A 72,089-nucleotide genomic window follows, 5' to 3' on the forward strand; every position below is an offset into this window, starting at 1 on the left:
TCTATATGTTGTTTTAATTGAGGGTGACCACCGAGTTTGAAATAGTGCACAAAACTGTCTTTGTATAAGCACCACACTTTTCATTTCATTAAAAAACAATACAGTCTTTACGCGCTGTTCAACAGTCGGTCTTCCTATGTCAGCCATCTGGGAACAATACAGAACACTGCACTCGGAAAAAGAAATTAATATTCATGAACTGCTGTCACTTTTGCCAACACCACATTAATAATTAATTATTAACTTAAACAATTATTGCCAAAACAAATGTTGGATCATTTCGTGCCATTGTTCTGTCGCTACAGCATTTAAGTAAAATTTCCTGCCCTGGCAGCAATCCTACACTTTTATAGGATGATATTGGTTTGAAAATCATGAATTTCAATGTTCAGGGTCTGAGTAAGGCTAACAGAACCGATGTATCTAATGTCTTCTTTACTAACTCGGTTAAACTGTTTAGTATAATTCGAATTACAGATACTAGATTAAATAATAAAGTTTATTTATACTGCGTAAAGTAAAGGGCTGGTCGCTAACTATTCTTGCAAAGTAAGAAATAATGTTGAGAATTAAATATTGCTGGTGAAGGAATTAAAAACTTTTGATAAATTCAATATAGAGTTCATTTTATTGTAGCAGCATTATCAATAAAAATACAACAGTAAAATAATAGTGCTGCATAGACCCTCGGTGTTGATGGTTGTGTAATCAATCAATTACAGATTAGAGACACGTAGACAAAACTTCAAGTGTTGAAGATGTAAATATTTTAACCCTCCTTGTATGTACTTGTACCTGACAATTGCATTTTTTTTTATTTTATAGAAAAACCCCATCCAAATTCAGCCCTATTTTAAAAATTTACAATTATAACACACTTATGACAGAAAGTATTATTCACAGTACATGAAACTTCTACTTTTCAGAAATTACCTTGTTACAGAATTATATACTTTTTATTACAAGCGTCCTATTCACATTAAAAGTATTTATAATTTTAAAAACATTTTATTGTCATTTTTGAGAAATAGATATTACTATTCCAATGGGGAGTTAATAACTGTAGCAGCAGCTTATGCTAAGTTTTTTGTTTGTTTGGTTAAGTGGTCCTGCAAGTAATGTCAAATATTATTAATACTAGTCAATAGTGTAATCAAATTTTACTGTATATTATTTATTTTGAAATGCTATATTATATTGTTTTTCATATTAAATTAATCTTACTAAAATTATTGTCTACCTTCATGAATATTAAGATATTAAGCAATAACCTAACACCATTTTTTAAACTATAAGAGTAACTGCGTTTTTCTTTTTCTTTTAGGTAAGAATAACACAATTTATTTCACTACATCCAAGCTATGAGTCCATTACACCATTGCGTATCTGCTACCAGAGAAATGCAAACCCTCAGTTATGAAATAAATTAATAACGCTTGAGTCACATTGTGATGCAAGAAAAAATACACCAAAACAAATTTCCGACAAAAAATCTGTTGCTGGTTTTTTACACAGGTTTTATAATCTTCAAGATGATATTTCTACTTTAGAGATATTAAAAATTTGTGGAATTCTGGAGCTAAGTTTAAGTAATGTGTACATTTTATGAAACAAAATTAAAATAATATAAAATCAACTTTACAAAATATAAAAAATTAAAATCACTAAAATTATATTTCCCATTATTTTTAAATTTCAACTATCTGAAGTCAGTGAAAATAAAACATATTCAGAAGAAAACACATGTTCAAAAACGTTTCCGCTTCATAAAAGTAAAAAAAATCTGATGTGGACACCATATGATTTACTTGTACGCCTATAAAATTACATATACACATTTTCTTTAAATGAAAATTATATAAAATTTTATTTCATTAATAACTTCTGATATTTTTTTATCAAAATATTTTATCAAAAATAAGTATCACTTAAGATAATCGTTAGAGGACTATAATCATAGATGACTACTGCAGTTAAGAAGAGTCTAAAATCCAAATTTTTTGGATTTTGGGCTTTTTTGAACACTTTTGGTCCAGTCACTTTTGATTGCAATCAAAAGGGGAGGTGCATAATTAGATGTTACAACAGTTCTTAATCCAAAATTTTCAATATCCAATTTTAACATCCTATGACTAATCATTTTTGAGTTACCCGAGATACATACACATGTATGTATGTACAGAGATCATGCTGAAACTAGTCAAAATGGATTCAGGGATGGTCAAAATGGATACTTCTGTTGAAACCTGAACACCAACATTTTTAACAATCACAATACTTCCTTTACTTCGTACAAGGAAGTAAAAAGGAACACTACAGTCTCAGATTGAGACAGCACTAAGTCCAATCTAGAGACTGTTACAAAGTGTGAGCTAAGCGAGATGACATTATGCTAAAGCCAATGTAGTAATATTGGCTATTAGTAATCTGTAATAAGATTTCAAGTGAATACAGCAGATTTAGATAAAATTTTATATTTCAAAATTATAAATTGCGTTACAAATTATAAATGCTCAATAAAAAATTAAAAACATTATTGCATGAAAAATTACACGCTATCAATTAAGTCTTATTGCTCACCCGCTAATGGAGTTACTGTTGATTTACACCTAAAACATTTCTCAAAGCTCACTGAACAGTGACAAAGAAATCATTTAGAGTGACTCAGAATTTCTTGAGATTTAAAAAATTATCATTACAAACAAACATAATAATTAATTATATTAAGTATAACAATTATTAGTACGGTGCTAGTCTGTACCCCCTCTATGAATCAAGAGACCTTGCCGTTGGTGAGGGTGCTTGAGTGCTCAGGGATACAGAGTAGCTGGACCGAAGGTGCAACCATATCAGAGAGGTATCTGTTGAGAGCCAGACTAAGGAGATTCCTGAAAGAGGGCAGCAGCTCTTTCAGTAGTTGTTAGGGGCGTGAGTCACAATGACTTAAACGGCCGTATCAACATCACTCAGTCCTCTGAGTACTGCGCAGCTGAAAGCAATGGAAAACTACAGCTGTTTTTTTTTTCCAAGAAAATGTGGCTCTCTGCATTTTCACACAACAATAATGGAGGCGCCTTCCTTGGTAAAATATTCCGGAGGTAAAATAATCCCCCGTTCGGATCTCCGGGTGGGGACTACTAAGGAAGGGGTCACCAGAAAACTAAAAAATAACATTCTACGAGTCGGAGCGTGGAATGTTACAAGCTTGAAAAAGGTTGGTAGGCTAGAAAATTTAAAAAGGGAAATGGGTAGGATGAAGGTGGATATAGTAGGAATTAGTGAGGTTCGGCGGGAAGAGGAAGGCGACTTTTGGTCAGGTAATTTTAGAGTAATTAACTCAGCGTCAAATAATGGGCAGGCAGGAGTAGGTTTCGTGATGAACAAGAAGATAGGGAGGAGAGTGGAGTATTTCAAGACGCATAGCGATAGAATCATTGTAATAAGGATAAAATCAAAACCTAAACCAACGATTGTTAACGTCTATATGCCTACAAGCGCCCATGATGATGATGAGGTAGAGTGTGTATACGAAGAGATTGATGAAGCAATTAAACACGTAAAAGGAGATGAAAATTTAATAATAGTTGGAGATTGGAATGCAAGCATTGGAAAAGGCAAGGAAGGAAATATAATGGGTGAATACGGACTGGGCAAAAGGAATGAAAGAGGGGACCGACTTACAGAGTTTTGCCCGAAGTATAATTTAGCAATTGCCAACACCCAATTTAAAAATCATAATAGAAGAATATACACTTGGAAAAAGCCAGGCGATACTGCAAGGTATCAGATAGATTATATCATGGTTAAGCAAAGATTTAGAAATCAACTCGTTGACTGCAAAACTTACCCTGGAGCAGACATTGATAGCAACCGTAATTTGGTGATAATTAAATGTAGATTGGGGTTTAAAAACCTGAAGAAAAGGTATCAGATGAATCGGTGGAATTTAGAGAAGCTTGAGGAAGAGGAGGTAAAGAAGATTTTTGAGGAGGACATCGCAAGAGGTCTGAGTAAAAAGATAAGGTAGAAAATGTAGAAGAAGAATGGGAGAATGTTAAAAAGGAAATTCTTAAATCAGCAGAAGCAAACTTAGGCAGAATAAAGAGAACTGGTAGAAAACCTTGGGTTTCAGACGATATATTGCAGCTGATGGATGAACGTAGAAAATATAAGATGCTAGTGATGAAGAAAGTAAAAGGAACTATCGGCAATTAAGAAATGCTATAAACAGGAAGTGCAAACTGGCGAAAGAAGAGTGGATTAAAGAAAAGTGTTCAGAAGTGGAAAGAGAAATGAACATTGGTAAAATAGACAGCATACAGGAAAGTTAAGGAAAATTTTGGTGTACATAAATTAAAATCTAATAATGTGTTAAACAAAGATGGTACACCAATATATAATACGAAAGGTAAAGATGGGTGGAATATATTGAAGAGTTATACGGAGGAAATGAATTAGAAAATGGTGTTATAGAGGAAGTTGAGGAGGATGAAATGGGAGAAACAATACTGAGATCTGAATTTAAGAAAGCATTAAAAGATTTAAATAGCAGAAAGGCTCCTGGAATAGACGGAATACCTGTAGAATTACTGCGCAGTGCAGGTGAGGAAGCGATTGATAGATTATACAAACTGGTGTGTAATATTTATGAAAAAGGGGAATTTCCATCAGACTTCAAAAAAAGTGTTATAGTCATGATACCAAAGAAAGCAGGGGCAGATAAATATGAAGAATACAGAACAATTAGTTTAACTAGTCATGCATCAAAAATCTTAACTAGAATTCTATACAGAAGAATTGAGAGGAAAGTGGAAGAAGGGTTAGGAGAAGACCAATTTGGTTTCAGGAAAAGTATAGGGATAAGGGAAGCAATTTTAGGCCTCAGATTAATTTTAGAAGGAAGATTAAAGAAAAACAAACCGACATACTTGGCGTTTATAGACCTAGAAAAGGCATTCGATAACGTAGACTGGAATAAAATGTTCAGCATTTTAAAAAAATTAGGGTTCAAATACAGAGAAGAACAATTGCTAACATGTACAGGAACCAAACAGCAACAGTAACAATTGAAGAACATAAGAAAGAAGCCGTAATAAGAAAGGGAGTCCTTGTCGGACTCCTTTTTAATCTTTACATGGAACTAGCGGTTAATGATGTTAAAGAACAATTTAGATTCGAAGTAACAGTACAAGGTGAAAAGATAAAGATGCTACGATTTGCTGATGATATAGTAATTTTAGCCGAGAGTAAAAAGGATTTAGAAGAAACAATGAACGCCATAGATGAAGTCCAATGCAAGAACTATCGCATGAAAATAAACAAGAACAAAACAAAAGTAATGAAATGTAGTAAAAATAACAAAGATGGACCGCTGAATGTGAAAATAGGAGGAGAAAAGATTATGGAGGTAGTAGAATTTTGTTATTTGGGAGGTAGAATTACTAAAGATGGACGAAGCAGGAGCGAGATAAAATGCCGAATAGCACAAGCTAAACGAGCCTTCAGTAAGAAATATAATTTGTTTACATCAGAAATTAATTTAAATGTCAGGAAAAGATTTTTGAAAGTGTATGTTTGAAGTGTCGCTTTATATGGAAGTGAAACTTGGACGATCGGAGTATCTGAGAAGAAAAGATTAGAAGCTTTTGAAATGCGGTGGTATAGGAGAATGTTGAAAATCAGACGGGTGGCTAAAGTGACAAATGAAGAGGTATTGCGGCAAATAGATGAAGAAAGTAGCATTTGGAAAAATATAGTTAAAAGAAGAGACAGACTTATAGGCCACATACTAAGGCATCCTGGAATAGTCGCTTTAATATTGGAAGGGCAGGTCGAAGGGAAAAATTGTGTAGGCAGGCCACGTTTGGAATATGTAAAACAAATTGTTAGGGATGTAGGATGTAGAGGGTATACTGAAATGAAACGACTAGCACTAGATAGGGAATCTTGGAGAGCTGCATCAAACTAGTCAAATGACTGAAGACAAAAAAAAAAACTAGTCTGTAAATTTCTGAGTAATATGAAGTAAGTAAAAATCCATAATTTATTATTCAAAATAAATGTTAATAAAGTATGGTTCATCCAAATGTTTCTTACACACATCACAGAAAACATCTCTACCTGTTCTCAACCGACTGAATTCTGGGATTAATCTAACAACTCACCAGTAAACAGTCTTTTTAGATGCGATTTAAAAGCAATTAATTATCTAAAATTAAACCAAAAAAAAAAAGTTGTGGTGGTTTGAAATAAATTCCAATAACAGTTAACCTTTAAATTTTTCAATGGAAACTTCTTGTTAAAATTTCTCCAGTAGAAAAAATTAACTCCAATTTGGAATATTCCTCCTTTAATACAAAAAAATAATTGGGAAATATAAATAAGAAAAGGACATGTTAAAGGCTGCTTAAAGCATGTAGTTGCAATGTGGTGGACGATGGGTCACCACTACTTAAAAAATACTAACATCTTTATTTGGTAACAAAAATGCAAGTCTTTGAAGTTTTTTGCAATTCTTCCTTATTTTTCTAAAAATTCCTGACTTTTCCTTAGGAAAAGATTCCTTGACGTCACGTTGTATTTAGAAAATTAATTTTCAATTATGACTTGAGAAATAGAAAAACAAGATGGTTGTGGAAATAAATGGACTGAAGAAAAGACAAAGAAAATTAGTCAAAGCATAAAAAAAATGCTGAAACAAATTATATTTAACATTGTCCATAAACAAAAAAATAAAGTAAGATTACAATAATGACATAAAAGAATAAGTAGTATAGGCAGTGTATAAACACACACAGTAATAACTATTGGACCATTAAACATAGAAACACAATATTTTTTTTATATGAGGCCACCACATTCTAACCGCCGAGGTTGGGACACTAAAAATGTTAAACTGAAAGGGTAAGATTATAAAAGATTCAAATCTAAAAACTGAATGTACACATCTACCACTCGTCACAATGTAGGTTACTTGCATCTGGTCACATTTTACACAAAAGAATAGTGTATGTTTTAAATAAAAATCAGCCTGTTTTCTGTGGAACATTGTTTATTAGATTACAAAATAAATAATTTACAATGTATACCTGAAAACTAATTGACAATATTAATAAAGTCGATATTAAAGTTCACAGACACTGTACAATTCCAGCCTCTGTGTAATACTTTGGTAATGTAAACTGTATACATTAAGTAATTGCCAATACACAAATGTTTATTGAACACTTCTTTTATTCACCTTTAATTTATGATTTAATCGCTATAATCGCATTATATTTACAATATAATGCGTTACAATAAAAATAAAGTTAACAATATTTAATATCAGCTGGTTCAGTATATAATAAATGAATTAAATGAATCTTAACAAACACATTATAAAATTAAACTACATCATTCTGAAAACTTTTACATTGTGAAGAAAGTATTATTTATTAACAATACATAAAAAACACAATTTTTAATATTATAAACATATTTCTAAAACTGAATCGATTGCACTTTTTATTATTACAATAACATATTCTATTTCACCAAGAAAATTATTTTCTAAAAAATTAAGAAAAAATATTTTTATAACAATTATATAAATTTGCGATAGTAAAATTTTAGCAAATTATTTTTTGAGAACTATTAAAATTGCAAACACCCGAAGAAAAGCTATACTGTTAGAACCTTTTTCTTTCATTCTTTTCGAAAGAATCCCACAGGAATGGCAGTCTATTTGCCAATCCTGTGGTTATTCATACTTTACATAAAAAAGGAAGACAAAATTAGAAGTTAATAATCGCAGAGGAAGTTCTCTGCTTTCAGTAACCTTTAAAATCTTATAAAAGTGGTAGAAAATAGAACCTTGGCAGAACAAGTAGCTTGTGTAAAATTAGTAATCTTAGTTAGAATAGTGAAATATAGCAATTATACAATTACATTTTAAAAAGGTATACGATTCTGCTGGGAAATAGGAATAAATTACACATTTTTTAACTGAACAATTTCCAATGTCTTTTCTAAAGTTAAATTTATTTGAAATTGTCGGAACAATTAAAATCAAAAAAGGGTGTACGGTAACAAGACAAGACAAGGGTGTACAAAAAAAGGACAAACTAGAAATAGAGTGTTTTGTTTTTATGGATAATTTTTGCTACTTCAAAATTCAAATAGAAATGTTAAAACTAATCGCAGAAAAAATAAGATTATGTATTTTCCTATGAAAAAAAAATGTTTAACAAGTATTAAAAATAAACCAAAATCTCTAAAAACTATAGAATTAAATGAATTAATTCATCAGTCAAAAAAAAAGAAAATTCTTAAGTATAATCTCTTAAAATATACAATAAAAAATTTCTTTAAGAGATGAACAGAATTTTTTTTAAAATTCCTAATTTTTTTTAAAAATTCTTCATTTTTTTAGGGAGGTTAATTTTTTTACCTTGTCGAGTAAAAAAAAGAACACTTTTTAAAATTTTCAATATATTTCTATTTTTAAGCATTAATTCATATTTGTGAAGTTATAACTTAAAGAAGTACAGATGCACATAGAATTTCAGAGCACAGTAAGTGGCCTGGCATCAAATCTCTTCCCTCTATTGATTAAGTTTGCAGTTCCTTCATTCTAAAACCTTTTTCTACTGTGAAAAGAATATATTTGAGAATGTAATAGAACTATCGTGATTTGATTTGGGACTTATTTGAAAATGTTAATTTTGTTTTATTTTCAAGATTACTGAATATTTTTTAATCATAATTAATAATTAAAGAACTCACTTACCAACAATTCTTATATATACATGTTCAAGTGCTTTCAGAATAAAATTCCATCATCAGAAACTAAAAAATTTATGTTATAATCTTAATAAAACTAAAAGTTCTTCGTCATGTAAATTTGTTTATGTAATGTAACCTGTCATTAATATACTACAATACATAATGATGGAGACATTCATATAACGACAGGATAATTTTAAACAGATGACGGCTACTGTTATTTTATATTACATTATGTAAACTAATTTACATGACAAAAATGTTTTAGTTTTATTAAGATTAAAACATAAATTTATAAGTTTCTGATGATGGAATTTTATTCTGAAAGCGCTTGAACGTGTATACATAAAATAATTGTTGGTAAGTCGGTTCTTTAATAATTAATTAATCATACCAATAGGCCATGTCTGATAAAATTTATTTTTACTCATGTTTGTTAGCGTGAAAGAAAAAAGGAAAATAATTCACAAACAGGAGATAACAATAAAAGAAGACACTTTTAAAGAAAGTGATATGAAAGCAGTCATTTTTTTTACAAGTATGTTGATAAAAAATTAAAAACTAATAAACATTTTGAGGTCAATATTGATAACAGGCACAGGTATCCGATACATGCTTCTTGTTTGGTTTTAATATCAAAACAATACTAAAATCTAAGATATGTGATACAAAGTAAACTTTAATACTAAATCAGAGCAAAGCTTAACATTCATTCAAGATCGGCGTTTTGTGAAAAAGCGTTTGAGAAAAACTGTCAAAAACTCTCATTTGTGAACTTTATACACATGCACTGTATCTACACCATTTTTGCTGAATTGGTTGAATTCCTAAGTACCTAGCAAATTATCTGATCGGCATGGTTCTGGGTTCAAGATGTTCATAAATATTATCCACATATTATAAAGCAGAGTAATAGAAAAATCTACTTTTTTTTTCTTTAAGAAGTTTATAGCCTAGGCCGGCCTCTGTGGTTAGAGTTCTAGTGTCTCACCCTTTAATTCCAATGTCCTGGGTTCAAATTCGGGTCAGGTATGGTTGTATTTTTCACATTGTACAAAATTGTCATTTCATTTCATCCTCTGATGCAATATCTAATGGTGGTATTACATCAATTAGAATGGTGGTAAAAAAATAAGAAAAATAAAAAATGGTGATGACACTTGTTCAATTTTGATCCTCTTTCTAATGTTCTACATACATTTTCCAAATACTGCATTGTTTATTAATTTAAAAAAGTCTTTTTCAAAATTATTTTTTGCAGCTCTTCGGTTCATCATATTCAAATCAATGTACGGTTCACCACATACACAGATTTGCTTCCTTGTACAATGTGCCATTTTGTGTCTGAATCTTTGACATCTAAAGCAACACAAAGGAGTCAAGATAAATGGACGTACATCCAACCTGTGAATGCAGCTTTAATGTTCTCTGGACACTTTGCTTTACTAAAGTTAACACTTGCGATGCAGAGGGTACAACTACTCTGTTGCATTGTGTGTTTGAGTGACAACACACAACAATTCCTTGTTCCTGAAGTCCATCTACAATTTCCTCCTCTGTGCCTTTGAAGTATTCAGGGTACTATGAGAAGCAACCTCAATGTCCAAGACCATATAGTCTTCTTGGCTTTGATTAGTCGTAACGATTGAATATAATTGATAGTTAATACAAACAGTCCCACAGCAGTTTTCCTTGTCCCTTTAACCAGTCTTCATGCCACAAGCGAAGAGGGGTTGCCATCTTTCCTCTCAATAGCTAAATTTTGTTTTGATATTTTGTTATTTTGCATAAGTAAAAATTATACAACTTGTCTCTTTTTCCTGTTAAGCCTATGGAACCAGGTATTCAGAGGAGAAATAGTGAGGATGATATGTATGAATGTATACATCTTAATTGCTAATGGCATTATCTGGATGTTTATACCTAAAAACCTTCTTTAAATTTCAATAAGTAAACCAATTTTTTTAACACTGGTCAAGCAGTTCTTAAGTTTTACAAACATTAGTACAAATAAACAAATACTTCAAAATTCCCCATTTTGAAGTTTATTGAAAATAATTTCCGATATTCATCTTTAATTAATATTACATAATGTTTTTGGCATCTTCCTTTCTGGCTTTCGTACCATCCAATTTTTAATGATTTAAGTACTTATATTATTTAAATTAAGAAAACTATTATTAATATGCAACAGAATACGTTATAGTTTTGTAAGTTAATAGTAGCTTCTACAAATTGGCAGGTGGGAATTATTATATTAATCATATTATAATATATTAGTTGAAACAAAGACATACCTCATATTTTGGTAAATAACATGAAGTGCCCTTTTTGCACTTCATTTTCACAAAGAACAACAAATCATCACCATCTATACAATGTTCAGCTTGGAAAAGAAAATGTCTGACAAACAGGCCAGTCCAGTAAGAAGAGCCATGCAATACAACAAATCCAGAATCTGGAAACAAACAAAAAAATTAATTAATCAAACCATTTGTAAAACAGAAACACATTTTTTTAAATTGTATATTAAAAAAATGTAAGAAGAAGCTTCACAAGCATTAAGCGTGTTACAACTTATACAGGAAAATAAATAACAAAACATATTTTAAAACTGACTTCCAGCTCTTGAAAAAGAATGAGTTATTACCATATTGTCATGGTACACATGCAATTTGCATCACTAATTCATTACTTCATTACAAAGGCTGATTCTCTATTCTATCACTTCTGTGATGGCAAAGCAACAGTTAATGAAATGTAAATACTAATATTTCTCCCCCTCTCAAACCATAATGCAATCAGTTTATTTTAAGTAGAGAGAAATAACATCACTTAGCTCTATCAACAATTGTATATGTTTATTGTATTACTGTTGTAAGAAACAATACTGTGAGAGACTGGTGCCAAATATTGAAAAGAAACTAGCAAAAAAATTGAAGCAGGCACTATCAGCCTGACAAATAATGGCTACACTACTATAGAGCTGCAAGAGAATATTATTGATGAAATTCATGGAACTTGTTTTCACACTTTCAGTTATAAGATACTAAACTACTACCAAAGGTCAATCCAACGCATAGGGGCTGCTTGTAAATGGTTGTTCTAAAATATGCATGTTTTCCAACTCCACTCCACTGAATATAATAAGAAAAGCTTTACTTTAGCATTTCAAATGGGAGATTTTCAATTATTCTCCTACAGCCCATACTTGGAATGACTGGAAATTTTTTATTATTTCAGCTTTCTTATACAAAATGTGATAAATATTGTGATAAAGAATTATCAAAATAAATATTGTTCAATCTGCCAATGAAACTTAAGTCATTTTGTAAAAAAAAAAAGAAACCAACTTATATATATTGATCCAAATTTGATTAAATAAGTTTTTTCTGTTGTTGAATACAACAGGAAAGAAGGGTAATTTGTTACAAGCCCAATACATAATTAAATTAATGCAAAATATGAAAAATAACCGCAAGACTGTAATGATATATTTAATTTAAACAATTCTTCTTTTGACAACTTTGTCAGTAAATTTGATTACACTCAAAATGTTTTATACTTCAAATACAGAATCCTCTTTTCTAGTAACAATGTGAATGCAATGAATGTTAACCATCTGTGCATTCATGTATTTAACCACTGAAAGTTAAATATAAATACAATCACTGTAATCACACATCCATAATATAACCTCAGTGCCTGCAACAACTTGAAAAATAAACATAAATTAGTCAATCTTTTTTTATTGTTATAACATATGCAACTGATCAACAATAACATGTTTTATTTATCTGGGCGCTTGCACTTCATAATATTGATATTGAAAATTACATTAATGCAACTGAACAATGAAATGGCAAAAAGCTATAGAATTATATAAATAAATGTACACAAATACTAGCTCACCGTCCTTCAATAACTTTCTCATTTCTTTGGTTCTTTGAAAATTTATTTCTTCCAATAACTGTTCAAGTGCCGACTGTTTTTTAAGGAAAGTGGCTGCTCCTGAGAAAGACATCACTTAAAAAATAGGTTATGATCGCTTAAAGTTAGGTTAAAAGAAAGAATAATAAAATAATGGGAATAAGGGATTTCTTTCTATTTGAACTGGTCAATGGAAAATTATTTAATGTGCTGTTCACTTTCCAAAAGTAGATTTGAGCATCTACTACTAGAGGCTTCAGGGCAACTCTTTGGATGATTTATTTATGGTCTTCCAATTTATGAATTCATAATTTAAGTTGATTAGTTGAAATACCCTACTGAGCAGGCTGTGTGTATTCCTATAGAAAGGTTATATTAATTTTTGTTTTACTCTATCTGCCCCTGTCATTTTTAAGACTATTATGCATATATACCATCTGATTTTTAAATGATACTAGTCAAAATTGATTTTTATCAGAGTAATGGTGTTGAATAATGTAACTTAAAATATGGATAAAACTGTCACATTGTGCTTCTTGGCACATAACATTGCAGATTGTGTGGCCAGAATTCCCAATATATCGATAGTAATTTTGTTGTCCACAAAGCAAAACATTTGGGTTTTTTATTTGATAAATTCTTGTGGGATGATAAATCTGATTTTGTTTACCAAAATGGAGTGAACAGTTTTATTCTGAAGCATCTTTATAAAACACTAAGCTTGTACTCATTATCGATTACTTTTATGCCTAAATATTTTCTCGTATAATGTGTAAAGTCAAATTTGTGGGCTTTTTAAAAACATAACCTTTTAGAATTAAAAAGTGCTTTCAAATCATTATTGAGGCATACTTTATGAAAAAGTTAACTGTATAATCAGTTACCCATCAGCTTATTTTACAATTAAAATAAAAGATTTAGTTTTACAGACACAATATTGTTCTTTTGATGGATTAAAAAAAAAGACAATTACATGATTTTAGTATATGCTCAAAATGATTTTCAGTAGCTATTTCTTTACTGTTAATATTTCGTGGTAATATTTTATAATTAATTTATTTACCTAACGTCATTTCATGTATTTGATTAAATAATTAATATGAACTTTAAACACATCTATTTCGTTTTTCAAATTTTATAAGTAGCAAGTTAGGTTAAATAATTTGTTATAAAAATCAACCTTACCAACTGTTTATATTATCCCTGGCGTTTTGGGTCATTTGACCATCATCAGGAGATAATTTTTTTTTGTAATTAAAACTTTAAAATTAAAAACGTAAACAAATCGTCAAAATAGTAACTAGATAATCAAGTTAGGCAACGTGATATTATTAATTTAAATAGAAAATCATCTTCAAATTTTGTCCCTTGTAAAAATATACATAATTTTTTTGAGATTGCTGGTTTTATAAAAATTGTTGGAAAATCTGATATATAAATAAAATTATCCGGGCTGTAATTATATTTATTTTATAAAATGTGTTTAGCATAATTGGATTTTTCGAAAGAGCCTATCTTTATACTATTAATATGTTGTTTAGCTCTAATAGAAAAATAATTGTTGGTCATAACAATATATTGTTGACTAGTTTTCACGTTTTAAACTATACCAATCTTGTCTATGATATTTATTTCATTATTTTAGTAGAATCGCTATTGTGTATAAAATTTATGTTTTAAAAAGTAAACTTATAAAGTAATAGAACTTTTAATACATATTTATATATATATTTTTTTCTTTAAATTTTGATTATACAAACCGGGTTGGAGTGATGAACGTGTCTTTGCAAATCAGCTGATTTCGTAGTCGCGAGTTACAACTTTCAAATCGTAGTAATATGATATGTATTATTCACTATTACTCATTATTTCAGAAGTAATACCCTCGGTGATTCACGGAGACTACAGAAAACAAATTAGAAATTGAGATCACGTTATATAGATTGTGTATATCAAAGTTTTTTCCGTGATTTTTATAACCTATTCTACTTGTGAAATTAAAAAATTTATTAAACAAGGCTTCTTCTTCTTTTTCCTGTTTAGCCTCCGGTAACTACCGTTTAGATAATTCTTCAGAGGATGAATGAGAATGATATGTATGAGTGCAAATGAAGTGTTAGTCTTGTACATTCTCAGTTCGACCGTTCCTGAGATGTGTGGTTAATTGAAACCCAACCACCAAAGAACACCGGTATCCACGATCTAGTATTCAAATCCATGTAAAAATATCTGGCTTTACTAGGACTTGAACGCTGTAACTCTCGACTTCCAAATCAGCTGATTTGGGAAGAAATTAAACAAGGCTAAAATGTTTCGTTTGTAAATAACGGTTAATGAAAGATTTCGCTCGGGTTTCAGCAATCCCGGTGAAAGAGGTCGTACTGAAAATTTATAGGACAATAATTAAGGGGGCAGAATTAGTGATTTCTATTGATTTTTTTACCTTAAAAATAGAATAAAATAGCTACCAAAACAGTATCTGCAATAGGTTTTAAGAAATCTGGGATGAAAATCGCTAATTTAGAGTAAAAAACCCGTTATTATGTTTGATCTATGTTTAACAATAACTAACCAAGCCATTCTGAATTTTCTTAGATCAGGTGTAAGTCTCGAACTAAATCGCTTAGTTGAGACTGTGAATAAAGCTCTGGTGCACAGCTATCCTCCAGGTTTGTACTCAATATTATCTTGATTTAAATCACTTATGGAACCATCTATTTCAGGTAAATTTTCTAGTGGAATTGGCACAGGTATGTCAAACCATAAGGAACCGGGTGTAAAGCAAATGGCATATTTGGATAGATGATTCTTTTTTTATTCTTCAAATTAAAACTGTGAACACCAATCAAACAGAAGTAACAATAATTGGTGTGATTTCATGGCTCCTGCCGTCCCATTGGAACTTGAAACCTGAATGCTTCTTGTTCACCCTTTGACCACCATCTAAGTCCTTAAGCACATGGGTAGCAAACATAGTGGGTGCCCAAGTTTCTTGTTTAAAAACCATTACAATTAACATCAGGATCAAACTTTGTAAATCACCTATTCTTCTGATAATTACTCTTAATCAACCAATCTTATATTAAACAATGCAAGACAGTTCCAAATTGAATGAGATTAATTTATAATAGTAAAGTGATATTAATGTTTGATAAAAAGTAAATTTTCTTTTTTTTAAATTAGATTTTTGTAATTTTTTCTTTTGCGATCCCTAGTTCGATTCTTGCCAAAACCTAGTATCCTTTTATCTGTTATTTAAATCCTTGAGTTTGTGTGTAGGATGTCAGGCTATCATAATACAGTATTTTATTAAATGTTTCATCTTAAAAATTATTTTTTTTGTTGCAGGATTATTCAGGATATTCAAGAAGTAACGATTACAATTCAGTCATTAAATTTTAATGTTTAAAAGCTAATTAAATGTATAAATAATATACAATGAATGTATCGCCAATAAATTTCTTTTATTATATATATGCCTTTAATACTGCAGCATATTACAGACATAAAATATTGTAAGCTCTTCTTACCAAGGTTTTACCATGGTTTCCCTTGGTCCAGTAGGGTAAATGCCAGAACAATTAGTTTTCCTTTCCGTAGCTTAAATAAATTTCCTTATATTTTAAATAATAAAATATTATTAAATAATTAACTAATTATTTTTATGTGTATTTGATAAGGCCTTAAACCTCAACTGTTAGTTGTTAATGTATTACTGTTTTATATATATTTCTGTTGTTTAATAAAAAAATGAACTCAAATTATTGTCAGATTGATATAAAATCTTAATAATAAACTATGATGCTGCTCTGATCAAAATTTTACCATGGTTTCCCTTGATTTATCCAGCTAAATGCCTGCACAGTTCCTTTTTTATCCATGAAGTAGTATATTTATGCACTTCGAATGTGATGTGTATAATGAATTATTAAATACAAATTAGAAGAAATGGTTTATTAATCTATATTTATTGGAATAACTACTAGAACACAAACAACTGCTTATCATTTGATAACTACCATCTGATGAATCCAGCTGTATCTTGTTTATACCACATACAAATTTATTGGAGTATTCTGTTGTTTTATTTATAGAGTGAATACATTGTTCCAATTTGTAGATTTACAAAATTTTTTATATAATTTACTTTCTAATAAAAATAATTTCTAATAAATTTTGTTTTGACATGGTCACTAAAAATATGCTCTTTACTTTCATTTTAGAAGTCCCTAATGAGCTAATGAGTTATTATTGCCTATTAAAAATTAAAATACATTAAAATACTAATACAGAGATAATGTGTGAGAGAGAGAGAGTCACTATTTCTATCGAAAAATATTACACACACCCGCGCGCGCACACACACCCACACTCTTGATGAAGAGAGAGTGGTAGCATATTACGGAACTCACGAAAATACTAATACAGAGATAATGTGTGAGAGAGAGTCACTATTTCTATCGAAAAATATCACACACACGCGCGCGCGCTCACACACCTACACATTTACACACAAATTGATAATGGGAGAGTGGTAGAGTACGACGAATAGACTAATAGAGTCACTATTTCTATCGAAAAATATCACACACACCCGCGCGCGCGCACACACCCACACACTTGATGCAGAGAGAGTGGTAGTGTATGACGGAACTCATGAAAATACTAATACAGAGATAATGTGTGAGAGAGAGTCACTATTTCTATCGAAAAATATCACACACCCGCGCGCGCACACACACCCACACACTTGATGCAGAGAGAGTGGTAGCGTATGACGGAACTCACGAAAATACTAATACAGAGATAATGTGTGAGAGAGAGTCACTATTTCTATCGAAAAATATCACACACACGCGCGCGCGCTCACACACCTACACATTTACACACACATTGATAATGGGAGAGTGGTAGAGTACGACGAATAGACTAATAGAGAGATAATGTGTGAGAGAGAGTCACTATTTCTATCGAAAAATATCACACACACCCGCGCGCGCGCACACACCCACACACTTGATGAAGAGAGAGTGGTAGCGTATGACGGAACTCACGATAATACTAATACAGAGATAATGTGTGAGAGAGAGTCACTATTTCTATCGAAAAATATTACACACACCCGCGCGCGCACACACACCACACACTTGATGCAGAGAGAGTGGTAGCGTATGACGGAACTCACGAAAATACTAATACAGAGATAATGTGTGAGAGAGAGTCACTATTTCTATCGAAAAATATTACACACACCCGCGCGCGGACACACACCCACACACTTGATGAAGAGAGAGTGGTAGCGTATGACGGAACTCACGATAATACTAATACAGAGATAATGTGTGAGAGAGAGTCACTATTTCTATCAAAAAATATTACACACACCCGCGCGCGCACACACACCCACACACTTGATGAAGAGAGAGTGGTAGCGTATGACGGAACTCACGATAATACTAATACAGAGATAATGTGTGAGAGAGAGTCACTATTTCTATAGAAAAATATTACACACACCCGCGCGCGCACACACACCCACACACTTGATGCAGAGAGAGTGGTAGCGTATGACGGAACTCACGAAAATACTAATACAGAGATAATGTGTGAGAGAGAGTCACTATTTCTATAGAAAAATATTACACACACCCGCGCGCGCACACACACCACACACTTGATGCAGAGAGAGTGGTAGCGTATGACGGAACTCACGAAAATACTAATACAGAGATAATGTGTGAGAGAGAGTCACTATTTCTATCGAAAAATATTACACACACCCGCGCGCGCACACACACCCACACACTTGATGCAGAGAGACTGGTAGCGTATGACGGAACTCACGAAAATACTAATACAGAGATAATGTGTGAGAGAGAGTCACTATTTCTATCGAAAAATATTACACACACCCGCGCGCGCACACACACCCACACACTTGATGAAGAGAGAGTGGTAGCGTATGAGGGAACTCACGATAATACTAATACAGAGATAATGTGTGAGAGAGAGTCACTATTTCTATCGAAAAATATCACACACCCGCGCGCGCACACACACCCACACACTTGATGAAGAGAGAGTGGTAGCGTATGACGGAACTCACGATAATACTAATACAGAGATAATGTGTGAGAGAGAGTCACTATTTCTATCAAAAAATATTACACACACCCGCGCGCGCACACACACCCACACACTTGATGAAGAGAGAGTGGTAGCGTATGACGGAACTCACGATAATACTAATACAGAGATAATGTGTGAGAGAGAGTCACTATTTCTATCGAAAAATATTACACACACCCGCGCGCGCACACACACCCACACACTTGATGCAGAGAGAGTGGTAGCGTATGACGGAACTCACGAAAATACTAATACAGAGATAATGTGTGAGAGAGAGTCACTATTTCTATAGAAAAATATTACACACACCCGCGCGCGCACACACACCACACACTTGATGCAGAGAGAGTGGTAGCGTATGACGGAACTCACGAAAATACTAATACAGAGATAATGTGTGAGAGAGAGTCACTATTTCTATCGAAAAATATTACACACACCCGCGCGCGCACACACACCCACACACTTGATGCAGAGAGACTGGTAGCGTATGACGGAACTCACGAAAATACTAATACAGAGATAATGTGTGAGAGAGAGTCACTATTTCTATCGAAAAATATTACACACACCCGCGCGCGCACACACACCCACACACTTGATGAAGAGAGAGTGGTAGCGTATGAGGGAACTCACGATAATACTAATACAGAGATAATGTGTGAGAGAGAGTCACTATTTCTATCGAAAAATATCACACACCCGCGCGCGCACACACACCCACACACTTGATGCAGAGAGAGTGGTAGCGTATGATGGAACTCACGAAAATACTAATACAGAGATAATGTGTGAGAGAGAGTCACTCTTTCTATCGAAAAATATCACACACACGCGCGCGCGCTCACACACCTACACATTTACACACACATTGATAATGGGAGAGTGGTAGAGTACGACGAATAGACTAATAGAGAGATAATGTGTGAGAGAGAGTCACTATTTCTATCGAAAAATATCACACACACCCGCGCGCGCTCACACACCTACACATTTACACACACATTGATAATGGGAGAGTGGTAGAGTACGACGAATAGACTAATAGAGAGATAATGTGTGAGAGAGAGTCACTATTTCTATCGAAAAATATCACACACACCCGCGCGCGCGCACACACCCACACACTTGATGAAGAGAGAGTGGTAGCGTATGACGGAACTCACGATAATACTAATACAGAGATAATGTGTGAGAGAGAGTCACTATTTCTATCGAAAAATATTACACACCCGCTCGCGCACACACACCCACACACTTGATGCAGAGAGAGTGGTAGCGTATGATGGAACTCACGAAAATACTAATACAGAGATAATGTGTGAGGATTAGTCACTATTTCTATCGAAAAATATTACACACACCCGCGCGCGCACACACACCCACACACTTGATGAAGAGAGAGTGGTAGCGTATGACGGAACTCACGAAAATACAAATACAGAGATAATGTGTGAGAGAGAGTCACTATTTCTATCGGAAAATAACACATAAACGCGCGCGCGCGCACATACACACACATTTGCATTCAGTGAGAGGGAGAGAATGAGCGAGAAAGTGTGATAGATTGACATTGAGAATTGGCAATTTCTGTACATATCTATTATCACACACACACATTTGCTCGCAGAGAGAGAGAGAAAGTTCGAAATAGAGACGTTGACAATTGACAGTTTACTGTACATATACATTATCACACACACACACGCGCGTGCACACACACTCTTATACGAAGTGAGATAGATCGAGTGAGAAAGTGTAATAGAGAGACATTGACAATTCACTGTACACATACATTATCACACTTACACACACGCGCGCCCGCGCAAGAACACACTCGCACGCAGAGAGAGAGAGAGAGAGAGAGAGAGTGAGAGAGTGAGAAAGAGAGTTTTTTTTTTCATTTTTATGCCCAAAATCAAGGAAATACAGTTGATTCAGGAGGATAGGGCAAACGTTGACAATTCATTCTTGAGGCTAAAAATAAGAAAAAAGTTCACCTTAACATAAGTCCGAAAACGCTTCGTTAGCGAGTTATACAGGATGAAAGTTTTCGTTCGAGTTTCAGTTCCTCAGGGTAAATAAAGGCTTTCTGAAATTCCGGGAAGATCAATTAAGGGGCAAATTCAATTGTTTCTTATGGTTTTTGAGCTGGGAAATCGAAAAAAATAACTCCAAGAACTGTATCTCTCTTAGTTTCTAAAACTGAGTTTTTATATTTAGGTATTTTCACCTATTTTAATTAACAAATTAATATCTTATTCTGTGTTAGAGAACATAATTTTACCAAATTTTTTTCTTAACTGAAAAAAATAAATATCGGTGCAAAAAACAAAAGTTCAGTTCTGTAAATTATTATTGCAAAAAAAATTCTGTTAATTTTCGACTACATCGGCAATTCTGAAGACGTAATTTTTTTTTATAAAGTAATATTTTAATAAGGGTAAAGCCAAAAAAAAAAAATCGTTTTGAAATTAGTTCCTTCTTTTTATTTTAAATTTATTATATTTTAAAGTGATTACGTATTAAAAATTACTAAGAAGTTATGTCAGGAGGGATTCAAAAGATTAAACAACTGTAATAACATTGACCAATCAGAAACAGAAAAGTAATTAACTTGTTTTTCAATTCTTTTGTCTATAGTTGTTTGTTCGGATTAAGAAACGTCATGAGGGAGCGCTTGAGTTTCTAGCGACTACACAACTCTGACATGATTGACCAATCACAGACACAGAACTATAATTAACTTGTTTTTCAATTCTTTTGTCTATTGTCTATAGTTGTTTGTTCGGATTAAGAAACGTCATGAGGGAGCGCTTGAGTTTGTAGCGACTACACAACTCCGATATGATTGACCAATCAGAGACACAGAACTGTAATTAACTTGTTTTTGAACGTCATACGCAGTAAAAGACCGTCGTATCCTTTCAGTTGCGTCGTATACGTTCCCGTGTGCAAGTCGGTCGTGTGGACTTTGAACAATCTACTAGAAAAGAAAACCACACAATTTAGGACATTATTTTAAGTGAGGGACATTTATTTTATTGTATGCAACATAGATTTATTTTTTTTTTTTAATATATCGGTTTTAAATTAAACATTTCTTTCTTAATTTACAGTTTAATGAAAATGAAAATTTAACGTGGTTTTTTAAAGCACGTTGTTACAATTTATTTGTTGAATGTTTTTACATGTAATTTTGTTTAATGATGTTTTAAAATTTAATATCTATTATAGATAAATAATAATGTTACATTTTACAAAATTTGTTTTATTCAACAAAAAAAAAACAGGCGATGTAATCTTTTTTTGAAATAGATACATCAACATGGCAAAATTTTTATAATATTAATTACTGATAAATTTTATGTAGGAATTAAAATGAATTTTATTCAACAAAATGCTATAAAATGTATTAATATTTTCAATAATTTTATAGGAATTGCCTAATTTTTATATTGCATCTGGATACGTTATTTGTATAAATAGTAAATGTAATTTATCTGTACTGAATAGACATGATTTATCTTGCGCTTTGCTACCTTTGTCTACTTTAAGTACAAATACCTTAGTACAATGAATATATCCCAGGAACTGTATTGAATGCTTTAGTTATTATTGCTGAAACAGGAAATATTTTTTAGAAACTGTATTAAGAGAGTAGTTTGTATTTTGAATTAGGAAAAAAACAATGTGCAGTTTTATATCATATTTAAAATATACTTATTCCTTTTTAGTTTTTTCAGATCATAATGGTGTTATCTCCCCACTAGAACAATCAGAATCTTCTTTCAAACAAAATCATTGAACCAAACCTTATTGGACATTCACACATTTTCACATCTATTCTGTTTAATTTCTTTTTTCTGTAATTCTCTAGAAAATTCTAGAAATAAAAGCCCCAATAATCACTTGTACAAATATTTTCTATTATCGCATAGGTATTCTTCATTTATATCTCAAGAGTTTATAATAATAAGAAATTATCTTTTATCTTAATTAAAGATAATTTAAAATTTATTTTTGTTTCCCATATTTCTAAATTTTTTCTGGACGTCAGTTGTAGTTAACTGCATTCATTTCTGGGTCTCTCGATTGTAACCTGAAAAAGAAATCTTTTGTAAAGCTGTTTTATTGTGTAATCAACCATTCCTGTTTTAGCTAAATTTATTTTAAATTTTTCAGCTCACTAATAAATAAAAACAGAATGTTCAAATCCAATTAATACTTGTTCTAATCCATTTTCATTTGATCCATTACCATTTGTAGTGAATTGCCAACCGACACTCAAATTTCTGAATACTGTAATACAATCTTAATTTCTTCATTGAAATGATTTACAATTTTTTACTCTGCTTTTTCTTTCAGTTACTATTATTTTACTGAATTTATGTATAGCCATTTGTAAAACTTCATACAGGAAGAAAAATACAATCCCAGTTTATATTCCTACGTTTAAGAAAATAGTCAAATGACCATATACTGTAAAGGTTCATTTATTTTCATAATAACAAGTAGTACACTGTAATTTTGTTCTTTATGTGAATTCTCTGTTTTTTAATGTAATGCTTTTTTTTTTGTCTTCAGTCATTTGACTGGTTTGATGCAGCTCTCCAAGATTGCCTATCTAGTGCTAGTCGTTTCATTTCAGTATACCCTCTACATCCTACATCCCTAACAATTTGTTTTACATATTCCAAACGTGGCCTGCCCACACAATTTTTTCCTTCTACCTGTCCTTCCAATACTAAAGCGACTATTCCAGGATGCCTTAGTATGTGGCCTATAAGTCTGTCTCTTCTTTTAACTATATTTTTCCAAACGCTTCTTTCTTCATCTATTTGCCGCAATACCTCTTCATTTGTCACTTTATCCACCCGTCTGATTTTTAATATTCTCCTATAGCACCGCATTTCAAAAGCTTCTAACCTCTTCTTCTCAGATACTCCGATCGTCCAAGTTTCACTTCCATACATACACTCCAAACATACACTTTCAAAAATCTTTTCCTGACATTTAAATTAATTTTTGATGTAAACAAATTATATTTCTTACTGAAGGGTCGTTTAGCTTATGCTATTCGGCATTTTATATCGCTCCTGCTTCGTCCATCTTTAGTAATTCTACTTCCCAAATAACAAAATTCTTCTACCTCCGTAATCTTTTCTCCTCCTATTTTCACATTCAGTGGTCCATCTTTGTTATTTCTACTACATTTCATTATTTTTGTTTTGTTCTTGTTTATTTTCATGCGATAGTTCTTGCGTAGGACTTCATCTATGCCGTTCATTGTTTCTTCTAAATCCGTTTTACTTTCGGCTAAATGTAATGCAAATAATACAATTTCTCAAAAATATTAATAAGCATTAGTTTCCTAACCTTTTAATTAAATATTTAAATTTAACCTCTTTGGAGAGAGATAAATCTTTTTACTATGTATATTTCATATACAAATTATGTTTACACGGATTTGTTGGCTCATATACAGTAATTTGAATAATATACATAAAATAATTAGGTAGCTTGTAATTGCATGTACTTGTTATGTAGCTAGTATTTCATGTTGTTTGTAATTGCATGTTCTTTCTATGTAGCTTAGAAATATAACTGTTTTATCATAAAAAATTGTTTTACTAACATCGACTAACATTAATTACACTAATTTAAGTTTAGTTGATGGGTATTTTATGTATATCATTCATTCTGCTGTATTTGAGTCGAATATTTAAATTTAAATGTAATATAATTTGATTTTCAAGTATTAAATTAGAACTGTGTCTTCAAAGAGGTTAAATTATAATATAATTGATTTTAAGGAAGAGAATTTTATAAACCACTCAAGACTGTTTATACAACTTTACCATTTTTTAAAAATAAATAGAAATTTGTGATTTGTTAATTCATAGTATTGGCTTTTCTCAATCGTATTAGATCTGTTTATGTAAAACAGTCTAATTCGCCTTTATTTTTATAATTATATGAAATTTTTTTTTTGTCTTCAGTCATTTGACTGGTTTGATGCAGCTCTCCAAGATTCCCTATCTAGTGCCAGTTGTTTCATTTCAGTATACCCTCTACATCCTACATCCCTAACAATTTGTTTTACATACCTCCGGAATATTTTACCAAGGAAGGCGCCTCCATTATTATTATGTGAAAATGCAGAGCCACATTTTCTTGGAAAAAAAAAAACAGCTGTAGTTTTCCATTGCTTTCAGCTGCGCAGTACTCAGAGGACTGAGTGATGTTGATATGGCCGTTTAAGTCATTGTGACTCACGCCCCTAACAACTACTGAAAGAGCTGCTGCCCTCTTTCAGGAATCATTCCTTAGTCTGGCTCTCAACAGATACCTCTCCGATATGGTTGCACCTTCGGTCCAGCTACTCTGTATCCCTGAGCACTCAAGCCCCCTCACCAACAGCAAGGATGAGACCTTGCCGATTCGTAGAGGAGGAATTATTTGAAATAATTTCTTAAATAAATAATCATATTTAACAACAAAATTAAATCGAAAACATCCCTTTTATTATCTATATATAAACAAATTTAAGAATACAACACATCATCAGATTTTTTCAGCTTTCATTTAAAAACATCTTTATCCTTGTCCTAAGTATTATAAAAGCATCTAACATTACATAAATCTATTTTTGACACAGTCATGCAGTATTTGAACATATACTGGTCTTCTGCCCAGAAACATCAAGGAACTATTACAGTATGTCGGTCAGGAATCATTTTAGTTCTATTTAAAAGGCCCATAACTATTACACCTTTGATAACTTTTACAGGAATATTAAACCTAAAAATACACTACATTAAACCTTTTGTATGAGCAAACTAAATATATAAACCCCCTGGTTTTAGTCTTCTAGAGTATATGCCATATCTTGCCTGGTGGTTATCCACTGAAATTATTAGTTTATTTTTCTATAAATGTATGTTTTTTATAAACCATTCTCCAAAACCATGTAAAACTGAAATGTAGCACATTCTCTTTTCTTATACGAGATCAGAATTTGTGATTTAATTGGTACCTGTAACCTGCTGTTAATCATTTTGCACCTCCCAGTGTTCACATATAGAATTAAACTGTAATTATATTTCACATTGTTGATGAAAAAAGACCCTCCTTATGGATTACTGAATAATAAGATTTAATTTTTTTCTATAATCCCATAGATAAAGGTAACCTCAATATTACATTTAGTATTTGCATTTTTTAATACCCCTTTTTTTCACTTGGATTGTCATCAATCACAAATTGATTCCATTTGCTATTCATTAGTAACTTTACTTTTTTTTTCTATAATTTAAATTATAGAAAAAAAACAAATTAGACTTTGTTGTTTTTAATTCCAATTGGGATTGGCCATATTATGCTGTGAAAATGCATTCTTAAGAGAATCTTAAACGGGGTAATTAAGAGGTCTGGATGGTAATGCATAGATCTGCACAAGTGCAAAAGGGAAAAAAAGAAATATGGAAAATACAAGTAAATTCATTATGATTAAAGACTCTCTGAGTAATTGATTTCTTTGAAAAATCTTCTATTTTTAATATTGAAAATAATAGAAAAATCCCTTAAGTTATATTTCTTCAAATCGATAACATATTTCTGTTGAGATTATAAAACAAAAATCTTCTGGTTAATATTTCCCTAGTTCAGTATTTTAATTCGGTTTCATTTTTAGAAATACAGTTTCAAATTATGTAACTGTAACAACACACAGATTAGAGTGTATATACAGACAGAAAATTTGATATGCTCTCATATAGTTCAGGGTGTATTGTTTTAAATTTTTGATCAACTTAGTAAATCTGATATGCTCTGAAACAGTTCAGCGTGTATTGTTATAAATTTTTTATCAACATAGCAAGTCTGATATGCTCTGAAACAGTTCAGGGTGTATTGTTTTAAATTTTTTATCAACTTAGTAAATTTGATATGCTCTGAAACAGTTCAGGGTGTATTGTTATAAACTTTTTATCAACTAAGCAAGTCTGATATGCTCTGAAACACTTCAGGGTGTATTGTTATAATTTTTTTATCAACTTAGCAAGTCTGATATGCTCTGAAACAGTTCAGGGTGTATTGTTTTAAATTTTTGATCAACTTAGTAAATCTGATATGCTCTGAAACAGTTCAGGGTGTATTGTTATACACTTTTTATCAACATAGCAAGTCTGATATGCTCTGAAACAGTTCAGGGTGTATTGTTTTAAATTTTTGATCAACTTAGTAAATCTGATATGCTCTGAAACAGTTCAGGGTGTATTGTTATAAACTTTTTATCAACTAAGCAAGTCTGATATGCTCTGAAACACTTCAGGGTGTATTGTTATAAACTTTTTATCAACTTAGCAAGTCTGATATGCTCTGAAACAGTTCAGGGTGTATTGTTATAAATGTTTTATAAACTTAGCAAGTCTAATATGCTCTGAAACAGTTCAGGGTATATTGTTATAAACTTTTTATCAACTAAGCAAGTCTGATATGCTCTGAAACACTTCAGGGTGTATTGTTATAAATGTTTTATAAACTTAGCAAGTCTGATATGCTCTGAAACAGTTCAGGGTGTATTGTTTTAAATTTTTGATCAACTTAGTAAATCTGATATGCTCAGAAACAGTTCAGGGTGTATTGTTATAAACTTTTTATCAACTTAGCAAGTCTGATATGCTCTGAAACAGTTCAGGGTGTATTGTTATAAACTTTTTATCAACTTAGCAAGTCTGATATGCTCTGAAACAGTTCAGGGGGCATTGTTATAATTTTTTTATCAACTTAGCAAGTCTGATATGCTCTGAAACACTTCAGGGTGTATTGTTATAAACTTTTTATCAACTTAGCAAGTCTGATATGCTCTGAAACAGTTCAGGGTGTATTGTTATAAACTTTTTATCAACTTAGCAAGTCTGATATGCTCTGAAACAGTTCAGGGTGTATTGTTATAATTTTTTTATCAACTTAGCAAGTCTGATATGCTCTGAAACAGTTCAGGGTGTATTGTTATAATTTTTTTATCAACTTAGCAAGTCTGATATGCTCTGAAACAGTTCAGGGTGTATTGTTATAATTTTTTTATCAACTTAGCAGGTCTGATATGCTCTGAAACAGTTCAGGGTGTATTGTTATAAACTTTTTATCAACTTAGCAAGTCTGATATGCTCTGAAACAGTTCAGGGTGTATTGTTATAAACTTTTTATCAACTTAGCAAGTCTGATATGCTCTGAAACAGTTCAGGGTGTATTGTTATAAATTTGTTATCAACATAGCAAGTCTGATATGCTCTGAAAAGTTCAGGGTGTATTGTTATAAATTTTTTATCAACTTAGCACGTCTGATATGCTCTAACACATTTCAGAGTGTATTGTTATAAATTTTTTATCAACTTAGCAAGTCTGATATGCTCTTGCACAGTTCGGGGTGTATTATTCGCATCTTAGCTTATCAGTTATGTAATATGATACACAATTACTTTTAATTAATACTCTTGATTTATATATTGACATTGTAAAAATATCTATGTTGTATGCATTGAATAGTTCTCGCGAGTGAACGGGTTCATAAAGCATTCTAACCGCGTCGCGACCGTATTTCATCATCCCGATATCGTTCATCGGGTTTCGGTTGGGGGGTGCTGTGTATATAAATGTGTGTATATATTGGGGGGTGGTGATATATAAATATGTTAATGTTAGAAATAGTTTATTCTTAATATTTATAGTTATTCTATGTTTCTTTGTCTTTTCAGCTCATCACTTCACTACCAGTGGCTGAAGTCCTCCTTATAAATCAATTTAAATTTTTTTTTTTTTAGTATTACATCATGTAAAAATTCCTTTTGTAGTTTAAATTGCTTTATAAAATTTTATTTGAAATATTAATGAGTAGGTTTTTAAAATTACCTTTTTTACAAATTATTTAAATTTTATTCATTTCATTGACAAAATTAATCATTTAAATAAGTTCAAGAAATTTAAAAAATAAGTAAAGATATAGAGGCAATTTCTTAATTAACTGTAGCTTTAAAATCTGGTTCACCTAGGATATAATTCATATTTATTTTTATATATATAAATATATATTTTTTTTATATTTATTATATTGCATAAGACTTTTCTTAAAATTTTTTTGGTTAAATCAAGTTGAAGGTTAGAGCATATTTATATCTAATTACAGTTTTAAAATTTTTTTTTCTTTTATTTTAAATATTTTAAATTTTAATACCCCTTTGCTTTCCCCAATCAGCGTCAGCCATCTGCTTCAAAGAAGATGCATGCTTGCATGTTAGTTTAATTTTTTCAAACCAGGGTCAGTTGATTTTAGAGGTGCCGTAATAAATTATTTCATTTTATTCGCTAATTTTTTTATTAAAAAAATTAACTTACTTGGAAAATTTACCAATTTTTTGTGGTAAATCCTACATAGAATGATTATTTGAAAAAAAAATCCATCTCGCATACACAGTAATCCAAATTACTTCAAAATTTAATCATTTTTATATGTAATATATTTGCCTTGCATATTAAAAGGCATGAACTGATTCTGGTTTTTAGTGTGTAATCATTTTATTTTACATATTTTGAAATTGTTGGGGAAATAAGTGATTGGTGTAAATAAAGTGTGAATTTGAAGTGCAATCAAAATCAAAGTGTGAAATTAACGTTATCTTCCTCACTACAAAAATTTACAAACTATAAATAAAAATGAGACTTGAAATAATGCAAATTACCAGGTTATATTCAACATCTCATCAACTTTTCACTTCCTCCTGCATCCTATATTTTCAGAGTATCAGATCAATCTACTCTTTCAGCTGCTTGATGGATTTGATCCTTGGATTAGCTGTGGTGATGAATGTAAAGCTGTGCAGCCAAATGGTAAAATATTAAGGTACTACTAATTCTTTACTACATTATATATATTTCACAATAATACTAGTATTTATAAAAAGACTCCATCCATTTATGTAATGTTTAGCTTCAGCTAGAGCAACCAAGTAATGGAGCTACTCATTCTGTGGCTTCAACCAGCCACTATCACTTACCTTGTACCAGGGGCCAGGGTCAGGACTTTACCTCACCCGGTCTAGTCTAGTGGATAACTCATCATTGCAAGTCAAATGATTTCAAAGTCGAGAGTTAAGGTTCAAATCCTAGTAAAGACTTTTAAATGGATTTGAATACTAGATTGTAGATATCAGTGTTCTTCATGGTAGGGTTTCAATTAACCACACATTTCAGGAATAGTCGATGCGAGACTGAACAAAACTACACTTAATTTGCATTCATACATATCATCTTCTGAAGTAATACCTTATGGTGGTTCCAGAGGCTAAACAGAAAAAGAGAGGGTCAGGGCAATGTTTTAGCCCCAGGTTACATCATCGATAGGTAACTTTCTCTTTTGATACTGCAGTTACTTTTATTTCTAACTTTTTTAATAATTTTATGTAGATCTGGCATTAAATGTCATGCGAAACACAGATATTTTGTGTGGCAAATTACAATATAAATGCAACAAATGAAACATCAGTATAATAAAGAGAAGAAACTTAGTAACATTACATATCAAGATATGCCAGTATCTGGTCAGTGCCTTATCTGTTTCTTCTATATATTTTATCTTCAGTCTGTATTAAATTCTATTTTTATTACATTAAAACTTATTCTTTTTAATGATTTCTCTTTTTTAACATAAATTATAATGTTATCATTGTGAAATTTTAAATGATATTATGAACATAAATGTAGTTGTGAAAATATTTATAAACAAAAAAAAATACAAATCAATTAAGAAGAATATAAGTTATAATTTCATATAATGTTATATATATATACAAATTTTTATGAATTTTGTTAGTTACTGCAATGAAACTTCATAAGATTATCTAATACATTGGTTGGCTTATATTTCAAGAAGACTGTTATTCATATTTTAAACCTTTCTAATAATATTTTGAGTATTTATCAGTTAACAGTACATCACTTGATTTTTTTCATCATTGTTATAAAATTGAAATGCAATATATAATTTAACTAAATTATTCTTATCGTACACAACAATTATTTGTTTATAATGTAAAGAATAGCCATGAAAAGCAATTGATTTTGAGACATTTCATTGTGTAAAATAAATGAAATAAGAATAAAATTATTGCCGTGACAGTCAACTTTTCCTTAGATACCCCCAAACATTTAATTATAATAAAAATGAATTTTATCTACGTTTACAGATAGAGAACTGGTTTTGATTGATGAAACAAAGCGATATCTTCATTTAACGTATTATTTTAATAGAAGATATACTGTGTGAAAATTTAGAAGTAGTTTCACAAGTTTTTTTCTTTTTTGACATGGAAATTCTGTTTAGTCCTTTATTGTTTTGCTTGCTTTGGCGATGAATCTCTTGCCTGACAGCGGTTTGAAAATTTAATGAAACCATGCTCGCACCTCTTTGTCAAAACTTGTTGTAGAATAAAAGTAGATGGTACATAAATATTTCATGAATTTTAAATACCAGAGCAATCAAAGCAACTGGAAACCTATATAAAATTGTAGAAATAATAAGAAAATAAGTGATGCATTTCATTCTATAAAAATATTAAGCATGATTTAAAAAAATAATATAAAAATTAGTAAAAGGATCAGGTGGTGTCCCGTATCGATTTTTGTTACCATTCAACATTATTCTTAGCTGAAAATTTTAGCTTGGTTCAATAGGTTTATATAACACACATTCCTGGATAGATCTGTTACCATCTATATCAGTGAACCTAAATTCAGAATAATTTTTTTGCTTCTATTCTTGGTAAAAGTGCTCTGATCTTGTACGAGAGGAATCCCTGCTGCCTTAAAGGGGGCTTAGAATTTCTTTGAGCGAGTTGTCTTGTTTAGCAATCCTTCTGTGGATTACTCCTTTCTAACCTCCACTTTTTTCCTTTATTTTCTTCCACCTTGATATTAAAATGGTGTTTTTCAATGATTTCTCACTGGATATCTAACGATGTGGGATGTAAAAATTCAGTTTTCTTTGTATCTATCTAGTCTGGAGGAGGGTATAGCTTTTCTTATGTACCTACCTAGCTAGCGATTCTATTTCTGTAAAAAAAAGTCTATATAAATAGTTCTACCTCAGGCTAAATATTTAAGGAGTAAAAATAGACCACCTAATCATTCCTAATAAATATTTTTGTTTGAAAAGGGTCAATGCTATCATAAATGTAATGAATTTAATAACTAAAACAAAACTAATTTCGCAACCGCTAATTGAATTTGTCTTATTTTCTTTTGTTTCAGGTAACTCAACGGTTCATTTAATATTCTAAGGGAGAGCTGCAACGTAAGTGGCCCTCCTTACATTGCGGTACTTCCTTTTACTGTAGGATAATTTTCTACTAAAGGTACTTACTTTTGTTATTATTGTTTAATATTATAAATTTGCATGTTAAAAATAAGTTGTGTAGTTTTTAAGTTGATAGTATAATATTCTGATAAAATCGCGGTAGGTCCCAAGTCCCAGTAGGGTTCCCTGATAGGAACTTATCTGTAGGAATTTTTTATGTGTATTTTTGTGTATGTTTCTATTTCAGGTTCGACATAAATTTTATTTTTGTTATTATTGTTTAATATTATAAATTTGCACGTTAAAAATAAGTTGTGTAGTTTTTAAGTTGATAGTATAATATTCTGATAAAATCGAGGTAGGTCCCAAGTCCCAGTAGGGTTCCCTGATAGGAACTTATCTGTAGGAATTTTTTATGTGTATTTTTGTTTATGTTTCTATTTCAGGTTCGACATAAATTTTATTTTTGTTATTATTGTTTAATATTATAAATTTGCATGTTAAAAATAAGTTGTGTAGTTTTTAAGTTGATAGTATAATATTCTGATAAAATCGCGGTAGGTCCCAAGTCCCAGTAGGGTTCCCTGATAGGAACTTATCTGTAGGAATTTTTTATGTGTATTTTTGTGTATGTTTCTATTTCAGGTTTGACATAAATTTTACATTAAAATTACTTAGATAAGCAGTGTAAATTAAGTTTTATGAAAATATATTTAAATTTTGTATATGCTGTGTATTTTTTTCAGGTACAACGTAGATATTATTTTATTATTAGTTAGTTAAGTAGCGTCCGCGATCCCAATCCCTAATAGGGTCCTCCTCCCTAAGGGGGAGGTTTTTTAGTCGGTGAGAGCCCGACACTATCGTCTGTTGCGGGCGCAGACGGTGGCTGGAAGAGCTTTTTCCTCCTCCTACGCAAAAAAAAAAAAAAAAAAAAAAAAAAAATTAACAGTTCATATTAAGTGCATTACTAATCTTTTTGCCAAGTGATTTTGAGTTGTAGGTGCTGTACCAGGAGTACTTTTAAATTCATGGAAGCTGTGACAAAAAAATGGTTACTGATTCTCAAATGTAATATTGAAAGTGGAGAATAATTATGGAAGATAAGGAAAATTTTAATTAAAGTAACTATCAACCGTAGTTTCAAATCTGGATTGAATAAAAAGTAAGTACCGTAAATGTCTAATAGAATTTTTAAAACGCAGTAAAACATGAAAAAATATGTATATCTAGAATTGTACATGGTGATTTTAACAAATTTTGGGTGCTGAATTCAAAACTTACAAAATTTTGTGTAATACATTGCATTTTTAGATACATACCGTTTTATTTATCAATAAATGCATAATCAGTAGGATAACAATATTCCAAAAAAGTTATTTTATGTGTATTCATTTATAATTTATTTAAATCGCCTAAATATTTGTTTATTCAAATACAAATGAATTGAAATATATTCAATACAGTTTTTAAACATTTAAATCATTGGAATTGAATTTTTAAAATATGTTGACAAATTTTTTCACTCGTGCGATGTTTGATCAGTATCTCTAAATAAAAACCAACAATAGTCGTCAATCATTCTAGATCCCATCTTCCTTGGTACTGATGCTTCATGGTCAGAATATCCTGACAGAAACACTCTCCCTGCTCATCAGTGACAGAGCCCAAATTTTCAGGATAAAAGTCTAAGTGGAAATGTAGAAAATGAATTTTTAATGACATCCTACATGCTAAATGTTTGTAGTTTTTTAATAGCTTATTAACAAAAAAACATAGTTTTCATATTTTCTGTTGCCTAAGAAATCACCAACAATGTCTTTGAAGAACTTCCATGCAGCTAATTCACATTTGCTAAGTTTATCCTCAAAAATATTTATTCATCACTCGATTTAGGAAAACTTATTGTTAAATAATTGTTACATAATCTATCACAATCACAATGCGGTGATGCATATAAAGCACAACAGATGCAAGAGATCTGTTGATCTGTCACTTTCATTAAGAATATCGATTTACATACGCGATCAGTCCCAGTGTTGAACAGAGTGAAGGTGTCGCTTGTACAGGTGAAAGATTTCTTGTATTTTAGTGGGCTTGGCCTACTCTGGGTAGAAGATCGCTTTCCTTATTAAGCCTGGCGTGAAATGCTTTTTTCTTGACAATGGCAATGCCGTTTTGTGAGACTTGTATCTCATATCTTATCACATTCAATACTTTGTTTATGGCAAATGACATATATAAATGTCTCTAATTATTTTATTGACTTTTTTTAAACTACAATTTCTTCCTAAGTAAGTAGAAATAAATTTAAAAAAAATTACCATAACGGCTGTGGTGCCTCTATCTTGTTTTAAAATAAATATCTAAACTTCAATCAGGTTTAATGTAATTCTTAACTACAAAAAAATGTTCAGATCTTCTTATGCAATGTTAGGACAAATGGATAAAAACTGGCAAGTTTTACTTTAGTAAAAATCTAAAGCTATCGTGAAAAGTCCATTCTCCACAATGTATAGACAAATATGGCATTTACATGAATTCTGGTAAGAAAAAAAACAGTGTCTAAATATTTTGTTATTTGGATCACTATATCTTATAAACGTATCTGCACTAGAGTTTCCTCTAGTCGATTTCCACTCTTGGGCACTTGTTACACCACAACACCGACTTTTGTAGAAATGATTTTAAAAATCCACCACCCATCCATTTCTGAGCCCCTTGTTAGTTTCATTATACCGATTAACAGACAAATCTTTATCTTAATAAAGAGAAGGTATTCAAGCAGTATCCAAACAATAAAAATCTTCAACTTCAACCGACAACTAAAGCCTTTGAGTGGCTTATAGCGTAAGGTTATGCATTTTCATTCAGAAAAATAACAGCCATCGAGAGCAGCCTGCACAGTTTGATTTGTCTAACATCCTTCAATTCATAATAAGACTCTGATACGGCTGCAGTCCCAAGCTCCATCAATTCTGCTAGTAGATTCTTTTGTTCCCAAAATGTTGTGACAATCATTTTTCAGTTCAATAATATCATCTGAATTTGTATGGTTCACTTCTCTCTTATTTTCTGGCATCATGACAATGTCATTCATAATATTAGTATAAACACAAGATTATCATCTGCAGATTTTAGTTTCACTGTATGCTTGCTCATAAAAATGAATTACAAAACACTGAATTACAAGTTGGAAACGGCGATAACATCATGTCTTTCATCAATTGCTCCTTTACAAGCACTAAACAGAATGAAGAAGCGGTTGAACAAGTGATTACATAGTAAATTCCAAATCTGTGACTTCTGTGTTATACAAGTCATGCAAGATACAAGTGATACCATATAAAGTTGATTTCTTTACATTTATTATGACACAATATAACCATTCAATGTGAATTAGAGTAAAAGGACCAATTTCAGGGCTGAATATCAGCTACAGTTTAGTTAACTTCGTGCTGATGTGCAATAATTTTGAGGTAAAGGCATCAGAAAAACAATTAAAATATCCATTTTCCTCAGCAAGCCTAATTCGTGATGTTGAGTTTTTATTAAGACTGGCTCAGTGTTTTTTTTTGGGAATAGATATGTGTCATGTCAGGTTATCTGTTGAATTGTGACACCTTCAGAGACATATAAATATTAATTATTATTATTATTGTGAATTAGACTTCTTGAGTCGATTGGAACCCCTTTTCCTCATATGGATTCCATGAATATCAATTACATCTTTGAACTTTGTCTTTGATAAAATTCTGGATTTATCTCTTGTACAGAGGCAATAGCTACTTTCTTAATGTCCCCTTAACAGAGTGATATTTGTCTGCTTATGAAACTTATTTCCCAGGCAAATTATTATATTAAAAGCACAACATACTAGACTTGGATATCTTGATGAATTAATTTACATTTCTTATAATTTAATTCACTGAATTTCTTCATAACATAAAGCATAAAGATAATTTTATAATTTATTTATAAACTGTATTCACAATTATGTGTGAACTTTTCATTAAACAAATAATTATACTAATACAACTTGTAGACTTCTTTGCTATTTATTTGCAATAATTTAATAATAACTAAACTGGTAATTTTTCTTTTTCAGCAATGTCAGAAGGAGTACTGATATGGAGGACTTTTATCCCAGAATTTAATCAGAAATAGAATCTTCATTTTCATTAAATTAGATTGGAGAGGAAACTGTAAATCGGTAAGTTTTTAATTTAATTATTATAATATATAAAATGAGCAACACAATAAGTAAAAACCATAAAAAATTAATGTAGAAAAGTGGTAACATCAACGTACATTTAAGTGTCCAGCAGCTGTTAGAGAGGGGAAGACAGTTGTAACAGAAGATTGGAAGGGCTCTAAGAAAAAACATTCCATAGGTTTTGTAAGTTCAGAGAAAATACTCAAAAGGATTATGAAAACCTGGGATTAACTCATCGCTTCTTGATTCTACAAATTTTTATTTATTTTATTATATTTGAAGGATTAGCTCTATATCAAAGTTTATAAATGTAATTAAATTACATTATATCAAAAATTATTTGTCTTGAAGATCAATACAATATTAGTAATGAAGCGATTAATTTGGATAACATTGAAAGTTCCAAGTTAACTTCAAGTCTTTTAGATTACTTCATATAAGAAATGCAGCATATCCTGGTTGGTTTCAATGTATCTACCAAAGAGAGAAACGATCTACTTAATTTTAAAGGGAAAATTTTTTAAGTTTTTTGGGATAAGAGTGACATTTTCACTTTCATTGTCCAGAAATTTCATTTATAATCACCGATATTCTTTAGCAGAATTTACAAAATTTGCTGGAATATTATAAGTTTCAAACAATATAAAAATCACTTATTCTTTTGAGTAAGTGTTAAGAGAATCAAGCAAAATGAAAACACCTTTAAATCATTAATTCAATTTCAGGCATGATTTTTATTTGTAACTTACCTGTAAATTATGGTAGAAAATAATCTACTTTGTTATCCACTAAAAATTTCTGTAGCTGCATTTGCATGTAGAATCTGCCATAACTTAGTTTAAAATTATATTTTAATAAATGATGTCATTTTGTTATAAAATTTTTAACAGTTAAGCCCAAAAATATAATTTTAATAGAACATATGAGATGAAGAGGTAATAATTGTTTGAAAATTAACATAATCATCACAGTTTACTTATTAACTAGTAAATAAAAATTTTATTTTAAACCAGACTTTTGGCATTTTGTAATATTGTTCAGGACAGGTACAGTGGTGGAAAGATTTGTTATCACACCATAATTTAAAAAAAAAATGAACAAACCTTCCAGCTGCTGTTGATGTAACCCACCATCGACGTAATCTGTCAGTTCCAATCTATTCTCGGCAGTCATATAAAATACACTTTCATGATTTATTACACCTTCAAATCTAACATTTTTCTCTGAGATCATTCTGTTATTATGTAGCATTACTTTTTTCTTAGTAGTATATTACATTCTTAATTTTACAAATATTTTATTTTTCATTTGACCTTCAAATAACTTTTGTGAACTAAAAGAAAACAAAAACACAAAAAAAAAAATGGGGATATGGTGGTTGTAACTTTTAAAATATTGTTACCATAAATTTATATGTAAATTACATTACAATACTATTGCAAACAATAATTTTTACAATTTAATCTTCACTGTAGTTATTCTCTCTTTTTAGAGCTTAATTTATTGTTAAATTTATTACAAAATGAAGCTTTATTTGTCACAAATACTTGTTTATCAGAAAATGTAATAACTATATAAAATATTATCAAGATACCTCAAAACTTACTGAGAAATAATTTTTAGAAAAACAAAAATGGGACAGTTAATGTAGATATATAGAACTTTTGATGGTAATAAATGAACTTTTATTCTGTTTTTCATATACTGAATCTGTTCTTAAAGTATGTTCAGCATTACCTATCCAAGTGCTACTTGACCAGAGTAAGATGTGTGTATCACGTACTTAAAATATCATACTCAAATGTGTGATAACTAAAAGAAAGTATATACTTATATTGCTATGTTTATTTTTGATAAATATTATTGTGCAGTGTACTGACGGGGCAGCTTAACAGCAAGTGCACCATTATATTTATAAGGTAATCTAATTTTTATATTTCCATTAGCATACATGTCTTAAAAGACGTAGCTTATCACGGTTTTAGGAAAATATTTTAAATTCTTTAAGACAAAAAAATTTCATTTTCAATTTTCTGAAATATTGGAAAACATTTATTTATACCGATAAAACAACTTAGTAGCTGTGGTAACAGTATCTGAAAAGAAACTTGCTTTTCAAGTCTTACCTCACAATTGTACACAAGTAGTAAGATTTTATCATTTGCCAAGAATACACATGTAAATTTAGGTCCTCGCTCAAGATGTAGAGTGTGTAGTGCCTCAGGGAAAACTTTTTGCTTTCTTTATTGTTTATTAATGATCTGCTGCAAATTCTCGAGCCATTCATTACAACTCTTTTCACAGATGACACAGCTGTATCTATTTCTGAAGATAATTAATAAAAATGGATTGAATCTTTCACAATTGCAGCTTAAAAAAATTTTCACTGGATGGATTGAAACAATGTAACTTAAAATATGGATAAAACTGTCACATTGTGCTTCTTGGTTAAACATAACATTGCAGATTGTGTGGCTAGAATTCTCATTATATATATATATATATATATATATATATATATATATATATATATATATTAATTTTGTTATCCACAAAGCAAAACCTTTGGGTTTTTTATTTTATAAAATTCTTGTGGGATGAAAATCTGATTTTGTTTAACAAAATAGAGTGAACAGTTTTACTCTGAAGCATCTTTATAAAACACTAAGCTTGTACTCATTATCAATTATTTTTATGCCTAAATATTTTCTCGTATCATGTGTAAAGTCAAATTTGTGGGCTTTTTAAAAACATAACCTTTTAGAATACAAAAAAGTGCTTTCAGATCATTATTGAGGCATACTTTATGAAAAAGGAAACTATAATCAGCTTATTTTACAATTAAAAGATTTAGTTTTACACAAACAATATTGTTCTGTTGATGAATTAAAAAAAAGACGATTACATGATTTATCTACGTCCACTTCTACATGTACAGATATTAGTATATGCTCAAAATGATTTTCAGTAGCGATTTCTTTACTGTTAATATTTTATAATTAATTAATTTACCTTAACGTAATTTCATGTGTTTGACTAAATAATTAATATGAACTTTAAACACATCTATTTAGTTATAATATTTATTTACACATCTATTTATTTTATAATTTGTTTTGATCAGAAAAAAAAACATTTATTTATAAAGTAGCAAGTTAGGTTAAATAATTTGTTATAAAAATCAACCTTACAAACTGTTTATATTATATCCCTAGCGTTTTGGGTAATTTGACCATCATCAGGAGTTAGATTTTTTTGTAATTAAAACTTTAAAATTAAAAACGTAAACAAAAAATAACAAAATATTATTAACAAAACAAGACGTCATAACTAGATAATCAAGTTAGGCAACGTGATAATTATTAATTTAAATAGAAAATCATCTTCAAATTTTATATGTCCCTTTATTAATTTATTGTTGTAAAAATATACATAATATTTTTGAGATTGCTGGTTTTATAAAAATTGTTGGAAAATCTGATATATAAATAAAATTATTTATAATTTTAGCATAAATGCTAAAATCCGATTATTATCCAATAATAATTGGATTATTTATAATCCAATTAGCATAATTGGATTTTTCGAAACAGCCTATCTTATACTATTAATATGTTGTTTAGCTCTAATAGAAAAAGAACTGTTGGTCATAACATATATTGTTGACGGTAGTTTTCACGTTTTAAACTATACCAATCTTGTCTAAGATATTTATTTCATTATTTTAGTAGAACCGCTATTGTATATAAAATTTATGTTTTACAAAGTAAACTTGAAAAGTAATAGAACTTTTAATACATCTTTATATATATATTTTTTTTCTTTAAATTGAGATTATACCAACCGGGTTGGAGTGGTGTACATGTCTTTGCAAATCAGCTGATTTCGAAGTCACGAGTTACAACTTTCAAATCGTAGTAATATGATTTGTAAAAAGTAATACCCTCTGTGATTCACGGAGACTACAGAAAACAAATTAGAAATTGAGATCACGTTATACAGATTGTGTATATCAAAATTTTTTCCGTGATTTTCATAACTTATTCTGCTTGTGAAATTAAAAATTTATTAAACACGGCTAAAATGTTTCGTTTGTAAATAACGGTTAATGAAAGATTTCGCTCGTGTTTCAGCAATCCCGGTGAAAGAGGTGGTACTGAAAATTTATAGGACAATAATTAAGGGGCAGAATTAGTGATTTCTATGTGTTTTTTACCTTAAAAATAGAATAAAATAGCTACCAAAACAGTATCTGCAAAAGGTTTTAAGAAATCTGGGATGAAAATCAATAATTTAGAGTAAAAAACCCGTTATTATGTTTGATCTAGAATAACTTTGTTAAATGGGTAAGAAACATGTAAAACGTTTAAATAAAACTAATAGAGAATGTAATTCTGTACATAATGGTGCAAGATAAGTCAAATAAAACAAAAAAAGTTTAGAAAAATTAGAATTCAATTTAGAAACAATACACTAAGTCATACCTACCAGTTTATAACAAATAATCAAAACCAAACCCACCAGTTTTAAAACCTCCCTTCTGTACTGCTTTTGTAGTTCTTTATAATACTTCAGGGCTATCCTTAAGTTTCTCAGCAGCATCCATAATGCAAACAATTAATTCCTCACGAGAATGTATTTTAGTTTTATATATGATATTTCTCATCTGTCCCTAGATGCAAAAATCTAAAGGTGTTATAAAAAATGTTCTTGGTGCCCAGAAATGTGGACCTCCACGACTGATCCATTTCTCAGTGAAATGATTGATACATTATCCTTTAGGTTTATTTATTTTATCTTTTTTTTTTTTTAATGCAAGTATTTGAATGACTATTTATTTATCTTTGCAGATTTCATCAAGACAGAGGGAGTACAACACTTATAATTTAAGATCTGATCATATGATCATTGGATTCAAGAATTAAGAAGCCAAATCTTCCAATAACATCAATTTAGTTATTTCATATGGCAGTCATAAACTTCAAGATGATAAACTTCATAACTAAATTTTATGATGGCTGTATAATTATATTGATCGATATTACTGGGCAAGTAACAAACTTTTAAAAATTAAAAGCGTCAAGTACCATAAAACAATAAAAGTAAATGAATTACAGTCAAACTAAAAGAGATTGATGTGAAGTTAAAGCAAAATTAAGTAGGAACAAGTTTACAAGTTATTACAAAAGTAGATTCTATAGAAAGCCAAACGAATAAATTTAAAAAATAGAAATAATAAAGTCAGTAGAGTTAATATATTAGACGGAAACATGGAAGACAAAAGATGCAGTGAATGGTATCAAGTTAAATACATTCAACAGAAACCGGCTAAGGAAGATCGTTTGAAAGATACTGAGGTATAGGAATGACAATAATTAAAGGAAACTGATGTAACCAAAAGTAAGGAAAATTTTAGAGAAAACAAAGCTGAAATGAAATAGCAAAAGTGCATACGATAGCGTTTAGGGTGGAAGAAACATAGCAAATGACTATACAGAGTGTAAAGTTATAGTGGTGGTAGAGAAAATGAACCGATTTTGAAAAATCAAAATTTGATTAAGCATAAAGAGACTTGAACAAGGAGCAAGAACTGAAATGTACAATCACAGCAACTATGTTGTGTATGCAAAAGACATAAGACCTGTGTTGGCTGTGTAAGATGAGTCTGGTGAAGTACCATCAAGAATTTCAATAAAGTGTTTTTTTTCTATATAAAAGTAAAGAAACTCCTGGTTTCTTGTACAAAGAACAAGAAACTGAGCATCAGGATGTATAACAGTTTTAGTGATTAGATATTGTTAATACCTAATTAATATATAATTCTTATCATCTGTATTTGTGTTATTTTAACTCTTCTATCTGCTTGAATTTTTATACAGCTTCATTCCTGATGACCTAATGTAATCGTATGGAAAATCATTAGGAAATTATTTAAATATAAAATTATTAGTAAATAATTATAAAATGAATACAGAAAATCAATGTTTCAAGTAAAATGAAAAACATAATAATATATGATTTTGAATCATGTTTTGTTTCATTATTAAATGTATTGTAATGTTTTAAATTCTTATTTGGAAATATTGTGGAGAAATTATTCATCAAGATTATAATACTTAGTTTTATATTATGTAAAATTAATTTTTCTTTAATTATTATTAAACGTACAATATTTTTTTATATTTATTTGATTAATTTCTTTTGGATTTTGTTGTATGTTTAATTTATATTAAGAAATATTTTATTACTAAAAACATTTATTAACTTTTATACTCTTTATTTATGTAAATATGTTGTTATTTCTTCTACAAAAGAAAAACTAAAAATATTTTAATATTTTGAAGAAAAATTGTCATGTTGCCCAACAAATATATTTTAAGGCACTAAAATTTAATTTCCTGTATATCAAAACAAGGGTTTGTTCTTATTTATATTTATAATCATAAATGTGTAAAGACAATTGTAAATGTTTGATGGTCACTAATGTAGGGCCCCTTCCTGATAAGAATATGTTAAAAAAATATGAGATTTTTCTTTTTTAATTGATTTTATTTCAGAACATAATATAATTGGAAGAACTTAAATTATTTCTGATTGTAACTTTTATTTTTTTTTTGTACAATGAATATTTTAAAATATTTTTGATGTTCTGACCAAGGTTTTACCATGGTTTCCCTTGGTTGTAAGGCAAATGCCAGAAAAATTAATTTTGCTGCTTCCATGGTTTGTGCTTAGATTTTTTTGAGAGTGCATATTATAATTTAATCAGAATAATAAAACAATATTTGTTTTGTTATAACACAAATTTGTTCAAAAATATTTAATAATAATAATGAACATGTTATAAAACCATACAGATAATTATTTAAGTCTATTTATTCAACTTCACCTTGTATACCTTTATTTATTTACAGTGAGTAGGTACTCAAAATATAATATAGCGCAAATAATTATATGCCTACTCCATTGCCTATTACATCTAAAAGTAAATGAGGGGCAGAGCTTTCATCATTTCAACACTGTTGTGAGAACACCAAACAACTTTGTTCGACATTGCCATTGCATGTATAGTACAGTAGCACCACATGAAACATTAATGACTGTGTTGTTTACTTAAAATGTTACCGATAATTATCAATTTTCTAATCTTTTATCAATAATTACTGTTTATAGTAGGAAAACCAGGTTCATATACTATTCCTATAGTTTAACCTTTACAGGCCCTAATGTGTTTTATGCCGTAATATTAAAAAATTGATTGCGATTAATAAATGCATTTAAACCAAACCCAAATGAAAAAAATATCTTCATTTTGTATGCTATTTTAATTAAAATGAAAATATTACAAAGGTAAATTTAATGTAAGTAAATTTATAATGTAGATGTTTGTCACCAGAAGCATGCTGTATAAATTATGTTTTAAAATATTCACAACATCAATACTTAAATCGCTAGAAAATAAATTTTTTAACAATCCACTAATGTAATTTTGATCACAACTTCTAAATAAAAACAACTTCTCCAGCAAAAATTATGAAAATGGATATTACAGCTAATAACTAATTTAGATTGTATATTAACCAAACAATGCATGAATTTTCAAATTTAAAAAATGTGTAATTTATCAGAAAAATAGTTAAAAAATTAAAAATTGAGTTTTTAAATTATTTAGAAATTTTTTTTATATGGCTACTTTATGCATTTTGAACCATCTATTAGGTTCTAAATTATTTATATGTTTATACAGTTAAATTTTATTAAAAAAATATTTTCTAATGCTAAATCATATAAAAAACTATCATTTTCAACAATGTAATTAAAAATATGCAATTTTAATAAATTTGAAAAAATAAAAAACAAAATATGTAAATAAATATCCAAATAAAAATGTTAGATATTTTTAAAAGATGAATCTCAAATTATTTTTATTTTTAATTATTTTTTAGTTTTTAACAGATGCCTATAATCAGACTTTAAGAAAAACACTTTTTAAAAAATTAATACTCTATTTTTGATAAGCCACAAGCTATTTTTTTAAAATGATTTATATTGATAATTTTTAACATTATAATACTATCCTTTAGCCAACACAATAATTATTCTCTAAATCACTTTACATTATCTTCACAAATACACAGTCTAATTATGTTCAACAATACGACATTTCATAAAACAATTATTTTTGTTATTGAAACACAAAATAAAGTAAACACTGTGCACAAAGGATTTACTCTTGTAAATCCTTTACAATTTGGAATTTTACATTTTAATTTTTTTATACGTACAGGCCCCAGTGTTCATATTTATCCAAACGAACATCAACTAGAGTATCAGTTGACGATTTTAATTTTTTCTTTGCTGGAACTAGTATGACCTCTAGTCGATGTTGTATTTATACCAATTTTACATAATAATTAAGCTATCTCCAGTCTGTAAGCAAATGATGACAGGGTTTTTTGTTTACTACTGGTACCTGTATTTTCTAAAACTCTTCCTGTATAACAAAATATTTACAACAGTTTTATCGATTGTATGATAGAACAAACTGAAGTACCATTTTCTTGTTCTCTTCACAATTCATCCTCAGCCATTTGAACTATTCATTAAGTCCACTCCACCTACGTGTTTATGTGACAATCATGTTTGGACAAGGTACCTATTCATGGGACTTTGTTTTTCTATTATAATGCACAACATTCTTCACAGGTTGGGTTCCAACAAATGATTAAAACATTGTGAAAACATGATTTTAATTTGTTTTTTGATATTGAAAACGGATATGAACTCAGAATCTTTACATCACCTACAATTTTTGAAAAAATTTTAATTAAAAGATTTATTTTCGTTTTTCAACATATAGTTAGCATTTTAAGCTCCTATATTGTATTTTGTTAGCTCATTTTTTATTGTTTAACTTTGTTAACATAATTTTTAAGCCATAAATAAACAATACTAGACAAATAATTAAATCATATAATAATCGCATATTATGACATCATATCTAATACTGAAAAGAGAGCCGTCATGGACAAGATTAAACACGTCTGTGCTGGTCAAAATATGTAGCTGAAAGCACTGTTGTGTTGTTTGTATTAAGCACTGGATTTAGGAATGAATTAATTTTGTTCAGTCTTATTGCTGTCTAAAGTTTGTTAACAATGACTCAAAATTGTGTAAATGATGTGGATGCCTTATTTTATGTACGTGTGGTAAGTTCACTGTAAAATTAAATTGAAAAAACATTACACCTTTAATTAAAAAAGCATATCATTTGTATTTTCAGTGTAAAATTGATCAGGATACAACATGGGCTCCTTATATTATAGTATGCACTAATTGTTCTGTATATTTAACAGGATGGTTGAAAGGTAAACGGAAGGCTTTGCCATTTGGTGCACCTATGGCTTGACGTGAACCAAAGGATCATATAACTGATTTTTACTCAATAAAAATTGACCACCACAAGCGGCAAGTCAATGTGGCGAGAACCGCATTGTCGGACCGTGTGGGAGTTCCTTGATGCGGTTGCTTTGTTCAACCGACATCAGCAGTTTACCTAAGGGAAAAGACTCCTACTGCACTGCTGTAGGAAGCTAACAGAGAGATATGTCTGGCTACCAGCCAGATTAAGGCGATTTATATTTAATTAATGCGATAAATATTCTCGTTTTGAATAATCAATTTGCATATCTTTACAACGCGTCTGGAGGTATTAAAGTAAAAAACTCTTTTCTTGATGATTGAACATTACATAAGAGGGAAAATTTATACAAGGATATCGAGGTAGTCCTACGTCGATACCCCGATATTTACTTTTTTCGTATGGGGTTTTATTAAAGATTGGCTTAATGTGTACCACCTTCGCCTGCTGATCTTGTTGAGCTATGAATTTGAATTACCGCTGCAGCAGCAAAGATAACGCACTACTTATTGGCTACAGTCTGGAATGAAATCGGCTTCAGGAGAGATGTTTGTCGCATTACAAATGGAAGCCATTTCGATCCAAGGTGAATGTTGGGTGACGAACTTGATGTGGTTTTCTATGAAATGAGAACTCAAACGAATCTGTAAGTTATTTAAGATTATCAAAACCAACCAAAGGTGGCATTATAATACACCTAAAACAAAACCAGTAAAAATTAAGAGTTATGTGTGAATTAGGTTGAATATTGAATAGTAGACGAATCCATATTGAGTTTATGTAGTATTTATTGATTTGTAGAATACATTTTTGATTAGATATATCTGGTAGTCTTGTTTGTTGTAGTTTGATTTCAGTTTAGTAATAACACATTGAATATTAATAATACATCAAATGTTTTGAGTATTTGAAGTATATTGAATCGAATTAACGTAAATGAATGATTGAATTGCTAAATGCATTGTATGTTACCGTCCCACTACATAACATCTTGCAACGTGTCTGTCCACACAACGAGTAACAAAAAAAGTGAACATGTCTGGTTAACCCTAGTGCCGTGAAATGTAACTACAACAACAAGCTACCATTACAATATTTTGAAAAAGAAGAAAACATGATATTAAAACTTAACAAGTTCATTAACACAAAATATTAAATAATACAAGTTTATAAATTAAAACTGTTTAATTACAAAGTATAAAATAGTAAAACATAAGAAATGACTTACATGATTCAGCTTTACCACAACAGAATGTTCATTTGGAGCCTTTACCATGTAATCAAAACAGTTTTCAACAAACCTGTATCTATATAAATAAAAAAGACAATCTTTGTTTTGTGTATGCCCTAATAACTGAAAAGCTAATCATTCAATTTCACTGAAAATTTCACAATTTATAATTATTTGTCCCGGGATTGTTTTCATATTATTAGTTTACATACAGAAGACCGTTTAAAAGAGATACATTGAAAATAAGTGACATTTAATCACATAAAAACTGCCTAAGGAAGTCAATATTGTCATAAATAATATAAATATACTTTAATAAGTATAAAAGAATAAGAATTAAAATAGAGTTATTTATTTATTTTTCACAAGTAACTACAGAAAAAGGACCCAGTTTTAGTTACTGATAAGGAGAGATGAATTTTTGTAACATGTGATAAAGGCCAAGCCTGACAGGAATTACCGCAAAGCCATTGAGATTGATACAGTAGTAGTGTGGTAGTACAAAATTTCATTAACAGATGTACAAAAAATAAAATATTAATCTAAAATGGGTAATAACACAATCAAATGTATAGGCTGATTACAGATTTTAGAATTTCTAATAATAATCCTGGAGCTAGTGGACTTTCTTATGACTAATTTACATCAGGTAGTTGTGGAGGGTCTTGAGCGGTGAGACCATGAGTGGCAATTTTGCATCTTTACTGACAATTGACGATCCGGCGTTCTTTACAGTTGGACAAACATCTCTCTTGAGGTTGGCGCAGCGGCAGATTGATGTAATTGTGGCGAATGTTACAAGTAAGACTGCTGACGAACACCAATCATTGCCTGAAATATCACAGACATTAATTGGTAGCGAAATGTCAAAGATACCACCATGGGACGGGAATTTCAGGCAAGGTTACACGTGGTCTAATAAAACTGCCGAGCTCAGATGGGTTTTTCAGGATAGGCATATAAAACAAAGGCTACGGCCGATCGGCAGGATTGCGTACGAGGTAGCTGAACAAGCTTACCTGGCAAGCAGAAGACTGTTGTATTACAAAATAAAATGTGCAAAAGGAGAAAAGTGGTGTGAGTTGTGCCAGAACTTAGACAAGAACCAACCCGGGGGGGGGGGGCGTATCAGATAGCCACGAGGGACTTTAGCTGTCTGCCCATCCTCATGGAGGAGCATATAACATGACAGATTGATAAATTTTTCCCTTGCCAGGAACAGGAAGTTACTGAGGTTATCGAATATGATACCAGAAGATACACTCTGGAGGAGTGTATCTTCTGGTATCTGAGAAATTTTATTCTTATTTGGCTTCAAAACTTTAATTATATTGTTAAAATTTATATTTTTTAAACAATTAGATAAATTAACAGAAAAAATATTTACAAAAAATAAGGAAGCTGAACTGTTGGGATCAAGACTGCAAGGTTGGAATTTACTTTAAAAAAATACAAAAATTTCAGGCTTCTGAAGCCGACAAAAGAGAAAACTTTCTCAGTACTTTATTGATGAAAATAATTTGGTTTATTGCACAAATATTGATGAGCTTATGTTGCACTTAGGAAGTTCATAAACCTTAGGTCTGGGTCTTTTCATAGATTCGTCCAGTATAGTTTAAAAGTGGTTCTACTACACAACGGTAACAAATATCCTTCAAAACCAATCGCTTATAGTATTAATTTGAAAGTGACATGATGTAATGAAAGACGTTCTTGAAAAAATAAATTATAAAAAACATAGCTGGAACATTACAGGGTGATTTGGTCACCATGTAATGTGACCAGCTATAATGTGGCTTTAACAGCTATAACTGTGGCTATAACTTCATAAGCATGCAGTTAGCCTATACTAAGTACATGTGTTTTCTTTGAGAATGGGACAGGAATAAACATTAGCTACCAAAGAGTGGAAGAAAAGAGACAACTTAAATCCAAATGGGAAAAATATTATTCATGAGCCCAAAAAAACCCAAAAAAATATTTTCATCCCCTCTCCATATCAAGCTAGGACTAATAAAAAATTTTGTAAAAGCAATGAAGGAAGGATAGCCCCGAATTTTTGTATATCAGGCAGAAATTTCTGAATGTAAGTGAAGGAAAAATTAAAGATGGAATATTTATTGGTCCTCAATTAAAAGAGCTGGTCAAAGATGGTGTATTTAACTCAATATTAAATATGTAGAAAGTACAACTTGGGCTTTATTTAAAGACGTTTGCAAAAGTTTTCTCGGCAAACAAAAATCCGACAATTACCACGATATTTTAATCAGCATTTTACTTCATACAGAACTATAGGATGTAATATGTCTTTGAAAATACATTTTCTCCGCTCACATCTGAATCTTTTCCCAGACACCCTTGGAGACGTAAGTGACGAACATGTTGAACGTTTCTACCAAGAATTTCAGTGATGGAAAACCGCTATAAAGGGAAATGGAATACTAACATGGTAGCCGATTACTGTTGGACATTAATTCGGGATGTGTCTGAGGCTATTTACAAAAAGAAAAGCATCAGCAAAATCATTCTAACACACGTATGGCCATGCAAAATTATAAATTTTACAGATTTTAATTATATTTTCCTTTAATTTTTTTAAACCGTAATTTATTTAAAACTAAGGGTGATAGAAAAATTGTATTTACTGATTTGTAATGTACGCAAAAATGCAATTTAAGAAATGGTATCAGTGTAATCTAAGAACATAAATTTAACTATACCCTAAGACAAACAAATTTCTAGTCAAATTTAATGATTTCAAGAGGTTGTTATGATTAAATGCAATGAATATTTGGTTTCAACATAAATGCTTGTATTTCTGAAAGACAGAAACTGATAATAGCTATGGATAAATGTGACTAATAATTTTATCAAGAGGAAGAAATAATTTAAATGAATTATTTTTATCATGATTATCACCAAATTATATTATCTCTCTCATTCTGTGTTTTCCAGTAAATTAATAAAATGAGTTGACAAATTCACCTAGCCAAAAGAATAATCCAAGAAATAAGGGATTAAGGGTAAGTAAAAATAGAAGGTGGTAATGATCTACTCAGGAGAAATGTGATAAAATAAACCCACTAAAAAGAATGCTTAAAAGTACCTTCTTGTAGAGATAGTATTCTATACCCCACTCACAATTGGACTGGACTTCCACCAGTCACAACATTCAGTACATTCTAACAGATGGAAAGGCAGATACTGCTATTTTAGAAAAGTTGGTAAAGGTACAATGATCACCAAGCTCTTAAATCCTATTTTATGGAATATCAAACTTTTTGGATATCAAATAATACAAAGAAGAGGATTTTCAACTTTTTGTTGCAAGTTGTTTCACAAATGGATCCAAAGTCTTCCTTATAATTTAAAAGTAGAATTAGCTCTATGGAGGAGTTTTCAAAGAAATTGTCTAATATCTTAGATCGAGTAAGAGATGATGATATCCTAAGAAAATGGACGGAAAATCTTTTTTAGTGGATAAGAATTACACAATAGAAAATTTGGTTCTTGATTCTTGCTAGAAGGAGAAAGAAGGGTCAGCTAATGATTGTTCTAACTTTGTGGGGAAACAAGTACCGAAGGATGAAAACACTATAATACAGACTTATGGTATTTTGAGTTGTGGTAAACAGCATTCTATACAAGCTAGTGTATACGAAGCTATAATACTGTATGCTGTACCTGTCTGTGCTGATCAAGTGAGCTACACATGTTACAGGAATAGTTTGTTAAGAGCCCAGTCCTATTTTTGAGTATTTTAAGAGTCCTATTTTTGTCTGTGATTGGTGCCTAGAGGACTGTCTCTCGAGAAACAGTCCTTGTTATTTCTGGTATTAAGTCCATTGATATTCTTGCAACCCAGTGCCAATTACATAATTATACCAAGAAGATAGACCAACTTACTTCTGGGCACATAAAAGAAATAGATGATCATGGTTTCCATTTATAGCAGGTCAGCTGGACTGAATCATTTGATGGCTGTTAAACACATGATATTTTCCGTTATGTGAGAACTAAGCAGGTAGGTAGGTAGGTGGATTTCCCCCAGTTGATATATTATAGTTTCTTTATGGACATGGTGCTTTTTAAGATATGTTGGCCAGATTTGGTTTGATTGATTCAAGCTTGTTCCTGAGTGTAGGCCCACTGATGATGTGCGCCATGTCTTATATTTCTGTGCCAGGTTAAGATGCTGAATGTACCAAAGTAGCTAGAGAGCTTGTGAGGATCAGTTCTGATTTTGATCTACAAGTTAATTAGAAAACCGTAAGGGAATGGAACATAGTTGCTGGCTTCCTTACAATCTTTAGCCCTGTGGAGGATGGTTGAGGGGATCTGAAGCAGTTGTAGATGTATAGGTAGAATAGCAACCCAGGTGACTAGAGGTCCACCGGGTGCTTACTCAGCTTACTAAACACTCGCCAGTTGCTTACTTCCCCTACAGGGGTCAGGATGTTGATAATAATTAAATGAGATTTTTTATTATACAGGTGATCTTTCTGATTACAAACTTGACTCACATTTAATAACACTCAGATATATAAAAGCAGCATCAACGGAAAGAAAACTCAAAAGTTTTCAGTGGATGGTACAGCTGTCATATAGTTATTGATTTCGTCACTAGGGCGATGGGAGAAAAAATAGCTGCCAGGGAAGACTTTTTATGTTCTCAATTTTCACGTCTGTCAGTCTTTTATCACTGTGCATTGTAATTTTGTAAGGAACTTTGGTAAAGAAGCACTCAATGGGCCCAGGTGTCAGTAAGTGGTATTCAGACTTTAAAACAAGGGGATGCATCTGTAAGCAAAAGTCAGCCAGCTGTCCACCAATAAGCAAGGCAAATATGGAATGTGTGAGAGAGTTTCATATGAAGTCCACAGAAATCACCACCACAACCAGCAGAGATTAGACATCCCCTAACCAACAGTGGATGATTATGAACTTTAAAGGAAACCACCAAAATGATGGATTAGGTTTGTTGAATAGTGCAACTACCAAAGAGATAGATTGGGCATGCTGCCCATGACAATAGTGAATGTTTGCATTAACCTCCATATTCCCCAGACTTTCCACCCTGAATTTTTCTCTGTGGTTTTATCAAACAACACATGTATCAGCTACCAACCAGGATCTTTACAGTTCGCATCAGAAAGGCCATTGTATTAGTGGATCGATCAATGTTACAACCTGTATTATAGGAATTGGACTGCAGATTCAATGCGTATCGCATGATAGAGGGAGCTCACATTGAGCACATGTGTTGTGATATTGTGAACCAAATGTAATACAAAGCTTTTTGCGTAATAATCCTGAATTATGTTAAAATTTTATTTTATGAAAAAAAATTCAATCGATGTATTTTTTATCTTAAATATATGTGGATTTATTGTTTTAAATTTGACCAACTTTTATTAAAACAGATTCTACTGTAATTGGTTTTCAGGATTAGATTTAATTTAAAACTTTCCGATTAATTTCATTAGGATTCTTATTCCTCTTCTGTTTTGTTGTAATAAAAAGGTAAAATTAATACTGTAGTACTGAAATAGTATAATTAAATATACAGTAATAATCAAAGAACATAAATAAGAAAGAAGCCGAAATAAGAATCTTTACATGGAAATAGCAGTTAATGATGTTAAAGAACAATTTAGATTTGGAGTAACAGTACAAGGTGAAAAGATAAAGATGCTACAATTTGCTGATGATATAGTAATTCTAGCCGAAGTAAAAACGATTTAGGATAAACAATAAACAGCATGGATGAAGTCCTACGCAAGAAAATAAACAAGAACAAAACAAAAGTAATGAAATGCAGTAGAAATAATGAAGATTGACCAGTAAATGTGAAAATAGGAAGAGAAAAGATTATGGAGGTAGATGCATTTTGTTATTTGGGAAGTAGAATTACTAAAGATGGACGAAGCAGGAGCGATATAAAATGCTAAATAGCACAGGTGAAATGAGCCTTCAATCAGAAATATAATTTGTTTACATGAAAAATGATTTAAACGTCAGGAAAACATTTTTGAAAGTATGTGTTTGGAACGTAGCTTTATATGGAAGTGAGACTTGGACGATCAGAGTATCTGAGAAGAAAAGAAACAGGGTTTAAAAACCTGAAGAAATGATGTCAAATGGATGGGTGGAATTTAGAAAAGCTTGAGGAAGACAAGATAAGAAGATTTTTGAGGAGGACATCGCAAGAGGTCTGAGTAAAAAATATAAGGTAGAAAATGTAGAAGAAGAATGGGAGAATGTTAAACGGGAAATTCTTAAATCAGCAGAAGCAAACTTAGGCGGAACAAAGAGAACTGGTAAAAACCCTTGGGTTTCAGACGATATATTGCAGCTGATGGATGAACGTAGAAAATATAAGAATGCTAGCGGTGAAGAAAGTAAAAGGAACTGTGCCAAATAGCAAAAGAAGAGTGGATTAAAGAAAAGTGCTCAGAAGTGGAAAGAGAAATGAACATTGGTAAAATAGACGGAGCATACAGGAAAATTAAAAAGTAATAATGTGTTAAACAAAGATGGTATACCGATATATAATACGAAAGGAAAATTCGATAGGTGGGTGGAATATATTGAAGAGTTATACGGAGGAAATGAATTAGAAAATGTTATAGAGGAAGAAGAAGTTGAGGAGGATGAAATGGGAGAAACAATACCGAGATCTGAATTTAAGAGAGCATTAAAAGATTTGAATGTCAGAAAGGCTCCTGAAATAGATGGAATACCTGTAGAATTACTGTGCAGTGCAGATGAAGAAGCAATAAATAGATTATACAAACTGGTGTGTAATATTTACGAAAAAGGGGAAGTTTCATCAGCCTTCAAAAAGAGTGTTATAGTCATGATACCAAAGATAGCAGGAGCAAAAACATGTGCAGAATACAGAACAATTAGCTTAACTAGTCATGCATCAAAAATCTTAACCAGAATTCTGTACAGAATTCAGAAGAGAGTGGAAGGTACAGAAGACAGTGGAAGAAGTGTTAGAAGACCGATATGTTTTCAGGAAAAGTATAGGGACAAGGGAAGCAATTTCAGCGCTCAGATTAATAGTAGAAGGGAGATTAAAGAAAAAACAAACTAACATACTTTGTGCTTACAGATCTAGAAATGGCATTCGGTTATGTAGACTGGAATAAAATGTTCAACATTTTAAAAATGTTATAAGAAATAGAAGAACAATTGCTAACATTTACAGGAACAGTAATAATTGAAGAACGTAAGAAAGAAGCCGTAATAAGAAAGGGAGTCCGACAAGGATGTTCCCTATCCCTGTTTATCAGTTAATGATGTTAAAGAACAATTTAGATTTGGAGTAACAGTTCAAGGTGAAAAGATAAGGATGCTACGATTTGCTCATGATATAGTAATTCTAGCCAAGAGTAAAAAGGATTTAGAAGAAACAATAAATGGCATGGATGATGTTCTATGCAATAAAATAAATAAGAACGAAATGAAAGTAATGAAATGTAGTAGAAATAACAAAGATGGACCACTGAATCTGATAATAGGAGAAGAAAAGATTATGGAGGTAGAAGAATTTTGTTATTTGGGAAGTAGAATTACTAAAGACGGATGAAGCAGAATGGGATGAATCATATATTTTTTCTTCCTGAGAAAAACAAGTCAAGTGTAAGTAACTCTAACTTTCATTACTTCACTACAGTTTTCTATTTTTACTAAAATAAAATGACATGCAATGACATGACATATAATTTAAACATTAAAACAATACACATCGTTTTATTTAAATTGCTTACTTCATCGGCTACTTTAACTGCATCAGATGTGCCAGCTTCTTCAGCATCACTTTTTTCTTCTTGTGTTTTTTGTGTTTACTGCGCTTCTTATGTTTCTTTGAATCATTCTCTAAAAAGTACAAAGAAAAAAAACTTTTACTCATAAAATATAAAACAGGATGAGATAAAATTGATTTCATCTACCTTTATCCAATAAATTCAATAACTAATAGACTGATTTACCTAACATTTTTATTACATCTTTGTTTGAATATTCTGATAGCCAGAATCCTTTAGCAATAAAATAAATTTTATTTATTTTGCCGTAGTAATACAAGAGTCAAAATACAACATAAACCTTTAGTTAGATCTGCAACTGGAGAAAATCAGGAACAGAAAAGACAATAACCAGCTCATTATCACCACAATGGAAAAGATATAGGAAAAGGATACGTTTTAAGGACTGACAGTCATACTAACGGTAGCTAAGTGTAAAGGCAATAAACATTTATCAGACTAGCCCACATATCATAACCTAACCTAAAAGTACTCACATAAAATAATTAACACACTGGAAATTCATTAATAACGATTTAAAAATTCATTTACATCCACTGACTTATTTTATAAAAATCATCCATTAATAGCGTTTACTTCATAAAAATTAGAGTTTTTTTATAAAAAAAAGTATAACAATTTTTATTTTAAACATACCTCTCCATTCTTCACCTTCAATCGTATCTCTCCCCATTCTCTTAAACATGTCCCTTTATTTCACTTAATTCATTAACAATCAATTCTTATCAAAATTTCAGTCCGCTAAACAAAAAATTATAACATAAAAAAAATTGTTCTCAAAGTACGCCATTGAACGCGACTAAATAAATATTATTTCATAGTCGATATTAAATAATCGTAATTCGTTGAAGATCGATTAGATTTTATGAGTCGACTAAAATTCGGACTAAGTAACCTATTTTAGATACGTAGCAAAGGGAAGTATATTTTTGAGAAGTATAAATAACTTTCTTTTTTTTTTGTCTTCAGTCGACTGGTTTGATGCAGCTCTCCAAGATTCCCTATGTAGTGCTAGTCGTTTCATTTCGGTATACCACCTAACAATTTGTTTTACATATTCCAATCCTGGCCTGGCCTGGATGCAAAATTTTTTGCTTCAGCATGTCCTTCCAATATTAAAGCGACTATTCCAGGATGCCTAATATGTGGTCTCTCTTCTTAACTATATTTTTCCAAATGCTTCTTTATTCATCTATTTGCCGCAACACCACTACATTTGTCACTTTATCCACCCATTATTTATATCAGATCTAATAACATATAACATCAGGAATTTGTGTTTGGGGAAAATGGTTTAGAAATTTAAGTCGCGTATAAAAATGAAGATTTGGCAGAAATGCATTTACTGTACTTAAGCAATGAATGGAAAATTGTAATCATTGTAACAAATAGTTAAATTTTCCACACTTAAAAGAAGGACAAGTAAAAGGAAAAAATTGTGTAGGCAGACCACGTTTGGAATATATAAAACAAATTGTTAGGGATGTAGGGGATATACCGAAATCAAACGACTAGCACTAGATAGGGAATCTTGGAGAACTGCATCAAACCAGTCAAATGACTGAAGACAAAAAAACACAATCTCTTCAGATTTTCTTTCAGCTACAAAAACAGGTTATGAAAAGCCAAATAAGAGACAGAATAGTAACAAAAAAAGTGATTGTTTTTTCCATTTAAAGGAAATAATATGAAAATAAATATATTTTAATAAAGAATTCTTATAAACACATTTTTTTATTACCTATTTTTGTTACATTTTCAGGTATAAATATTCATTTGTAACTGAAACTGTAACCCGCTGTGCATTATTTGTACCTAATAATGCACAAGGGGGATTATGGGTAGCATCATGTTTGACTACCTTCAATTTTTACAATAGTGCAGCTTAGCTGGTAGGTAGGTTAAAGATTGCAACCCAGCGAATTGGTCTAGTGGTCTTCCCAAATCAGCTGATTTGGAAAACGAAGGTTCCAGCATTCAACTCCTAGTAAAACCAATTATTTTTACACGGATTTGAATACTAGATCGTGGGTACAGGTGTTCTTTGGTGGTTGGGTCTCAACTAACCACACATCTCAGGAATGGTCGAACTTAGAATATACAAGACTACACTTCATTTACACTCATACATATCATCCTCTGAAGTATTATCTAAACGGTAGTTACCGAACACTAAAAAGAAAAAGGTTAATGACATTATAACAAATTTTTTGAACCTGAAGATTATTGGTTAAAGTAATCATCATACAGATTATGGTGATTGTAATTTCATTTATTGAACTCATTCTGAAGAAACAAACAGTTCAAGTTAAAAAAAGAATTGTAATTTGACGAACAGCATAACTAAATATTTTAAAATTATAATTATGAATGACTCATATCTAAATTAAATATACATCACTAAGAAAAATGATTTTTTTTTGTCTTCAGTCATTTGACTGGTTTGATGCAGCTCTCCAAGATTCCCTTTCTAGTGCTAGTCGTTTCATTTCGGTATACCCTCTACATCCTACATCTCTAACAATTTGTTTTACATATTCGAAACGTGGCTTGCCTATACAATTTTTTCCTTCTATCTGTCCTTCCAATATTAAAGCGACTATTCCAGGATGCCTTAATATGAAGCCTATAAGTCTGTCTCTTCGTTTAACTATATTTTTCCAAATGCTTCTTTCTTCATGGATTTGCCGCAACACCTCTTCATTTGTCACTTTATCCACCCGTCTGATTTTTAACATTCTCCTATAGCACCGCATTTCAAAAGCTTCTAATCTTTTCTTCTCAGATACTCCGATCGTCCAAGTTTCACTTCCATATAAAGCGACGCTCCAAACATATACTTTCAAAAATGTATTCCTGACGTTTAAGATAATTTTCGTCTAAACAAAGTATATTTCTGACTGAAGACTCATTTCGCTTGTGCTATTCGGCATTTTATATCGCTCCTGCTTCGTCCATCTTTAGTAATTCTACTTCCCAAATAACAAAATTCTTCTACCTCCATAATCTTTTCTCCTCCTATTTTCACATTCAGCCCATCTTTGTTATTTCTACTACATTTCATTACTTTTGTTTCATTCTTGTTTATTTTCATGCGATAGTTCTTGTGTAGGACTTCATCCATGGCATTCATTTTTGAAGTCTGACGGAACTTCCAGTTTTTCAAAAATATCACACACCAGTTTGTTGCACTGCGCAGTAATTCTACAGGTATTCCGTCTATTCCAGGAGCCTTTCTACCATTCAAATCTTTTAATGCCCTCTTAAATTCAGATCTCAGTATTGTTTCTATCATTTCATCCTCTTCAACTTCCTCTTCTTCCTCTATAACACCATTTTCTAATTCATTTCCTCCGTATAATTCTTCAATATATTCCACCCACCTATCTACTTTACCTTTCGTATTAAAAATCGGTGTACCATCTTTGTTTAATACATTATTAGATTTTAATTTATGTACTCCAAAATTTTCCTTAACTTTCCTGTATGCTCCATCTATTTTACCAATGTTCATTTCTATTTCCACTTATAAACACTTCTCTTTAATCCACTCATCTTTCGCTAGTTTGCACTATAGGAGAATGTTAAAAATCAGTTGGGTGGATAAAGTGACAAATGAAGAAATGTAGCAGCAAACCGATGAAGAAAGAAACATTTGGAAATATATAGTTAAAAGAATAGAGGTCACATATTAAGGCATCCTGGAATAGTTGCTTTAATATTGGAAGGGCAGGTAGAAGGAAAAAAATGTGTAGGCAGGCAACGTTTGGAATATGTAAAACAAACTCTTAGGGATGTAGGACGTAGAGGGTATACCGAAATGAAAAGACTACCACTAGAAAGGGAATCTTGGAGAGCTGCATCAAACCAGTCAAATGACTGAAGACAAAAAAAATCATTTATTGGTATGATGACAGATGTATTGGTTTTATCTGATTTTAAAATAATATAATTATTTCTATTTAATTTATTTTTCAGATGGTAAATTTCTTTTTTATTATTATTGAATATTGGTTTGCGAGTCAAATTTTCCAATTTAATATCATGAATTTTATTAGATACTTATTACATTAGATACTTATTTTAGAATTAACTATGATGTTTTTAATAATTTTATTCTTATCTCTCTCATTCAGATTAAATTTAAATACGATAAACTCTGTTCCTTATCATCGAAATCAACATTTGCCAAATTTATCAAATCAAAACAAGTATATCAATAAATGATTCCAAATCGATTTGTACATCATTGAAATAAAAATCATCATAACCAACATTTGCTGAACACTCCCAAGTGAAATGACGGTAGCCTAATTGATAATTTTATTTTACAGCATAATTTTAGGTCTTTAATGTTGCAGACTAGTTGGCTACTTATGTCGGTACAGTTGACGAACGAACGGCCTTTTCAGGTACATCACAATTGGTAAGGATATTCCAGGCAAGGTCCTTGACTGGACTATAGTCCTAGATTTGCGTTCTAGATTGCTAGAACGACTGTTCTAACAATCATGAGTTGATACTATTTGAAATAGCGGATGAGCTGTGCGATGGCCATGAAGGATACTTTCCTGTTTACCAGGAATGCTTCCTGAATAAGAGGGTTGAAATTCTCCTTTTTGTTGGAGTCCATGCTGAAGATTTTTTCTCCTGGTAGAAAATTTCACTTCTGCAGTGAAATTCAGCCGCGGCGGCGGCTGAAGTCGCCATTCCTAGAGGCACTGGCCAGGAACGTATATCTGGTTGGTGGTCTCGGAATCTAACAGCAATCTGTGAACCGACTCAGCAGGGCTGTGCAATGAAAGGGTGATCCCAATCGACATGTGGCCCTAACTGCAGATTACCGCATAGCAAGGGCTAGATACTTTCATAGCATTAGGTCCTCCCTGTATAATTCCTGGCGCTCCTTCATTCTGGAGCAAGGGAATAAAGACCGACCCGTAGGAAGTTGTGTATAGAGCCCTTCAGCATAAGCGCAGGAAAGATGACCTCTAGTCAACTTTGTCAACCTGCAAGAATGTGGTAATTGATAAGGACCGTGTCCTTAATATTTTGCTGAATGATTTGCTTCCGGACGATACTATGGTAGATGAGGTGTCATACCATCAGTGTGTCGGGTGATTTTCTAGTCCGACTTACAATCTTCTGTGATCACAAAGGCGGAAGTGCACCAGATGACCTTTAGCATGGCACAGCACAAGGCTCCCGGATATGATTGTATCACAGTGGAGCTCCTTGTCTGAACACTTCCAGTTGTCCTGGGTCTTCTTAACTAGATTACATAATAGCTTGCTCTTCGCCGGCCACTTTCTGGCATGTTGGAAGCGTTGAGACTTGGTTTTGTTACAAAGATCCTACTGTTAGTTCCTCAAGTTCATACTCTGGTTAGTAATTAGCTGACAAAATATTTTTAATTTCATTCTTTGCTAAAAGTTATGTAATTATTTATTTGAGGTTTTCATAATTTCAAAATCATACTATTATAGTTAGTCTTATCAATAAGAGTAGAGCTTTTTGTTTTTAAAGGTAATTTTTTGTTCATATATTTCTTTTGTTTTAATTTTACTTGACAATAATTTTTCTAACCGCAAACATAATTCAGTTAATTTTTAGGTTTTCAAACTGTAACTACTTTTATGAAGTTATGATGTAACAGACTTTAATGACAATAAAGATATGACATTGTTCATGATGTAATTTTACTAATAACATCAGCTGTTATTATTTTGTCTAAATTCACAAATTTAAATATATATATATATTTTTTTTACAAAAAATAATTACATCTTTATTGTTTTTAAGTAGCTATTATTGGAAAGTTTTTGTTAGGTGAAAGGAAAAGATTTAGTATTCAAAACCTGAAGAACTATTCGGATATATTAGTATATGAGCCTTATCTCTTTGGTTAAACTTAAAGGACTGAGCCCGTTAATTTTGAATAAATAAATTTACAAATAAATGCCAAAAATCTGATCCTCCCTAGCCTTTTTTTGGACTAGGATTGAAAATTAGGCCAGAACTGGAGTGTTAAAAAAACAATTTCAATTTTTTTTCAAAAATTAAAGATCTTACCTTTTAATTTTATACAAAATGTAGTCTCATTAATGACTAACATTTTTTAAAAACCTCTAAATACCCAAAGTTTGGTTGATCACTATATTTTTTTTTTTTATAAGTACATTAATGCAGCAGGGATAGACCTACAAAGAAGAACCTAAAAAAAGAAAAGTATTGTCAGGTTATTCATCATAACATTTCTAGAAAGGCAAGAGTAATTAAACAGATTTGGAATCACAATGTTGAAGCAAAAAAAAAGGAATTGTTGATAAAGATACAAAAACTTTTTTTTATAAATATTGGAAGAAATGAAATAATATATAAAAGGGCGTTGTATATGCACAATTAGGAGGTAAAGAAAATGTGAAAATATAGATGAAATAAAAAATAAAAGAAGCTGTTTAGAGTACTAAATGATCTGTAAGAAAAGAAGGCCACAATCAATTTTTTTTTTTATAATAGTAATAGTGAAAAAGTAAGGATTTCTCAAAAATGTTTCAGTATATTAGATTTCAGAGAAGATTCATTTAAAAGATAGGTTAAGGTCTCAAGTTACAAAGAATTGTTAGGAAAATAGTATGATGACAAAAAAGATATGCCAAATAATATTTCTCATAAAAAAATAATAATAGTTTATCTGAAAATCCAATTAAAAAAATAATTTGTCGCTGTAAAGTTTATAATAGTCAAAATATATTTAAAATTTGATTAGCAAATTTTAGGCCTCAGATTAATAGTAGAAGGAAGATTAAAGAAAAAAAACCAACATTTATAGACCTAGAAAAGGCATTCGATATTGTAAAATGGAATAAAATGTTCAGCATTTTAAAAAAATTAAGGTTCAAATACAGAGATAGAAGAACGATTGCTAACATTTACAGGATAAGAAAGGGAATCCAACAAAGATGTTCTCTATCCCCGTTACTTTTTAGTCTTTACATAGAACTAAATAATGTTAATGAACAATTTAGATTCGGAGTAACAGTACAAGGTGAAAAGATAAAGATGCTACGATTTGCTCATGATATAGTAATTCTAGCTGAGAGTAAAAAGGATTTAGAAGAAACAATGAATGGCATGGATGAAGTCCTATGCAATAAAATAAACAAGAACGAAACGAAAGTAATGAAAGTAGTAGAAATAACAAAGATGGACCATTTTTTTTGTCTTCAGTCATTTGACTGGTTTGATGCAGCTCTCCAAGATTCCCTATCCTGTGCTAGTCGTTTCATTTCAGTATACCCTCTACATCCTACATCCCTAACAATTTGTTTTACATATTCCAAACATGGCCTGCCTACACAATTTTTTCCTTCTACCTGTCCTTCCAATATTAAAGCGACTATTCCAGGATGCCTTAGTATGTGGCCTATAAGTCTGTCTCTTCTTTTAACTATATTTTTCCAAATGCTTCTTTCTTCATTTATTTGCCGCAATACCTCTTCATTTGTCACTTTATCCACCCATCTGATTTTTAACATTCTCCCATAGCACCACATTTCAAAACCTCTTATAATATCTCTACAATCATTCGATTTTCCAAATTCAAAGAGGGTATTTTTTGGAAAATTGAAGGCTAACTTTTGCATGCATCTGCTACACTCTCGATAAACAGATCAGTTATTTGGAAATGCATATATAAATATAAATAACTTTCAAATTTGCAGGATACGTGTTATCCCAGGGAAGGTATTAAACGAGGCCCTTGCTCCTATGATGGTTAATATAATATTAACCATATATTAACCAATATATTAATATATTATATTCATAATTTCTTATATTCATTAAGTAACAAATAGATTAATCCTTTTACTTCATTGTATATTTCTATCACCATGGCAACAGAAATACACATGAATTTTTCATCAAAGGTGTGTGTACTTTAGTTACCTCAACTTAGAGAACCAAAAACAATCAAAGAATTCTACTGAATAAAACTAAGAATTCTCTGAGAAATTTTAAAAATATCTTAGTGACTTCACCTATTAAAAAATTAATAATAAAAATAACAATAATAATAAACGTCTTTACCTTTAAGGGGAGTGGGAAGGGCTTATACTTCCCATGTTAAAATAAGTAAATTTAGTTACATTTTTCTCAGAAACTATTAAGGCTGTGATGCTGAAATTTTGCCAAGCCTTTATACGAGAAACTGATAGTAACATCAATAAAATGTATAACAAATTTCCATTCCTGTTAAAAAAGTATTTAAAATACATTAATTTTTTCAATTTTTATCAATTATAAAACCTGTTGCACTGAAGCTACAATTTTACAAAAGAGCTGAGAAGAGATAATTAATGTACCCTGAAAATTTCAGCCCTCTGTCTATAATAGTTTTGAAGAAAGGTATACCTTTGTCTAAAAAAAATTATTTTTTGAAAACTATCAATAAAGTTTACAAAATAAATTTTTATAAATTTTACTTACATTTTTAAAACATCCCTGCACTGTACGCTAGTTCTTCACTGCTTCATAGTCATCTTCTATTGCTTTTCTTTTCAATCTTCTTGCTGTCCTAGCTTCTTTGATTATATTTGGACTTCTTTATCTGCTTTTCTCAAACGCACTCAGTCAATTTCTTGTAGCATATGAACTGACTTTCTACACAATTTGAGACCTAATCTTTTGTAAATGTCTACAATATAATAATTTTTTCACAAATTCAACTTATTTAGTGCAGGTTTTTATTTACAGCTTCCTGGGTGGAAGGTTATGCCCTTTTTTGTGTCACAAAAAGTAAAAATGTAAAATTCAGTAGATTAAAAACAAACATACACTACAATTATACACTTTTCACTGCCAATACTTGCGTGCCTTCATCCAAAGTAAGTAGCTCAGTACAATTCATTATTCCAAACCTTACATTTAAAAGCTTTTTGGATCACGTCACTAAGTAAACTTATATAAAATATGCGATTCTCTCTACCTGAGGTTTCATAGTTATGATACTTGATCTAACTAAAACGGCACTCGGGTAATAAAATCGACACTCTAAACAAACTCACTTTGTAAATTATGTTTCTGTTAACAAACAAATGAAAGTAACATAACCTATAGCCTAATGAACTATAAAAACAGGGTTCTAATAAACAAAAAGGTTTGTTCTTGTATACAAATTATAAAAAAAATTCGAAAAATCAGTAAAATTTTTGTCCAGCAGTAATTAACAAAAAAGCTTGAAATAATATTAATTTTTAACACAACAAGCATAATGCATTACATAATTATATGTAATTACACAGAAGTAAACAGATAACATAATGGCGCGAAAATAACAAAAAATTGTCCTGTCGGCTTCCTGTAACTTTTTTCAGGATATTGTTATTTTTATATGAACATTGACTAATTATTTAAATCCTTTATATACCTGGGTTTGTTATTTTAATCGTTGTTGGTCCAATACTTCTGTCTAGAAAATACAAATTAAAATTTATATAAATAGAAATCATCATACCAAAATCACATAGGCCGTGAATTTAAGTGTTATATCACGATATTGTTAAAATTTATGTATTTTGAATTTATTTAGTTTTTTAATTTTAAAGTAAATCAAATCAGTATATGTATATAGCCTATCTAATTGTAAAATAACACCTTATTAATAAACAGTTAAATACTTCTATCTTTCACCTTAAAATAGTAATTGTAAATTTTAACCCATTACCTATCTGCTTTCTGCAGGAGTGTTGAAGGGGTAATAAACAAACAACAAACAGGAAGTATTAACAGAAATACATTTATTGACAGTTAAAACATTTATAAAATTACATTTAATTTCTAATATTTTCTATAATACACTACAAAACATAACTATATTGAGAATTATTAAACCTTGATAAATAATAATTTTTTGTCATATTGATGATTAAAAGTTTAAATGAAAAACAGACTTTTTTTTGTCCTCAGTCATTTGACTGGTTTGATGCATTTCTCCAAGATTCCCTACCTAGTATCAGCCATTTCACTTCGGTATATCACCTAACAATTTATTTTATGTATAACAAATGTTGCCTGACTGCACAATTTTTCCCATCTACCTGTCCTTCCAATATCAAAGCAAACTATTCCAGAATGCCATAAGATGTGGCATATTAAGTCTCTCTTCTTTTAGCTATATTTTTCCAAATACTTCTTTCTTCCTTCATCAATTTGCTGCAATAACATTTCATTTGTCAGTTTATCCAGCCACCTGATTTTTAACATTCTCCTAAAGCATCACCTTTCAAAAGCTTCTAATCTTCTCTTCTCAGGTACTCCGATCTTCCAAGTTTCACTTCCATATAAAGCTATATTCGCTTTCATATAAAGTAGCTAAGCATATTCTCAAAAATGGTTTCCTGACGTTTAAATTAATTTTTTATGAAAGCAGACTATATTTCTGACTGAAAGCTCATTTCACCTGTGCTATTCGGCATTTTATATCGCTACTGCTTCGTCTATCTTTAGTAATTCTACTTCCCAAATAACAAAATTCTACCTCCATAGACTTTTCTCATCTTATTTTTATATTCAGTGGTCCATCTACTTTATTTCTATTATATATCATTACTTTTATTTTGTGTTTTTTTTTTACAATGAATGGCACATTCATTGTTTCTTCGAAATCTTTTCTGACTAAACTAGAATTAATATATCACCAGCAAATTGTTACTATATCATCAGCAAATATTAGCATTTTTATCTTTTCACCTAGCACTGTTACTCTGGATCTACATTGTTCTTTAACATCATTAACAGCTAGTTTTATGTAAAGATTAAAAATTAGTGGGGATAGGGAACATCTTTGTCAGACTCCCTTTTTTATTATTGCTTCTTTCTTATGCTCTTTGATTATTACTGTTGCATTTTGGTTCCTATAAGTGTTAGCATTTGTTCTATCACTATACTTGAACCCTAAACTTTTTAAAATTTTAACATTTTATTTCAGTCTACATTATCAAATGCTTTTTCTAAGTCTATATATGCCATGTCGGTTTGTTTTTCTTTAATCTTCCTTCTACTATTAATCTGAGCACTAAAATTGCTTCTTTGTCCCTCTACTTTCCTGAAACCAAATTGGTCTTCTCCTACCAGTTCTTCCACTCTCTTCTCAATTCTTTTGTAAAGAATTCTAGTTAAGATTTTTGATGCATGAGTAGTTAAGATACTTTTTCTGTATTCTTCACGCTTTTCTGCTCCTGCTTTCTTTGGTATCATGACAATAACACTTTTTGCGTCTGATGGAACTTCCTTCTTCGTAAATATTGCACACCAGTTTGTCTGACTATAATATACTTATTGCTTCCTCAGCTACATTGTGCGGTAATTCTGCAGTATCCAGTTTACCCAAGAAACCTTTCTTCCATTCAAATGTTTTAATGCTCTATTAAATTCATATCTCAGTACTGCAACTCCCTTTTTATCCTCTTCAACTTCCTCTTCTTCCTCTATAACAGCAGTTTGTAATTCATTTCCTCCATATAACTCTTCATTATATTATTAACACCTATTAACCTTTCCTTTCGTATTATAAATAGATTTACTTATCTTTATTTAACACATTAGATTTTAACTTATATATCAAACAATTGTCCTTTATTTTCCTGTATATCTATTTTACCAATGATCATTTCTTTTTCCGCTTTTGAACACTTTTCTTCATTCCATTCTTTCGCTAATTTGCACATCCTGTTTATAATATTTCTTAACTGTCGATAATTCCTTTTACCATCATCACTAGCATTCTTATACTTTCTACGTTAATCATCAGCTGCAATCATCCACCTAGGTTCGTTTTTTTATTTAATAATTTCCTTTTTAACATTTTCCCATTCTTTATATATTGTAATTCATCTTTTTTACTCAGACCTCTTGTGATGTCCTCCTCAAATATTTTTTTACCTCCTCTTCCTCAAGCTTCTCTAAATTTCAAAGATTCATCTGAAATCTTTTCTTTAGGATTTTAAACCCCAATCTACATTTGATTATCACTAAATTATGGTTGCTATCAATGTCTGCTCGTAAAGGGAAAATATTACACCAAAACACTACTGACATAATTGTTTGTTAGCATTTGAATATTCAAAACTTGAAAACAAAGTTTTGATATCACATAAAAAAAAAATTGTAAACTATTACGCAATTTTATTAAAAAATTGTAACACAATTACATCAATTATTAATAACACGAATATTTTAAGTATTATTTTTATAACAATTAATATTATATTGTAAAACGGTAATTTTTTTTTCAGATGTTCAAATTGGATTCATTAAGTATAATTTCCAGTCAATTTTAATTTTTTTTTTTTTTACAATTAAAAATAAAGTGTAAAATATATTTTACGTATCAAAATTTTCAGCAAAACTAAAACGAAAAGAGATTTGATTAAATCAACATCTTCTTTTTACATCTGCACTTTAATAATATTTTTTATTTTCACATTTTGTTTTATTTTATTAAATGTGTTGAAGGTTCATTACATATATAAATGATTAATATACGATACATATATATAAATGTTAAAATACCATCAAAACTTAACTGCAACGTTTCTTTTTATTTACATTTTTCAATAAACTAAATACCATTTTTTAATTGATTTTTCTGATAAAAAAATTTATTTTGATGTAAGTAATCATTTTCGTAAGTCTATTTCTTTTAGTTATAAACTAGATATGATGATACTGAATATGATATAGAAGTAATTTTTCACACCCGATGTGAAATTATTTACACATGTAGATGGGAGATACCTAACGAAATGGAAACTGTAAAGCGTTTAAACATTTAACTTTTCATTTAAAGTTTTTCTTTTGTAACATGTTCATGAAAAATGGTATATTAGTATTTTAAATTTTCCAAAATCACTTGTTATAGTTTTTCAGGTACTAATGATATTCTGTGTGATAAGCATAAATTAATGGAGACTGATTTCACTTTTTTTAAAGTAGTTTAAAAAACAAATCTGTCTTAACTGAAGAAAATCAAAAAAGTTTGCAAAAAATTTATTTATTTATTTTTTTTGCAAAGTACTTTATGACAGACAATCCACTTACCAACGATTATTATTATTATAATTATTCTACATTACAGCATACTACTTTTTATAGCTATTAGGCTTTTTCCATCATTTCACACTTCACAAATGTAGATAACCATTAGCTCCTAAAAAAATCCTCCTCCTATGTGACCCCACCTAATGGTACCCAACCGATACCACACCCAAAACCCTTCCACCCAGCGGCCCTCCTGGTGCCCGTCGGATGTGTACTACATCCCTCATCCCAACGAACCTCCATCCCGTTCGGCAGCGTTCCCCTCTCCCTACCGCACATCTAGCACACTTTGGATGAGCCGCTTCCCCCACCCAACTCGCCCCGACCGATACCACACCCAACGCCCTTCCACCCAGCGGCCCTCCTGGCGCCCGTCGGATGTGTACATCCCTCATCCTAACGAACCTCTATCCCGTTCGGCAGCGTTCCCCTCTCCCTACCGCACATCTAGCACACTTTGGATGAGCCGCTTCCCCCACCCAACTCGCCCCGACCGATACCACACCCAACGCCCTTCCACCCAGCGGCCCTCCTGGCGCCCGTCGGATGTGTACATCCCTCATCCTAACGAACCTCTATCCCGTTTGCCAGCGTTACCCTCTCCATACGGCACATCTAGCACACTTTGGAAGAGCCACTTACCCCACTTAACTCGCTACGACCGATACCACACCCAACGCCCTTCCACACAGTGACCCCCCTGGCGCATGTCATATGTGTAAATCCCTCATCCCAACGAATCTCTATCCCGTTCGGCAGCGTTCCCCTCTCCCTACCGCACATCTAGCACACTTTGGATGAGCCGCTTCGCCCCGACCGTTATTCCACCTAACACGCCCCGACAGATATCGCACCTAACACGCCCCGATTGATACTACACCCAACGCCCTTTCACCCAGCTGCCCTCCTGGCTCCCGTCGGATGTGTACAACACTCCTCCCAACGAACCTCTATCCCGTTCATCAGCGTTTCCCTCTCCCTACCACACATCTAACACACTTTGGATGAGCCGCTTTCCCCATTCAACGTGCCACGATCGATATTCTACTCCCACCCAGCTATCCTCCTGGCGACCGTCGGATGTGTAATATCTCCATACTGACGATTCTCTACCCCGTTCCGCAATGTTTCATTTCCGCTGACAGAACCCGCTGATCACCTCTCCCTTCTGCGACCTTTCCTCTCCGCTGATCTCAACTTCTTCTGTGGTGTTTCCTCTTCACTGACACAACCCGTTGATCACCACTTCCTTCTGCGGCGTTTCATGTCCGCTGATAGAATTTGCTTTAAAAACTGATTGTAAGCTGTCGGTACCGATTGTGTGTGTGTGACCTTTCAGCCGTGGCGTAGCATCATTTCGACGAGGGCATCTTAAACTACCAAACATCACTATCGGCGTGATGGCTCCCGTTAAAGCCCATCAGGCCTATGAACAGGGTGAGGGGTGGTGTCGACCGGATGCGTCACAAGAGGCGGGTGTCTTTCCGTACAGAGTTGGGATGGTGACTACGCTATCGGTGGCATGGATTCCATGCGGCGGTGAATGTGGCGACATCTCCATAGTAGTAAGTGAAGTAAATGTCTTGCGGGACTCTGCGATGGAGCTTAGTGGGAGTAAGCGGTCTGTCCGACTCTCCACTGTAGACCAGACCGGAGTCCAACTATTCCAGTATCTGGGGTATGAACTAAAAATGAGTTCATTAAGAAAGCTAGGAGTAAATTCCGATGTTGCGAGCAACATTGCTGGTGGAATGTTACTAATACTATTGCCTCAATCTAAGCGACATTTACATATTGGCTGTGTAAAATGTAGAACTAGGCGTGGGGTTCGTGCTTCCACGAACTCGGTCAGGTAAATTAGAGCGCAACGATATAGGACATTCAAGATATCCGTATGGGGCCTGCAGCGAAGGCAAAAGCCGAGTTAAAAAATCACCGATGTAAATGTCTACCGAGGCATTTAAATCGGTGGCATCCGAACCGAGGTCTGGTTTATTACTGTGAGGTGTAATCAATTGATGTTCTATAAGACGACTCCCGTTTTAAAGCCCATTATGGCTAGAAACGGAGGTGGTGGCTACCGGAATCGTCACAAGGCGGGCGTCTTCCCCTACGGGGCATGGGATGATAGAACTCGCTGAATTCTCTTCTCCGGAGTTTCCTCTCTGTTGATATAACTCCCTGAAAATAAATCATAAAATACATGAAAACTTAATATTCCGTTATCATAGCTACAAAAATTTTATCATATATTTTATTTCAATTTTATCTTACGTTTAGGATATTTATATCCTAAACGTAAGATAAAATTGAAATAAAATTATTCGATGGTATTTTAAATAGTCATACTGCATCTTAGTTAGATTTTATTACACATATGTATATAGTTATCGTTTGAAAAAAAAGTTACGAAAATTAGGTTTAACAAAATGATTATTTTATCGTATAAAAAAATAAATATTCCTGTAAATGTAATTATTATTGTTTTTAAAAATATACTGTGAATATCAATTAATTTATTACACTAAAAAATTAAATAAATAATACTTTTCAATATATCACGAGATATCAAGTTATAAGAATTCAAACGCTAACAACCAATTGTTTATACGACAAGGTTTTGGTGTAATATTTTACCATTTCATCTATTATTAATATTATATATATATATATATATATATATATATATATATATATATATATATATATATAAAATATATATATTAAAATATATATTAAAAAATGAGAAAGAATATATAATAAATAATATGGTTTTGCAAATATAATATGACCAATGAAATCAAACTGAGTGAATTTTACGACGTTGTATACGAATAAAATTGATAGTTTTTATGTTTTTTAAACAAAACAGCATGTCCAACAACTGTCTGTATTTCATGTACTTTTCACATCCAACGTAAAACGAACATTCGGTGACGAAACACTTTTTTTAGGTTTAATTGCAGCTTTGTTAAACGAGTAATAAATGAGAAAATTTTGTTATCAAAAATTGTAGAAAATTCAATTCTGAGAAAACTGTTGTAATAAAACCTGTGAAAAACAAAAAAAAGTCACTTTTATTATTAAAAACAAAACTTAGCAGGAAAATGTTAGCAAATGTTAGCAGAAAAATGAATCTAAAAATTAAAAATAGCCGTTTATTGTACAATAAATTTAGACCTTCGGAAAATTAAAATACATTTAATCTACTGTTCTTTTAAAAAAATACACGTTGTGGTTTATACTGCATTAATTAACAATGCATGTTCGAAGATTCCACCACTGTCATCGATGTACTTTTCAACGCGTTTCCTTACATTCTCTATCACCAACTAGTAATTGATGAGGGGAGCGGCATTGAGAATGCGAGCGGTCAGTTCATTGCCTGTGCCTACCTTTTGCCTTCATACCTAGCATATAATCAGCCCCATAAACAATAACCTAACAGAGTAAGGTCCAGTGATCTAGGTGGCCAATTTACCGGCTCTCTACGTCCAAGTCATTTAACAGTAAATTTTTCATCTAATAATTGTCTTACTTCATTCGTGAAATATTTTGTCGGTGATCGATGAAGTCGATAGTACATTTCAATTCCTTTCACCGATGGAAAATTTTCAAGCGCTATAAGAAATTGTTTAAAAATTCCGTATATTTTCTCTTCTGGTTTTAGTACAAAAGGGTCTATGAATTGGTTTTCGATCGTGCCACACCAAACGTTCACCGAAAATATGTTCTGGAAATTTAATTCGATTACAACATGTGGGTTTTCTTCAGACCAACGATAACTACGCGGTGTGTTGTTTATGCCATTACGAATAAAAGTAGCTTCGTTTAAAAATAGAACGAATGGAATTAACTGGTAATTATTGTTAACCCGATGACAAAACTGCAGTCTGGTACGGTCACCAAGAGGAGATGTTGAATTTCCTGAACATAAGGATGCAATCCGTTATAGTGTAACGTCCTTCATACGGTATTTTGTGGAATATCGAGTCGTGTAAAAATTCTTCACGTGCTTTTAGTAGGATTAAGTTGTTAGCCGGTTCTAGCACCTGAAGAATGTTTTTTCTTGCCATCAAAGTATATCGGTTGACGTTCAGATGCAA

General features: G+C 31.2%; 1 long non-coding RNA gene across 1 annotated transcript; it reads right to left on the bottom strand.

The window, feature by feature from the left end:
• Nucleotides 1–46,955: 46,955 nt before the first annotated feature.
• Nucleotides 46,956–55,671, bottom strand: LOC142324660 (uncharacterized). The gene is made up of 3 exons (XR_012756351.1): nt 55,519–55,671; nt 54,826–54,934; nt 46,956–47,878 (listed from the first exon to the last, which is right to left on the bottom strand). It is a non-coding gene; the product is annotated as an uncharacterized LOC142324660 (long non-coding RNA).
• Between the last annotated feature and the right edge of the window lie 16,418 nt (nt 55,672–72,089).

Source organism: Lycorma delicatula, chromosome 1 (assembly GCF_047948215.1).
Source record: "Lycorma delicatula isolate Av1 chromosome 1, ASM4794821v1, whole genome shotgun sequence".
Classification (NCBI taxonomy): Eukaryota; Metazoa; Arthropoda; class Insecta; order Hemiptera; family Fulgoridae; genus Lycorma; species Lycorma delicatula.